This window comes from Passer montanus, unplaced genomic scaffold, assembly GCF_014805655.1.
Source record: "Passer montanus isolate IOZ18808 unplaced genomic scaffold, ASM1480565v1 scaffold55, whole genome shotgun sequence".
In the NCBI taxonomy this organism is placed as follows: domain Eukaryota; kingdom Metazoa; phylum Chordata; class Aves; order Passeriformes; family Passeridae; genus Passer; species Passer montanus.
The window spans coordinates 1718889-1786545 of NW_024370485.1; the positions used below are offsets into that span (position 1 = coordinate 1718889).

Consider the following 67657-nt stretch of genomic DNA (forward strand, 5'->3'; position numbering starts at 1 on the left):
CAGAGAGCCACGCACCCACCCACACACCCATCCACCCGGGATTCCTGCTGTAGCTTCCCAGGAAACGGGCATTTCTCACCGCTCTGATCCTGCCCACATATTTCTCAGTGAGCTCAGGTCTTGCCTCGGGGCACTCAGTGCTACTTAATTTATCCAAAGGGATAAATCCTCCTCTTCTATTTTCCAGGCTGGCATGCCACAAGTGCCTCAAACCTGCACACCACACGTCAGGGCTTGGCTGCACACTGGCCTGAATTACAGCATCCCGTGCTGCATCATCCTGATTCCCTCTCATTCCCCTTCTTCCTAAAGTGACAAGCCTGGATGCAAATATAAACGCAGGAAAGAAGCCCGGCCAGTTCTGCCTCTTGCCCCTTCTCCTCCCATCCCTTCTAGCCCTCTCCTGGCTTTGCCTGGTGCCGCACCGCAACACCGCAGAGGTACCAGGTGCTGCGGGTCAGCCCCCAGGCCTCCCGTGTTTGCTGGGGAAAGGCTCGCAGGGAGCGGGGGAGGCTGGAGGGGACGGCTGGAGGCGGGAGGGAAGAGCCTCGCTTGCCGCCTGCCGTCAGAAGTCTGAACTGAAGAGGAGGATTGCCGTGATGGCCTGGGCTCAGGGCGGTGTGCAGGCAGCAGGAGCCTCCTCTCGTCACTGCACACCTCCCGCTCTGACACGGGGTGCCCATCTGCATCGTCAAGGCACCACGAGAACTGCGACTTCCAGCTGTGCACCACCAGCTGCCTGTACAGGGAAACTTCATTACAAACTCCACCTGCCCTCTACACCTTTCTAGATGGCCTGCATTAAGGGAAAAAACATCATTTTTACCTACAAAAACAATAACCTGTATTTATGGTTTGACTCTAAGCCAGCATTCAGTGCCAAAGCTCAGCAAATATGTAAACAAAGAACTTATGCTTTTAAGTCACCTGCAAGGCTTCAGGCCACTTTTTCAGCAGAAGTTTTCCTCCTGCAAGGTGCAAGCCTCTGTTCAGGAGGAACAGAAGGTTTCACGAGGAGGAGCTGTCACACCCACACACGACATTACAAGGAAGAGAGCAAGCCGCACGGGTGCCAATGACTGTAGCTATAAGTTATTTATTCTGCAAAATAGAGGTATCTTCTATGGAGTTGAACACTGGAATCACAGCATTATGAATTGAGTTGTGGAAACATTATGACAGCACACACACACACACGCAGGCACACACGTGTACGCCTACACACGCGCACACACGCAGCCTTCGGACGGGCCTGATCCTGCAGGATCCACAAGGAGCCCTCTCCACACCTTTATTTGCAAAAACCTGCAGTGAGGGCTGCATTCCAGACCCCTTCCCCTGTTCACAGGGCTTCCCAGGGCTGGGCAGGATTGGGAGCATGGCACAGGCAACACGTGTGTAGTGCACAAGATCCCCTGCTCAGTGTGCAGCACATCCTGGACAGGAGCTAGCTCTGGGCAGAAGGCAGCCCTCAGTGGAACACTCTCACCCTTGCCTCAGTCTCTGCTCACACAGACGAGCACAAGGCATCTGCAGGAAGCAGACACAAGTTAGGACACAGTCAGTGCTCCCTGCTCGCCATGGTCCATGTTCCAAAGCCGGTAAAACTCTGCAAAATCCACGTAGGGCTCCACACGGCCATCCTCATCCGGCTGGAGCGAGTGGGTGGGGCGGGAGCGGAAGAGACCTCCATCTGAACTCGAGCTGCTGCTCTGCGTGTGAGTGTTGGTCGACTGCAGCGTCACAGTTGGGCTTTGGCTGAGGAGGGAAAAAGAGAGAACATAAACATCTTTATTCTACTCCACCTGATGCACCGGACAAGAAAAGCAACAGAACAAGCACCGGTTTCTCCACAGATCAAGCTGTTCTAGCAGACAGGTAAAAAGTTGCAGTCACTTGCTCAATGAGAGCACTCAAAGTGTTGAGAACTGATTGGAATTGACAAACACCAAAAGTATCTGATTCACATTAACTGGAAGGCCTTAAGTACAACCAGGCATCTGAGGAACAGAGAGGAAGCAGAAAAAAACAGGCATGCACTCTGCTGGCCTCCCCATACCCAGAACAGCATGAGCTTTACGGGAAGAGTCTGGCAGCAAGGAAAGCTATTCTTGCATGACCTGTGCTGCAGCCAAAGCAGCTCCAGTGCGTCAGCCTCATTGTTTCTGGAGCTGCAGAGCACAATACCCACAGCGCTTCTTCACTGTGCAGCGAGTACATACCACACTGTGCCAAGGGCTCAACCTAAACCACAGCCACTAACTAGCATGACCCTGCAGAGTGGATCCAAAGAGAACCCAATTCTAACCTTTAGCCACCTTTTTTTTCCCCTGGGCTGTGCCTGTAATCAGCAGCGCAGCCTCTCCAGGAGCCTTACAGGTGACCTGCATAATCCCTCTTCCTTGCTGCAATGAAGGGCACCCACACTCCCTCTGTACCTAACACACTTGGCACACGAGGTCCAAAGAGAAGGGCTGCTCACTGCCAGAATGCCCTCCATGAACAGCAGCAGATGCTGCTCCCAAGGCATGTCGCCAGAGCAGGCTTCAGAGCTGTTGCTTCACTCATTCCCACTCCTCACACAATCGCTTTCCAGCTAACACATTATGCTGGCTGTCAAAGCTGTAGTTGGGGGGAGCACACTCCAGATAAGGGACTGACTGACAGGTAACTGACAGCTGTCTCTGCTTTTCAACCACTTTATACAGTGTGAGGTGCAGGGAAAACTCTGGGTAGCGAGAGAGCAGGACTTTACTTAGTGAGGGTGGGAGTGGCTTCATCCAGAGTTGAGCTGCTGTGGGCACCATTGACCATCTGGCCTTGAGAAGGCATGACAAGAGACAGCGTGACACTTGTCTTGCTTGTGCTTTGGGAGCTGGAATATGGCACAGAGACTGGGTAGACACGGCCTCCTGAGAAGGGAGAAAACAGAAGTTATAAAATGCAGTTCAGACATGAGCAACTGGGGGTGCAGCACAACAGCAAAAAAACCCAAGAATTTGTATCAAAGTGCCCTTGATGCTGTACTGCGTCCTGTCAAATTGTCACAGATTCCACATCTCAAAAGTCAGTAATCTTGTTTAATAAGAAAATTCCTTCTATACCAACTACCTCCTCTCCCAGTGTGAGTGCTGGATCAATCAAGAGATCTTATCTCCCTCACCCCATTTTGTTACATTCTCTCCCCAACACACCTTGCGTTGGTGTCAGTGTGGGCTGGCTCATCTCACCCAGAGGGTACCCAAAATTCCTCACAAGCAGTGTCATGTCTTCGTGACGGGGACAGAACTTGGACCGCTCCCCACCACTGGCAAAAGTGTCACAGTGAATGCGCTTAACCCGGTCCACCACTGCTTGTGCCACAGCATCCAGTGACGTCTGCTTGGCAAACTCTGTGGCTATCATGGCTGCAATTTCCTGAGCAGAGAAGGGGAAAGAAAGAAAAATCACCAGAGGAAAGATTTCTAGGAGATTTTGGAGGAAACCTTTTCCTGCCATCTGATCTAAGGGTTTTTATGGTAACTCATCTGACTGTGATGCTTACCTGCTGATAATGTGCCTTGAGTCATCCCACTCCCTCTAATGGGCTACTCCTAAGGGACAGGCAGCTGCCTAGAAGAACGGGCTTGGCAAAGCAACTCCCATATCATTAGACTGGAATGGGGTGGCACAGGCATTCAGCTTGCCCAGCACTGACAGCAGAGATGAGGAGGACAGCCCGTAAGAGAGCAGCTGACATCACTGGAGTGAGTCAATACCCATGGGAATGTTTCCCTTATGAGCAGGCTCACCTGGTTGGCCTGCCCAGGCCCATGAGCTGCCTCCAGTGCTTTGTAGAGCCCTTCAGACATGAGCACTAAGAAGCCCGTCACCCCATCCAGCGAGTGCCCTCCGTGGATTTCAGGCTCTGCTATGATGGGCTTAGATTTAGCAGCACTGGAAAGAGACAGTAATTTAGCATTTAATGGTGACACAGTAGGTGAGAATGGAGTGATCACGAAGAAAAGGAGGGATTGAAACCCCACAGTTGAGTTTTTCTGACCTGAGCAGTTCAATATCAGTATAGCCGTACTTGACTTTGTAATCTCCAATGCGCCGAGTGCTTTCCTGCCCACGGATAGTTCCCACTTGTTTTATTTTCCCTGCATCCAAGCCTGTCAGATGGAAAATCAAAAATGCTTCATTAACTTTGTGAGACTTGCAGAACTTCCTCTGAGAAAAGAAATATCCACAGTTACATAAAAGTGTAAGACAAAATGAGACACCAAAGAATCATCAGGAGCTAAACAGGGAGAAGAGGAATATCTGTGTTTGAAGGGACACCTTTTCACTAGATCCAGCCTGGGAAGGAGAGAGAAGGAGGGAGACACACACAGCTCAACAGGCATACTCTGAATGCAACAGCTGGCCCTGAGACAAAGTCCACATCCTGGTCCAAAGCCACCAGCAGCAGCTGGCCTGGCTGCACAGGCATTTGCCGAAAGGCAGGGGAACATCTGCGCCTGCCAGCTCTGGACTGTGTGATGGGAGGAGAAGGCAGGAATGAGGAAAATGTATGTGAAGGATTCTGCTTTTTCTTCCACCTGTAACTGACCCCTGCTCCTAGAGCTCCACATGGCAATTTCACTAATACATGAGACTGCAGAGAGAGGCTGTGGAGTTTCCCTCACTGGAGGCATTCAAGAACCTGTACAACGTGCTCAGGGATGACCCTCCTTGAGGAGGAGCTTGGACCACTGTGGTCCCTTCCAACCTTACCCATGCTGTGATTCTGACAAAAGAACTTTCTACAAGAGGCACTGATTTTGCCCAAGTGCTCAAATTGATGTGGTCTACTCCAAAAATAAGAAGAATGATCAAGCAAGTATTTATTTAAATAAACTTAAGGTGATATAGGGCCTAGGAAGTAATCCCATCTTGAAGAAGGTTCTAACAGGGACCATCTGAGTGCTGCTACTGTTTGAGGCAGGACTTGGAGCAGATGAATCCACTTACCTGGTCTGTTCTGGCAACCCCCCTTCCCTCATTATACCTAGAGCTATCAGCCAGAAAAGATTGAGGTTTTATCTCAGGATGACTGTCCTCAGTACAAGGTGAAGGCAGGGGTCCAGCAGAAACTCTCCCTTTGAGTCAAACCAAGCCTTGCTGCACAGATGGCTCCACACCTACCCCAGCAGTAAGACACAAATCCTCCATCTGCTGCAGACCACAGCTGACTCATCAACATGGCCTGGCTCATTTGCCAGCTCCTGGCAGGGAGGTACATGCCACTGACAGACACAAACACAGGGAGGCTCCCAGGACGCCAAGAGAAGTCATGTCTAAATCACAGCAACTCTCCCAGGGTACTGAGCAAGCTGTGATGTGCCAGCTGAAGAACCACAACATCACAAGACCTCTCCCACCCCTCCCCCAAGACAGGGGTGGCACAGGCACCATCCTGACAAATGCTATCTCCACTACCTCATCACTGTGCTTCAACCTAGCCCCAAAACCCCCCTTGGACCCCTAAAACAGCCTGTGCACACTGTCTTGTTCCACAGGGACTGTAGGCAGCAGCACCAGTGCTGTGCCAAGTTAAGGCTGGTACATGTAACAGATCCCTGTTCTCCTATGGACTGCAGGTATACTCTGCATTTTTGGTAGTAAAAACACTCAAAAAGTCTCTTTCCCTGGATTCTTGTATTCAGTGTTCTGTTTCACAGCATACATCAGTAGTGCAGAGTAGAAATAGAATAAAACAAGACCTAGTAGCAGGAATTACCACATCAACAGCCTCACCCAATAAGAATATATCTGCCAGGTGAATCTAATGAAGAATGCCACCTTAGATCTACCTAAATAAAAGTACAGGGCCCAAGTATCTCAATAAGAAGAATCTGGAACTGACAATCACAGAAGTGGTCTGGGTTAGCTCTAGACCAAGAAAGCAAACGTGTCAAACATTGTAAAGGAAAAGAGAAATTGCCTAAAGCAAAATGTCAGCACTAAGAGTTCCGTAGTTACTGATGTGAGAGAAGTAAATGCCAGTGCTTGGCCTGGCTCTGTCTGAAGTGAAGCTGCTTTTTTCCAGCAGCAGCTAGTACAAAGGCAAATTGAAATGTACCATCTTGAGGGTGAGGCATAACACAGAACTTAAAGCAGCATAAACTGTGGTTTGCCTCCACAGGAGCCATCATATATTGTCTGCTTCACTTCTACCCTCTGGCTCTGTGCTTCCACTCCTGCCTTCCTATCGACCGCAGCAACAGCTGGAGGGCAAATCAATGCCACTCTGGCAGCTGGACACAAAACTAGCACTCAAAACTTGAAACAAAAGCATAGTTTTCTGCTGGGTCAGTGAGATGAGCTTACTGTAGCCCCAGAATGACCAGAAAGGCACAAAAAGAAGGCACTGAACTTGTCATCTGAAAACACAGTAAGCTTCTTTTTGTGGTTATTTATTGTTCCTGTGGCTTGAGTCATTCTTGGTGCCCCAGATAAACAGTCATGCGATGTTCTCAGCTAAGAACATGAAACCCAAATACTCACCCAGCTGAGAGAAGCGAAAAAGTTCATCTTCATTCTCTGTCGTGTGGTCCACGTTGAGCTGAGTCACCTGCAGCCCATCCACAGTGGACTTGCACAGCAGTGCCCGATTGGTACCTGCAGTGGGAGCAGCGAGATGAGGCACCAGATAGCTCTGCCATTAACAGGGAGACACAGCCAAAGGGAAAAGGAACAGAGACGGGAATAAAGACAGAAAAGAAGAGAAAGGCTCATGTACTGTCTCATCGTGATCTCCAAAAAGCAGCCTTGCTAGTAGCATAGTAAGGGCCTGCTAGGCAGCTCTCCAGCCAGACCTGAGCTGCTACCTCCCAAGAAAGTTCTGTATTTCACAGTGAACCTGCACTCCTCCTCTCAACCCGTTTTCCCTCTGTTCTTTGGCCACACACACCACACCAGCTGGGATGAAGAGCCAGGCTGACTTCAAGTGCTTGTGTAAGCAGCAAACATTGCTGCTTGGCCACAGACCAAAGGAACTGTCCCTCCATTCAAATGTCTTTTACTTCCTAGAGCCCCTGCCACCCTCAGGAATGCTGGGACTGAGCCACTGCCAAAAACCAACTCACCCACATTGGCGATGTAGAGTTTGTTGTTGAGAACGACAGCCACAATAGCCATGGCTCCTCCAGAGATCTCCTGCTCCACAACCTTCAACCTCTCCACAATCTTCTGGTACTGAGGAGGGAGCTGGTGGTGAGGGACACCCTGGAAGCCAAAATGAGGGGGAAGCTTAAACACACAGTCCACAACACAGAAATCACAGCTGGAATAAAATCCTGCAGGGACAGGACTCATCTTGGTATGTCATAGCCTTGTGTCATGTACAAGACATAAAATTTTCTGTTCAGTCCTATCGAATGACACAGCTATGATATAATTCTGGAGAGGACAGTCCAGTACACTTGAAGAACAGAGCCCATATTTGCCCAGATTCCATGCAAATTTGAGGCCTTTCATCTGCATGGCTTTGTCCTGGAAGAGCCACATGTACAGGCCAAATTCCTCTCTGTGATACACTCAGCTCCTTACTCAGATAACCAGAGTCAGGTCTAAGCAGTGCAGTATGAACAGTGGGAACTCTGGGAAATGGAGCACGGCACTTGCTTCACTTCATGCAAGCTTCCAGAAGAGAACCATGGAGAAGAAACTTTCACTTACAGCCTCCCTTGGATCAAACTGACTAATATGCCCAAACCTCATCCAGCAAGCTGGAAGGTGGGACCTCCAGCAAACTCTGTTCTTAAGGTTACATTACCTCTGGTAGCTGAGACTGCAGGCTGGCCTTCTCTGCTAAGGCATCATCAATGGACTCCAGGAAACTTCTTTCCACCACATCAAAAGCCTAAAAAAGGCCATAAAGAGAAACAAAGAACTTATCTGATGCCTACAGACTTTGGGGCTACTCATCCTCACCTCTCTAAGACCAGCTCATAAGAGTGGATGATCACTGCACATACAGACTTTCAAGGACCACTACAGCACATTGAAACACATTTGTTTCAGCACAACTAGTTAACAGCTTGTAAAAACAATCTGCAACAACTCAAAACAGAAGACAACACCATAAAAATTACATTCACAGCAATGTCAGAGACCTATCTGATCTTGTGTGTTGATCCTGTCACTCAAGAAAGCACACTCACAAATCCATCTCCCCACACATTAACTTCTCCCCTTCACTCACTGTCATCTCCCTCACAGGCTGACTTGTTCCTACACGTCCAGGGAAAGCTGGCTGCAGCTTCCTGGAGAGCTCTCAGCACTGTGCTGACGGAGCCAGGGGACAGATGGGATGAGGCAGGAGTGAAACAAAGCACTACAGATGCTCAGGATGAGTGCAACTGCAACCACCAGATGTTTCCAACCCCCACAGAAACCAGATGCTGCTCCCCCGATGGCAAAGAGGAGGTGGGTAATGCAAGAAGCAGGAGCTGCTCCCACTCAAAGCTTCTTTACCTGCAGCAGCACTCGACGCACGTCAGCATCGCTGTGGTCTGCGTGGAGCTGGCCCAGCAGCAGCTCTGCAGACAGCCTCTGACCCACAAAGTTGGTGACTCGGTTGCCATCATAACCATTGAAGACACCATAGAGGTAGCAGTTGTTCTCACTCCTGCCAAGAGGGCAGAAGCAAAGAGGTCACACAGATCTCTGTAAGGCACAGATACAAGTCGCAAGTTCCTGTAGACACCTCTTGTGTGCTCAGGCCCCACCCTCTTCTTCCACTCCTGTGTGACAAACTAAATACCTCTTCTACCTGCACTTGTGCCAGCAGGAGTCAGTGTCCCAGGTACAACCCACTTACCTGAACTTTAACCAGTTATCTTCCAAGGGGTGACCCTCTGTCCCCTTGCCATCTGCACTGTAGGAACGGTTTGGAGCTGAGCCCACCCCAGAGAGATGGCAGGAAGGTAAGTCATCTGTCCAGCTGGGCTGCTGTTCCTGGCAGGAAGAGGAAAGAGACCATGTAAACCCCAAGCAGGCTGGAGTGAAGATCATGGTCCAGTACAGGTCACCAGTCCACTGCCACCCTCTTCTCAGCCCTCCTCCTTTTGGTACCTAATAGCACAGTCAGTAACTCCAAGTTTCCCCTCTGCAGAACAACATCACTTACCACATCCCTTCCCCCTGAAGCTGAGCTCTGGCTGCACTTCGGCTCTTGTTAAGAAACCAGATGCGAAATTTGCACACAAGTTTTGCACTCCACAAAGCAGCACAGCAGAGCACAGCACTAGCTTAGCTATTCCTATGGTGAACCAGACCCTCATGCACCCCTGGCACGGAGTGCAGGGAAAGCTCTGGACTCTCCCAGGACTACTCAACCAGGACAAGGGACTGGGGCCTGATGCTGCAGCCAGCAATTACAGAAACATGCTTGGGGCCGCCATCTCCAGCCAGGCCTGCAGGCGCCAGCTGCCCCTCACAGCGGGCACCCCGAAGGCCCGCAGCACCGGCACGGCCCCCCGGCCACCTGTGGCCACCGCGCGCTGCAGAGCGGCCGGACAGCGCAGCGCGGGGGTGGCTGACCATGAGGGACCCCCGCAGTCCGGGCCCCCTGCCCTGAGGGGGCACAGGGGGCGGGAGAGCAGCACCCCACCGCCGCACGGCGGGGGGACCTCCCCTTCCTCCCGCTTCCCTCACGGCAGCGCGGGGGGCGGGCGAGGAGGAGGCCCGGGGAGTCCCTCGCACCCACCTGGGGGGTGCGTGTGCGCGGAGGGGGGGAAGATGCCACTCACACTCTGCAGCAGACTCCTCCTCTGCGCCGCCATCTTGCAGCGGGAGCGGCCGCCCTCCGCCCGCCCTCCGCCGCCGCGGCCCGGCCCGGCCGCTCGGGCCCCGCCCCGCGGGAGGCGGCGCCGGCAGCGCCCGGACGGGCTCGGGGCTGGAGCCCGGGAGGTGTGCCCGGAGCCCGGGAGGTGTGCCCGGAGCCCGCGAGGTGTGCCCGGAGCCCGGGAGGTGTGCCCGGAGCCCGGGAGGTGTGCCCGGCCTTGCGCCTTCCTCCTGCTCTGCGCCCCGTGCCGGCGTCTCCAGTGCTTACCCGTGGCCTTCAGGTGCGTGAGAAGGAAGCGCCTGTTGGCCGCCACTGCCAGCGTGTGTGTGTGGAGGAGGAGGAAAGAGGGGCAGGGCTGTGAGGATCATATAATCATGGTGTGAAAAATGTGTATTTTATGATTGGTTCTTCGCAAGTATTAAAATGAATATTGTGTGTGTATGTTAGAAAGTTAGGCTGTATTAATTTTCGTAAATATAGTTTTAGGTTATAACATAATGTTAAAATAGAAACTATGCTATGCAAGATATTTGTTTAAGAAAGGACTCGCACCAGATAGGACACCTAAATCTTTCAGAGAAAGGGAATTTATTGCTCCCTTATCAGCAAACTAACTTCTTCCCACCTCGCTCAGGCAGGAAGATGGCATGAGAATTAAGAGGAAGAAATTGACAGTGACCAGACAGAATCCTGTGTTTGAATGGAATTTATGCATCGTGTATGAGATGTATGAATATGCAACAGGCAGTTGTTTTTAAAGGTTAATCCTCTGTTAACGGGGGTCCTTTTTCAGGCTTGTGTTGCCCTGAAAAAGGTACCCGGACGTCCGTATCTCTTTGTTTTTATTGTCTCATATTGTCCTAACCTCAAATGTTCAAATTTTATTATTTTAATTACATTACTATTTTTATAACAATTTTATTACTATTAAAGTTTTAAAATTTCAAAAACAAGTGATTGGCGTTTTTCACAATGAGATCATCAGGGTTGGAAGAGATGTCTGAGATCGTCCAGTCCAACTGTCCGCCCAGCACTGCCACTGAAAGCCCTAAGCTACATCACCCAGCGCCAGATCCAGATGAGATGGGAACACCCCCATCACCTCCGTGGGCAGCTTATCCCAGTCCCTACCACCATAACAGGGGGGAAAGAAAATATCCCGTCTCAGCTTTTTAGCTCTCACTGCAGGCACAGTAGAAGAAACCAGCCCTGACCTCACTATAACCTCTTTTTATATGTTGTAGAGAGCAATGAGGTCTCTTCTTAGCCTCCTCTTTAGACTAAATAACCCAGGTCCCTTAGCAGTTCCACAGAGGATGTGTTTTCTAGATCTTTCACAAGCCCTGTTGCCCTTCACTGGACCTGCTCCAGCATCTCAATGTCGTTTTTAAAGTGAGGGGCCCAAAACTGAGCACAGTCCTCGAGGTGCAGTTGGTACTGCGAATCCTGGATCCTGTGAAATGGGATCACCCTGAGAGCCCTGAGGTAGCCTGGTGGTGAAATAGTTTTCTCAGTAGTGCATCATGTTCCAAGCAGCCTCTAGGCAAGACTCAGCCCAGGTACCAGCTCTCAGCTGCACCCTGTTCCAGAGGCACCACATGCATGGCATCCATCCGTCTCAGCTTGCAGTCTGTGTCCTGCCCTTTCCCTCTCTCTTCTGCAGGATGTACTAACAAGGATGTAGTTGGACCAGGTCCTCAGGGAAGCAGTAAGAAGGTGTCTAGGACAAATGACAAGTGGTTCTCAATCCTCACCTCAGTTTGGAGCAGTTCTTGCTAGGCTCGAGTCAGGCACAACAGTAAAATCACTTGTGTGCCTGCTTGAGCCATACAGACAAAGTCAGAGATCACTGATTTTTGCTCTTATTTAAGATCATTTCTTGGAAACATAGGCTGTTTCCATTGAATCAGCTCAGCTGGGGGAGGAGGGAAGACACAAGGTTCAATCTCACTGCTTTCTCAATATTATTAGTCAGCAGAGGAGCCCTCCAGGAGCGTGACTGGGGTATCTTAATGTGAGTGATGGCCAGCAGTCAGGCTGTGGCAGCGAGGGCTTCAGGAAGAGCCCTGTGTGTATTGTGGCTGCAGGGGCTCCAGTGTGACAGACGTGCAGTTTCAGGCATGGGCAGCAGCGCAGTTGTGGTGAGGGTGGGAGTGTTAAATAGTCTTGACTTCCAGCAGTGGCTCAATACACTCATAATGACATCTTTGTGGCAGATATATTCGTTTCAGATGCACTTCAGAAATAATTGCCGGTTAATTAACCTCATTCTGTGGAATGATGGCTTTTGCTGCAGGGGTTTTTGCCAGAGGATTCCAGCTTCTTTTCCTATTTGCCTATTGTTTTGTTACATTTCTTTCTTCAAAATATGCAAAGGTTACAGAACCTTCCCCTTCATGCAAGGCTCACAAATATACAGACATTCAACCAGAATTAGGTACACAGGCAGAATTACTTTTTTAAAAAGCTTCTATTATGCAAAGATAGAAGAAAATGCTAGATTTAGAACCTAGGTCTACAAACAAGTTTCCTCATGTTTAGGTTTCTGTATAAGCTTGGTCTCAGTGATATCATTCAGAGTATTCCTGTGGGTAAAGCTGTGAATAGGTACAAATAATTATAGGAATAGGTCTGAAGTATTTATTAGAAGTAGGATGGACAGATTTAGTACTGACAAAGATTTGTTTTCTTGCCAGTATCAAAAGAAGAATTCCCGGTCCTGCAGAAAAATGCACAGCACAGCGTTGTCCGTGTCATTAAAAGCTACAGGCAAGTGTCTTTGCTTTAAAACAGGATGACACTTCTTCAGCATTGCAGCAGCAGCTTATGGTTATTTAATGCCACTGAAGGTTGCAGTCATGTACCTTGATGAGCACAGTCAGACTCCGTCCTTGCTCAGAGCAACACTGAAATCAGCAAGGCTTTGGGTGTGCCTAGAGACTGTCAGCATGTATTGCATTGCAGGACTGGGAAGGAATTTAGGAGTAATTTCTGTCTTCTTCTATCCATAAGTGAGTCCTTTTGAAACTAACAAGAGCAGGGTCTGTGTGAGAGTGTGATAATGCAGAATGTGAAGTCAATGAGAGAGCAAAACAACTTTCCTAAAGATACAAGATAGAAAATCTGCCACTTTTCTTGTTTGTACAATGGCTTCTCACCTCTTGCAGTTAAAAATGTGCCCTGTTCCTAATTTAAATATCTGGCTTCAGTTCGTAGTCACTAATCTTTGTCATTTGGGTTTATATTTTTTCTGCCAGTTTGTGCTGGAATGCAGACCTGGTGCAAAGTATTTTTTTTCTTGGTGAAAATACTCGTGCCAGATTCTGCCTGGATACTCCTGTGGTTCTGTCATTGAGCTTCTGCCCTAACCTTGAGTCAGTCAATTAACTACTTGACCTGGAAAAAAAGTGGATAGGAGGATTTAGCAAACGAGGCCATTTGCAGCATTAAGTGCATGTTTGTCCAGCATTTCACAGTCCTCCAAAGGAATGTGCTGCAGAAGCTGGTGAGCTGCTGCATTAACATCTGCTCATTGAAAGCTTTATGCAGCACTTGGAAGATGAAATAGTGCACCGAGTTTCTGCTGGCTGTATTGATCAAACTGATTTTTAACCTCTGTTTATGCTTCTTACTTCTGCAAATCCTCTCAGAAATTGCTGTGCCGTATTCCCATGCAGCAAAGATCTCCTCAGGAATGCAGGATATTGGTCACTGAACCTCACCATCCATGCACAAGTAAATGAATTACATGATTCAGTGGTTACCAGATATACAGCTCCCCCTCTCTCATGGTGAATTCCCACATTTCTCATTCCTCCCTCTCTCTCTTTTTGTAATTACTCTCCCATTTTCTCAGTCCCCAAGTGCTAGGGATTGTACACACAGTATTCCTGGTTCCAAGCTGTACTGCTGCCTTCCTGGTTTTATGGAAGCTTTCTCTGCAGGAAAGGAAGAAGCGTGGTCACTATTCTGCTGGATGAAAGATGCATGAGTGAGCAACGTTCCATGGGAGCAGGGAGCTGGGGGCAGCCCCTGCACAGTGCTCTTGCAGGCGCTCAGGAACCAGGAAGCATTTACCACATTGCTGGCAGAAGCCATCACATCATTTCGTTTCCCTCTACTGATGATGTGTGAGATATGTTTAGGGAGACCTTTTTATCTGTTTGGATGCTAACAGAGGCTGGGGCTGGGAAGGAAAGCCATGATTTTCGGCAGAGCTTGCAGGAGGTGACGTGGAAAAAAGGAAAGGTCTCTCTGGCAGAGCCAGTTTGCCATACTCACTCTGCTCCCATGGCAGACACAAGGGGATGGTAGGGCCTCACACAGCTCCACCCCTGAGGTCACCTCACCTGCCTTCACCACTTCAGCCTGATGCTTCCCACAGGTACAGGTGCCCTAATGCTCCTCACTTCTTTGCAGGCCACTGTTTCCAGGCATGCTGGAAGGGCAGGGAAATAAGATGGGGCAATAAAAAGAACAAGTGTTAAGGAAGGAAAGCTGAAAACAACAGATTCCTTCCTGCAGCACCCTCTGTGAGAGCTGGAGAGCCAATGTGGAGAGCTACTGCCAGAGGGAGAATGATGAGAGTGTGCTGATCCCCCCAAGAGAGAGTGAAATACCTCTGCAAAACAGAGTTTGTACAGTTTTAGGCCAGATGGATATATGAGAGGGGGAAATGGGTTAATATAATTTTATTGATCTCCTTAATACACCAACCAGAGTTTCATCTTCTTGTGTCCTGGGATTATGTGAACTTTAAAAAAAAAGAAAACAACTTTATAACAGAATTGTTTCTAGATGTCATGGCTGCAGGGAGAAGCTTCAAAACATGACTCATAAGCATGTGAAATACCAGAGAGCAAAACTAAAGAGATTTCAAATGATTAGAAAACACAAACAAACTAGTAATGTTGGAGTCCTACTCATCTGAAATGCTTGCTTTTGGCAACATCTTGTCTCACCAGTTCTTAACACCACCTGTTGCCAACACAGATATTTGCCTTTCTGTGGGCTTGGTATCTCCACAAAACATCCACCCCAAAAGCTGTGACTGTAGGAAGGGTCTTTGTCCAAACAAAGATTAATCATGAGACAGATGGGTCGGTCCACCAACACTTTTGCATATAATCTGATGTGCAGCTGCAGTGTGTGCTCAGTAGTGGCCCCAGGAGGGGAGACAGTTTGGAGGACTGGCTGGAGCCTGTTCATGTTTACTGTCCTCAAACCCTACGAAGGTTGGGAAATGTGATACTCAGGTACTCGGGTGACAGACTCATTAAAGGGGATGAGAGGGAAGCTTTAGCTAAGCATCACCACAGGATGGGATTTTGAATTTCTTTTTTATTGCAAAGCCTGTTGAAACAAGATCCTTTTTAGTGATGGGCTACCAGTCACTGACACGCACTGTGGGCAATGGCCCTGACAGCTCATTTCCCAGGATTTGATTGTGTTTTGAAAACCTGCAGTAGACCAGATACCCCAGCAATGGTCACACACAGATGAATAAAGATAAAGCTCAAAGGACTGAACACTTCTGCTTCCCTGGGTGTGGAAATACAGGTGTTTATTTCCATGGTGATTTGTATCCTATATTCCTGTAAGTCCCCCATCCACACTTCCTATTGCCACATCCTTTTCACAGTGAGAGTCCACTTCTAACATGGCATGTCAGGTTCCTCAAGTTTTCCTACTGATTAGGTGAGAGACGCTTGATGGTGTGTGTGATTTGAAGTAGGGTACAATCAATTGGCTTCCACTGAAACATCTCAAAAGGGCAGTTCTTTAGGTTTCTTTCCTCATCCAAGCCACTGACTGTCATTAAACTTGCCAGCCTGGCCATGCAGGAGCACAGGAGCCAATGCTCTTGTAGCAAACCAAGCTAAAAAAGCCATCCCTCCCCAAAGAAGAGAATCCAGACCATTTTTTTTTTCCATATAGTATGGTTATTTTGAACGTCATAACTTTATTGAGACACCAGTAGTTACCACCTTCACTTTGTTAACCACAAATATATAGGACATTGTAAACACAGGTGCCGAGGTGGCGGGGTTCGCTGGAGTTGAATTTTGGGACGGACGGGGGCAGGGGAAGGGGAGGAGGGTGAAGGGACACTCGGGCTTAGACAAGACCACTCAGAGGATCCTGTATGCGGCAGGCCATCCATGAGTCATCCTATATACGTATATATGTATAGCTTTATATTATACATCTCTTTAAATATATATATATAATATATATACTATACACAGGCAGTAATGTGGCAGGGGAAGGGGCAGGGCAGCCCAGGTGGTGTTACAAATGCCACACAGGCAGCAGGGAGTTGTCTGGATGGATGGTTTGAACTTGCTGCATGAGGTGGCCTCACTGGGTTCCTTACCTTGTACCTGCTCTGGGAATGGGAGCTGAGACTCCTGTGGGAATCACCCTGCAATGCTGCCTTCCTGGGTCCTCCCAAGTGCTTGCAAGGGTACAGGGACAAAGACACCTCCTCCCCTGTGGGAACTGCCAGGAATAACGCAGAGGAAGGGCATGTGATGAGGTGATGAACAGGGTGGTGGGGATATGGGTGATCCAGGGATGGGGACACATCAGGAGGCTGAATGCACAGACAGAACTGGGGCAACATTTCGTCATCTCTTTGCCCTTCACAGCCTCTGCTTCCACAAAACAGTCCCTTACTGAGGGGCTTTGTAAAATAAGAAGACATCAAGGGGCCATTGCTCCCCACTAGGGATGTGTAATCCCCCTGCAATCGGAACAAAGGGCAGAGGGGGAAAAAAGCTGCCTTATCATTTTGCTTATACAGCCTTCCCTCTGATCTCCTAATCTCTAAAGCGGGGCTGATCTCACCCACTTAGAATGTAAAAGGGACATGTTCCAGTCAGCTGCTCAGGACTCGCCTATGATCACCAGAAATAGGCAGCATCTTATCAGAAGCACCTAAGATAAGATAACCAGCCCTTTGGGTAAGCCTGTATGTCTCATCACCTACAGAACCAGCCAAATGCCACTGGAAATTCCATTCTGCATTTTAAAGGGCTACCTGCAAACAAGCAGAGTCCCACTCCCAGGTCTGTCACCACCAACCCTCCACTGCAAAGCACATGAATCCAAGCAGGGTATGTCTTCTCCCATGAGCAAAAGCAAGAAGCTGTCCAAGTATCTACTGCTGTAGTGTCACATCAGTGCTTTTCTTATGACACAAAGCAAGGAGAACAACAGAGAGATGGGAAGTAACCCAAGATGAAGTCACTTGGCTCATGTCCCACTGAAGTGCTGGTTCTGAGGGGGAGGCTCATTCCTGCCTCAAGCCCACCTGAGCCCATCAGCTGGTTACATGAGGGAAGCAAGCCCAAGAGGATAAAGAAAAGCTTGCTCATTAGTCAGCCCCCAATGGTGTTTAGCCACCTACGTAACTCTGATGGGAGAAGGGGCATGCAAGATGCTCCTGCACCACACCCCAAAACAGAGCCCTAAGTAGATCCCCCACATACTGCCTGTACCTCTCCTTATGTGCCTAGTCACTCACAGAGGAGGGACCTCCCAAAAGGTACAACATATTTTTGTGCTGAGGGATGGTTACTTATAGCCTCCTCTGGGTTCCCTCCCCACACCCCAAAAGAAAGCATGAAGGATGACACAGATGAATCTAGGTGAGTACAACTAACTTCTCTCCTCTTCCACCTCATCATTCAATCATTCTTCTTCCCTGGTGGGAGACAGACAGGAGGGGGCTCCCCCCACATCCAGTCACAACAAACCTCTCTCAATAAAGTAAACCCATCCCAAGCCTAAATATTAGGCTGAACCCACAGAAAATGAAGCTCGAGGGGCTTCCTTCCAAAAAGCACCCCTCTTATTTACAGTATTGCATTCACTTACAGGCACAGAGCAAGGGATGTGTGCCTGTGCCCAGTCCTTAGGGCTGCCTGATCCCTTGCTCCTGTCCTCACCAGTGGGTAGCCACCAGTGAGGCAGGCCAAGCCTGGGGAGGACAAGCCATGGGGACAGCCACCAGCAACACAAATGTGCTGGACAGAACAGGGAGAAACGGTGCCTGTATACACAGTGGAGAACAATGCTCCACTTCCCCCTGCTGCTCTGCAGTTTATACCCCTTCCTTATCTTTGTGGGACACTGGGAGGGAAGGACTGGTAACCTTGGTGTCCTCCAGATGAGATATTCACACCACCACAGGCCAGACCTGTGTCCCATTCTCCCCACTCCTAAGGGGGCTATGAGGAATAGGCTGGATGTGCAGTGCAGGCACTGACAGATTTTGGATCTGCTCCTGATCTCTGCTACTGGGACCAGCGTTGCATCAAGCAGGGTGGCTGCCTGGGGCATGGAGCTCCTCACTTCTGCAAGGTAAAGCCTGCTTCTTGTTTTCTGAGAGATGTCTGTGCCTGGGAGAATTGTCTAGGTAGCTATTGCTGAATTATTTCCATTTAGGGGAAATCTGGGAATCTGTCTTCACGCACAGACCTAACTTCTAACTTGGAACAGAGAGTGGGCTTCCACAGTTGTGTCTTTACCTGGAGCAAAATCATGAGGCGTGTGGAAGGATACCCATAAGAGCTCTATCTAACAGTCACTGCTGCCACCTAGGCGAGGCTTTAAAGTCAGCCAGGATCTGAGATGCTGCAGAAGAGCACTAAGGTATGGTCTACAGCAAGTACAGAAAGACCAGTTTTCAGACAACTCAGTCTGGCCCCAACCAATTCTCTGCACACCAAGACCTCTTCCCTATCTGAGTGGGAGGCAAAGCGCAGCCGTACAGGGCAGGACCCCTCCTGCCTGGCTGCACCCCTGTGCAAGAGGCAGACACATGCTGGCTATCCCAGCAGCAGTACTGCTTCCTAAGCGGGGTCCTGCTCCATCCCTGTGTGCTACAAAGTGGTGTCACAAGAGGCTTTGCACTATTTTAAAGGAACAGAGGAAGGTTCAGCAGGACATGAGGAGCAAAACTGTCTTTCTTCTCCTCCTGCTCTGGTTGAAATGACAAAGCTCCCCTCTCCCCCTTGAACCAGCCCAGCTGGGGCTGAAGGCTCTCAGGGCTCTCTAGAAGCCCCCCTCCTCCACCCTTCCTCCCACAGGCACTGTATCTGGGCCCAGAGACTGGCATGGCTCCCCTGCTGCCTCACCAAACACTTGTCTGGGAAGAGCAGTGACGTACAGGCGAGGGGACCTCCACCTCAGTCCAAGGGGGCTGAGGAAGGGGTCTGGGAAGAGCAGTGACTAGCAGGACGTACAGGCGAGGGGACCTCCACCTCAGTCCAAGGGGGCTGAGGAAGGACTGACTCTCAGGGCACCACCCTCTGCTCTGCTCAGTCTCTTGCTGTAACCTACTGATGTGCCTGCGATTTCTGATTGTACCTGCAAATCTTCCTTTTTCCCCTCCCATTTTTTCTTCTTGTACTCCCCTCCTCTCTAATACCACTTCTCCAAAACCCTCTAAAAATAAAGCACCCCTCCCTCACTAGCATGTGGCAGGGAAAAGCCCCCTTGTCTTTGCATGGAGGATGCTGTTCCTTCTGTCCTCCAGGCCCCTCCTCACACTCTTGAATGCTGACTCCAACACCATTCTCCTCTCTGAGCCACCAGGTGCTCCAAACCAATTTGGATGCTCCCACATCTGCTCCAGCCTTTAGCAATACCACCTCTTCTAGGAAGGTTCCCGGTCCCTCTCATTTCTTCTGTTCTGCCTCCAAGACCCTTTCCCCTGCCCTGCCGGTGCCATACCTCCTCTCCTGTCCACAAGACAGACTCTGCCCTCTGCAACAAGGCAGAGGGAGAGGAGGAAAGGAGGGACCTTCCTATCAAAATGCAGGTATTGGAAAAATTTGGTTCTGGCAGGTAGCTTGGTGGGAGAGGAGAAGGAATAGGTGGTGCGGAAACCTTTTTTCTTTTTTTTTTTTTTTGCCTTTTTTAAAAACAATAAATAAAAACAGATGACCCAGAAGGCTGGAGCATAGCTGAGAGCCACCTCTTGTACCACTATGCACGTGTCTTGTTTGTGCCTCGGCTTTCTGCCGGCAGTGGGAACGGGGGCAGAAGGGAAGGGGGAAGGGAAAGGGGCATCGGTGGCTCAGTAGTTCTGCGTTTGGTACCCCTGTGTCTCGGTGTCGAAAGCATCTGCTGGAGGGGGCTGCTGGTACGTCCCCACCGCATCTGTAGCATCCTCCTCGTTCGTGTAGGGAGCATAAGGCATGCCGGAGTCCTGGCTTGGGTCCATGTAGTCCTGGGAGAAGAGGGCCGAATCGGCACCCAGCTGGAACCGCTGATACGCCAGGAATGCCTGGCCCACCTTTAAGGGAGGAGGTGGAGGGAAGAGATGGGAAGCAGAGAGGGAAGAGGAAAAAGAGGAGGAACGTACCGAAAAAGAGAAACAAACAAAAGTGGGGTTAGTAGTGGTTACGGATTAGTGTGCGAGGCCCGCGCGGCAGACTGCCGGTGGAGCGCCCCACGAGCGTGGGCAGTCCACGCTCTCCCACTGAAAGCACGAGCCCACAAGGAGAGAGGGGGGCTGGGCAGGGATGGCTGCAAGAGCAGCTGGCTGTGTGCAGCCTGCCGAGGCTCCCTGCTTTCTCTGGGATGTTCAGGGCACCTCCTGTCTGCCCGTGGGGTTTCACCCACACCGCAGGGGTGGCGGAGGCTCAGTTGGCACCGGTTATCCCAGTCAGCCCCTCCTGGCTGTGGGAAGGCAATCTGCCTCGGCAGCACCAGAGGGCTCGGCTGCTGGGCTGCATCTGTGAGGCCATCTGACTTGTAAAGGCCAGTAAGCGAGCAGGATTTGACACAAAGTACTGAGGTAGAGGTCACCCCCTGAAACACCTTCACCAGTCAACATCTGCACGGTGTAGCACAGACCTTGGGAAGCAGCAGCAGGAAGCAAGGCAGCTGCTTCCCAGACCAGGGGACAGCTAGCAAGCAAACTGCTGTCTCCTGCCTCAGGCACCTTGTGGTGGACTGCAGGAGCCTGGGCACAGGGGTCAGCAGGCATGGCTCATTGTCCAGATCATCCCTGAGAGAGGTGAGCAGTCTAGCAAGTGACAGGGGAGAGGTTTTTGGGGAATGAGGCCTGGGGAGAAATGGAAGAGACAAAATAGTGGGGGCAGAGGTCATCTCCTGGCTGAAGTATTAGGTCTGAGCAGTCATCAAAAAAAGGCACAGTGGTGTTACACAGCATTAGTTAGGGTATGGGTGAGGGAGAGAAGGGAGCAGAAGAGGAGAAGAAATTGCCAGTTCCAACTCTCCAGAGGGAGATCCCCCGTTCAATGGACAACCCCACTCCAATTCAGTGGCCCATATCTTTCCATGCCATGCCCTGCAGTGACCACACACTCATAGTCAGGGCATTGGAACCAGCTCTGCTCAGTGACCTCCTCCAGCTGCATCCCTCCACCCCTTCTCCCATATTCTCCCTTCAGCAAGGGGCACTAAGGCAGCAAGGATGGGGAGTTAGGGAACAGGGTATTGTATTCCTCCTGAAAATTAATGTCTCCGAGTCTCCGGAATGCCAGAAATGCGAGGAAGCCCTGTGAGGAGAGAGAGGGTTGTGGGAAGGAGAATCAGTAAGGCAGAGCAAACCAGAGTGTTTGACTGAAATAACAAAAAAAAAAAACCCAACAAAAAACAAGGAACCAGGGGAAGAGGATGCCTTTTTGGCCACTTGCAAGCCTGTGCATGGGAGAGGATCACTGCAGGTGATGGCACTTCCAAAAGTGTCCTGAGGGACCTCTTGCAAAAACCCTGCTCCTTGTCTCACTTTCTGCTGGAGCTTGCAAGGGGCTTTTGGCAGCACTCGAGTGCAGGACACGCTCATGAAGGGAACACACACTGCTGTCCCTCAATCCTGCCCGGTGTCACCATGGCAAGGGTGCTGACAGCACAACCCTTTGCAGCCCCTCTTCCTCTTTGACAGCTCCATGCTCTTATGGTACCTTTCCTATCTGGCCCCTGCCCAACATCAGGGCCTGTAGGAAGAGGAGAAGATAAAGCCACAAGGGCTTATGCATGGAGACAAGGTTAAAATGCTTTCCTGCTTGGCACTGTTCTGTCACTTCAGAAAACAATCACTTGTGCTTGGTGCTCTCAGAGGAAGGAGGAAGTCATCAGAGATATTTATACTTCAACCAACAGTTTTTCCAGGAAACTGGCCATAAAGAACTGCTGGGGAAAAGGCATTCTTAAGACAGCACTATCATCTTCCTAAAAGGTGACCTAGCGAGGTGGCACTCCAGTGGTGGGTGCAGAATCCAGAAGAACAATGATGACATCTTGCATGATGGGAGCAAAGGTGGGAGGGAGATGGGTGGAACCCCTGGCCTGCAGCTCCCTTCTCAGTTTATTGTCTGTAAGGTGAAAATGCTGTTGAAGTCCTGTGACACACAGAGAAAACAGTAACAGGTTGTCCAGAGAGGCAGTGGATGCTCCATCCCTGCAAACATTCAAAATCAGATTGAACTGGGCTCTGAGCCACCTGATCTAGCTGAACATGTCCCTGCTCTTTGCAGGGGGGTTGGACTAGATGGCCTTTAAAAGTCCCTTGCAATCCAAATTACTCTATGATTCTACGACAATGATGGTTGGGGAGCTGGCCTGTCCAAGGTCACATTAAAGGTCTGTTGAGAACCCTCTTTACAGGGATATGGGACTCTCTTGCCCATTGTGCTGATTAGTGCTCTAAAATCTTCTCCACATAAGTTTTTGAGTCCCCAGTTTACTTCCCAACTACCTCCTCTCTGCTTTTCCTTCTCAGAAGCCATGTGAAATGTGATCTCAAGGGTCCCACTCTTAGCCAGTCTCCTTTCATTCCTCACAAGACAATACAGCACAGAGGACATTTGATCCAACAACATGGCTACTCTACTTACCCAGGTAAAGATGGAGAAGAACGAGAACGTGATGGCTGCTCGGGCTGCATCCCCTCCCTCATTCAGCGGGTTGTCCTCTGGTTTCGAAGCTTGCCACTGGTTGGTCAGAAAGCAGAAGCCAACGAACCAGAGGAATGCCCAAAAGGCTGGGATGAACCACCACCAGCATGCCAAAGGGAAGGACAAAGACAACAAAAACATACGCGTGAGCATAACATGTACATATTACATTTCTCTGGAAATTTCAACTCTCTGAGACCCACCACTGTGCTGCAGACTGGGCCAAACTGACTGCTCAGCCAGTCTGAGCCCAAATGAGCTGGCAGGCTCCCTGACAGCAAATTGTCAAGGTGACCAAGAGGTGTCTGCAGAGAGCACCTCAGGAGAGTTCATTTGCTTGTGTTTGGATTGATCATAGGACTTCCATTTGGCCTTGGGAGGGAGCCTGAAGGGCTTCCAGTACTAGAGCAATCACCTGGGCTCTATGAAACAGCCACTGCTTCACAATCCTGTCCTGCAAGGACAAGCAAAGAGCAATTCCTTCCACGGGAGCTGCAGAAGAGTGGGAAGCAGCTGGTCTGCAGTTACAGAGACCAGCTTGTGCTCAGGACAGAACAGCTCAGGGACTCACATCAAGGAAAGGTGCTGAAAGATCACTAACACGCTGTGCCCCCAGGAAAGGGTGAAGGTAGGAGGTACTCACCCTCTGCCAAGCTCAGGCAGACACCTTGCAGTGAGGGAAATGGGCATTCCAAAGCAACAGAAAAACAGGGCACAATCCCTCCCCTTCTCTTGTCAGCTGTACAGAGGATTGCTAGGCAAGGAGCTAACTGTGAAAGAACCTGCAAGCCCAAAGTCCTTAGCAAATCGAGGTGCTTCACCTGATCCTGCCCTCCCTGCATTCCCTTTGACATACTCCAGGGAGAGCCTGCCATTGAGCAGTTTGCCTGAACGGCTGGAATGAGCCAGCAGGGCCAAAGGGCCGGGAAGCTCACCCGAGACGCCGATGTCCGAGAGCACTGCCTTCTTGCGGTCCTTGACGCTGCTGATCTGCGGGAAGTAGGCATCCAGAGCCAGGTAAAGAAGGCAGCTGAGGAAGGCGAGGACACCCACGGTAATGCCATAGTTGCAGGCATTGTGATTGCGGTTGAAGATGCAGTGCTCCTCCACCTCATCCGCGCGGTTCACGTACCCCTCATTGACAATGGAGCCGAACACCACGATAGAGAACACCTGTGGGGAGGGAGGCCGGGGCACGTCAGGGCAAGCCCCATCTCTCTGGAGCAGCAGAAAGGAGCAGAGCTCTGCAGGGGACAGACACCCTGCACCAGCACCTTTCTGCTCTGCTGAGCTCCTGCCCCGCTGCCTTGCCTGGGTTGTAGCCACAGGGAATTTACTGGGAACATGGTCTCATTTTATTTCTGAGGATTAACTTATAATAGGACATTTTTAGATTGAACCTTTTTATCCATCTGACCTAAAGCGATGCAAAGCAGTTGCAGTCTGGAGTAAGGGTGGCTTCCCACAGACACACAGGGAGGTGACATGGAGTGTAAATTGGGATATGGTTTTGGTGCGGGTGCCTGCATACAGTGGCTTCAAGTAGTGGAAATCCTCTTAGTCTGCACTTACTCTCCCACTCACTCCTTTCTCTTCAAGAGATTAATTGTTTCTACCATGCATCTGTTCACTGATTTTATCTCTCAAGCTACTACGCTCTTTTCCCCATCCACCCTCCCACAATCTACAGCCCTGCTTGCTCTGCAGCTCCATTCTGCTGGGCTTCCACTCTCCCCATTTCCCCACACCACACACCTCTCTCCACCAGTTTCCCATCAGCCCACTCCATGACACCACCTATCCTGTCCACTCACCCATATGCCAACACCCTCCAACCTTCCCCATGGACTTCAGGGGCCAAACATCCCTACTCCAGGTCCACTTGTCAGGGCCACTAAGAGTCCTCCCCACCTGTCACCACCGCTGCCACTGCATGTTATTTTAAATCAGGCAGAATTAAGGATGAGTCCAGGTAGAAGTGCCCTAATCCGCAGTTGCTGGTCTAATCTTTGCTCATGGGCTTAGCCTTTGTCGCCTGCCACAAGGCTGTCCCTCTTTGACACAGCAGGTTCACCAAAGCAGGGAGCTATTTACAGCAGCCCAGTCCTGCACCTTGCATCTCAAATAAACAGCTTCCCCTTCCCCACAGAAGAAAGAGGGGTATATTAAGGCAGTATGTACGGATTTTTCCTTGCAGGGCATCTGGAGACCCTCACTAGGAACAGCTGACTGGATGCTGCTTGCAAGAAGAGCCTCCGGGAAATGGGAATGGGATCTCAAGCATGAGATGAAATTACATATGAAGTGCACTAGGACATCACCAGGGTACTCTGCCAGCCTGGGAGATGTCTGCACAACAAGACTTGGCACCTTTGAAACCACCCTCCCATCCCCAAGGAGAAGCAGCACACAAGAAGATGAGGAGGCCAAGTCTCCTGTAGGAAGTGGAGCTGGTCTGAGTGTCTGCCTGGTCAGGACCCCAGTTCCACTTAACCCAGCCAAGCACCAAAAGACAACGTAGAAAGCAGAGAAGCAGCTTTGTGAGTGCAGGGAAAATGGTTGATTAATGCCAACCCAATATACCACCTGTTATCAGTGAAGTTGGATACCTGAAATCCAAAGCACAAACCTCTGCTGCTTGGCCTGTGGCATCAAGATCCAGAGGAAGAGCCTTACTCAGAGTCCCCCAACAGCCACTGGGCAGATACTCAACATCCACCACATTTCACATGTCAAACTCCAACAAATATCCACTGACACCAATACTATTTTTTCACCTCAAGTCTCATAATTGGGTCACACTTGGGTTGTTGAAATTGGGTGTATCACACTAGAGCAAACTAAAAAAAGCTGGAAGCTGGTGTTTCTAAGCGTAGGAGCTATATGGGTTCTCTGAAAATCATAAGAGCTTTTTAAGTTTAGAAGTAAAATACCCAATTTCTCCTCGTCCTCCTCCTTATCCTCCTCCTCCTTCTTGCAAATTGAGATTGATCATAGTTTGCAGAAATTGCCCGTGAAAATTAAATAAGAATCTCTTCTGTTAGAAGCAAAGATTTAGTCCTCAAAATTTCAGCCTGAACGGTTTGGAAAGCAGCGAAATTACAGCCAGGCTCTTTCAGTGGGATGTCTCACACACTTTCACAACAGGCCGGGCTGGCAGGTCTGCTTAGGGTCATTGGCAAAAACACCCTGCTCCTCTGACCCGAAGGAGAGCTGACAGACTCCTGAAGTGACATCCCAATGTGAGGCTGTGACCAGCACTGATGCTGACACCTGAAATACCAACTTCCATATATTGAGCTTACAAAGTGGGTGCCCTGTTTTCTGCAGCATTAGACAGAAAGCCTATCTTCTCTTTGAAAGATGAGGAACAGCCTCCAAAGTAGCATAGTCTGGTGTTCAGTTTTGGTTTAGGACTCAAAACTAGTAAAATGTTGATTCCCTGAGTCAGATGAACCCTTGCAATGAGCTCTATTGCGAGTCTCTGCTTACTCATTTGGGATGAATGAACTTTTGCAATGGTCTTTCCCCAGAGACACACCTGTGGAGATACATCCTGATACACATCTCCTCTCTGCTCCTACCTTTGGTTTTGCTGCTGGGCTGGACAGAATAATTTCCTTTTGCATTTGTTCTTTCATACCTTTTTATGCTGGCAAATCAAAAAGGCACAGCTCAGAGTCACAAGACTCCCTCTCCCTAATTTTCAAGCAGAGGTGGCATTCCTAACTTCCCTTCTCCACCTGCAGTCAGCCAAGATGCCAGACTTCTCTCCTATGAAGAGAAACCTGTTTCACAGCCTGGAGGTGCCCAAGGTATGATTTACAGGCAAGCATCTGATTTCAGGTGATCTTAGGAGTTTTCTAGGGAGATTCCACTAAGCATGTTCTCACTTGTGAGCAGAATAAGACACTGTGGATGTTTATCCTCTGAAACAGCCATCCCAAAGTACTTTGTCCTTAGGAAAGCTTTCTATGGACCAAAGCACAGTAGCTTAAGAGATGTCTCCTTCTCTCTGTGTTTTTCCTCACCATTGGCATCAGCTCTGATCCATGCTGCACTCCTTGGCACTGCAGAGAGGGCAAAGAGAGGACATGCTCCCTTTACCAGCCTGTCACCATCCTGGTGGCACAGCAAAACGCTGTGAGGACCCACTGTGCACAGAAGCCTTGAGCTGGGTGGGTTACACTGACTGGGCAAGAATGGGCAGGCTCAAAACAGAGATTCCAGGCAGAGCTGGACAGCAAAAGAACCAAGTGCTCCTGCTGCTGCTGACAGGCAACATCACCTCTTTCATTCCCATGATGTCCATACCTGGAAACTGTTATGACAAACAATTTTCTAAAAAAAATCATAGCTATCAGCTTAGATCTTGCAGCCTTTAGGAGAAACAGTTGTACACTTCATCCATGGCAGCTATTCCTTGTTGGTATGGGAGCAGCTGGGTGGAAGTTCACTGACGTGGCAAGTCATCTTAGAAAGAGCAAATATATTTTATTTCCTTGATTTCACAATCCATGCCCTGCAAGATGATCCAAGCAGCAGATGCAGAATGAATGACTGCTTAAATAATAAACAAAGCACCAAGTTTTCAAGGATGAAGTGTTTATGTTCCTGCTCCTGGCACATCTGCAGCACTTGCAAGGAAGTGCCAGTGACCACCAGCACTGGCACAAGCCTCTTACTGCTCTGTGTTACTGCTGCTTGTGCCTTCTCCCCCCATTTGGCACTTGCTGCACAAAGCCTTGCCTATGGCCGCTGATAAAATGGCCCAAAATACAAATCCAGCTGCAAAGAGGAGGCAAGGAGAAGATGGCAGAAGTCTTCTCCTGACTGAGCAGTGAGATGCAGGTGAGTGCTTGTCTGCAGGCTAACAGGAGGCCTCCTGAGGCTCCCAAATGCAGCCCACCCTTCCACTCTGCACAGGGACTGGCCACTTTCTTACGCTTAGTAACAAAAACCAGCCAACCATCCCCAGCTTTATGCACTTAAGCTGCCTCATTTCTTCAGCAAGGCTACTTAAGTCAGTTAACAGACTTGAACTAACTAGATTTTTAGGTTGAGAGGGTTTCTTTAAGCCTCCAAGAGCAACATCAATTGAGCAGGTGTGCAGCCTGTCTGGAGGTATTCATTTAATAAGCAGTAATATATTTGGCTAGACTCAAAAAAGGGACAGAAAAGAGCACTTGGAAAAGATCTGACCAACTCAGCCCTGCTGCTGGGACTGGGCTTTGCTCCACTTCACTGCTCCTTACACACCACGTCCACATAGGTTGTTGCAATCATTTTCCTCGATTCCTGTTTTCATCCAAGAGTTTTGAGGACACCAAGTGCAGCCAGAGCCAGGTGCATTGCAAAGCTGACACAGGCAGAGCAATGTGCCAAGAGACACAGCAAAATGAGCTTAGTGCTTAGCACTGCGGGGAGGAGACGGAGAAGCTGAGAGTTTTCCTCTCCTTGCTTCTCAAGGGGCTCATGCTGGCCATTACAAGCACGTAAAGGCTCATTACTGTGAGAAAAGTGCAAACCAGGCAAAATTCTGCCTCTTGTCATAAAGCACCTTTTTTTTTTTTCCCTTGGCACTAGGGAAACTAGGTGATCTGATTTTGCCAAAGGCAAAGGTGAGAGATGAGAAGGGAGGCTCTCCAGTCCCTCCCCACTGCAGGCTCAACCCTGCAGAAAGCCAGGCAAAACCTCCTGAGCATCATGTGAGGCGCTTTCCACCATGCTGCCCATCCCCAGCTGTGCATCAGATGCTCCTGAGCATCATGTGATGGATGCAAAGCACGGCCAGCCTCTGGCAGTGCACTAGGATTTTCCTGTACCTCATCCCAGGACTTTGTCATGCTGCCTTCCTGACTTCATCCCCAAGATCCCCATGATGGCTGTGGTGGGGATGAGGCTGAAGAGGGTTTCTGTGAGCTGCCTGCTTGGGCTTACTGCAATGCCCTCCAGTCACAGCCTCTGTGCTGACTGCGTGCTGCCTCTCCCTTTCACATACCCCCTTTTTTATTCTGTTATAGAGAGGAAATAGTTTGATGACATAATATTCCTCGTGGGACTTTAAATCAAATCCCCCTCCGGCAGAACGAAGCCATAACCTCTTCTGAGTTTGATCTGGAAATGACCAGGAATAAATCTGTTTAAAAAGAAAGCAAGAGCAGAGACGGTGCAAATGATAAACTGGTAGAGATGATCTGGCTTTCATTTTCATTCAGCCACTTGCAAATGGAGTCTCTGGAAAGCTTTGGAGTGCCCTGCACAGACATGGACTATAATTATTATTATTATCATTAAATCTACTTGTATTTAGTTCATTTTGAAGAAAACACATGCAGCTTTTGAGATGCATGGGACTGGAAACAGCCTCTATTTATTCCCCCCAGCCAGCACCACGCAGGCAGCAAACAACTCCTGCCCACAGCCTCGACAGTCTGAGCCTTGTGCAGGTGCTGGAGGAGACCAGTCTCCCTGGACCCCATCTCCCTGACCATGGGACAGGGGAAAAGCACGGGTATGCCAGCACTGCCCTCCCAGCTCACCCTCCCTGGCCATCAGCCACGTGGCACCAGCTCCCCAGCCAGGGCTGAGCCGGAGCAGGTGACCGAAGGGAGAAAGGCTCTGCATCCCTAATTCCTGCCATGGGATCTGGGACACACTTTCCTGGCCAGCCAGCTTTTTTTTCACACATGGTTTGGCAGCTGACTGCCTGGCCATTAACCCTTCTGCCTCCCACCAGACCTGTGCTCAGGTCTCATGCACTTCCCATGGTTAAACAGCATCTTCTGTCCCACCACTGCTGTGACAGCCCCCCACAATGACATGTCCATGGTGGTATCCAGGTTCTTCTGTGCTTTCTAGGTGGTCCCTACATTGCTGTGCCACACGTCAGCAAAGTGGATGCCCAAAAGTTGCATCTTTTTCCCAGACAAAAAATTCAGTTTTCTTTCTAGCACCACATCTCCCCCTCCTTGGCTTGGCTGTGCCAGCACAGGCAGAGAACTGCACGCCGTGCCACCTGCAGTGCCTGCTCCTCTTGCAGCCACACGGGTCCTCTCTGCTGCCTTGTTTCACACAAATATTTGCATTAGCCATGTCCCACCACCACGCAGCTCCTCTGCTTCTCCCCTGTGTGCCTCTCATGTTTTGAAACAGCTCATTACATATGGTTGCCTTATTTTTTGCTCATATTTCTGACTGTCTTTGGTCCCTATTGCTACTTCTCATATTTTTATGTGAAAATATCATTAATGAGAGATTTGTTTCTGCTCCAAGATCCCTCCTGGAAATGCTGTGCTGGAAACAACACAACCTGCTGTATCCAACCTGAATCACTGAGCAACTGTGCATATCTGTTGTTCATCTTGTGACACAGCCTTTCACCCAATCTTAATGACAGCAAAACCCCAAAAATCCTTTTGAAGCTGACCTAGGCAAGGGCATCCCATGAAGAACTGTCCCTAGGGGGACAGCACTGAGAGCACATGCTTTGAACCACCCTGCTCCTTTCATCTGCACCAATTTAACCTCACAAGCATGCAGCCAGCAAGCATGGGAGCTGCAGCAAAAATGGAGTGCAGGAGCAGAGGCAGAAAGCACGAGCTGTGGGTCAGGAACATGGGCAAGGTCTCAGCTAAATTAACTGTGGACAGAAAGAAGGTGAGAGCCCAGTTGCAGCTGGTTTTAGCCTAATAAGGCCTCCAGGCTCTAAGGCTCAGTTTAACTGCCATTGCAAGCCCATACTATGTGTCCTTAGGAAGAGACAAGTGGTGTTGTAAGCCAAGCATGAGTGTGGCAAGCCAGGGACCTGCTGGCAGAGCAGGAGAGGGGGCTCTCTGCCACGCTGTGGCTAGCTCCCATCCTCCAGCTTTCAGGTGCCAGCCTCTCAAGGGAAGCCAGGAATGTGGTTCCTGTCCTTCACCTGCCTTGTCTGCTCAGCTGGAGCTGCTTGGGATGTGCTGTGCCTGTAGACACAGGGGACAGCCCTTCCTGTACCAGTTCAAATGTTCTGGATGCTCCTATCAGCCAGAGGACACAGTGGCAACAGCAGCAAGTAATGGGAAAGAAGACTGAGTGCCTCTCCTCACTGAACTCCCATTGGAGAGGCAGTGTCCTTGGTGTCAGAGGGGGACTTGGCACCTCAGCCTATGTGACAAGTTTTAACGGGCTGCTTTGTCTGTGCAGCTCTGGTTAGAAATACTCTTACTCAAGCCCACGTCAAAACAAGCTGGGCCTGCTTCCAAAAACTGAGTTACTTTTGCCTTGTTAGGCTTTTACATCAAGCAGCACTTCAGTTTCTCCAGCAAGCAGGTTTCCAAGCAGACAGGAGCACCTGGAACAACCTGTTTCAATTAGCATTTTACTTATTTATGGCGCCAGTGCTATATCCAAGGCCTGTGGGCTGCAGAGGAGCCACCCAGCTCCCCTGCAGCGGCTGTGGAGAGCACTGCTGCACTGCCCTGAGGGTCAGGGCACAGAGGGAATACGTAGGGATGTGCTCACACTCACCTGCTTTATTTCAAGAACAATCCTGGAGCTGTGCAGCCCCAGCTCAGTGTGGGTCACCCAGTGCCACTAGCTCCAGCTGTAGCACCAATAGCTCCAGCTTCTGGGTCACCTGAACATCCAAACCTGACATGGGAACCCTACAGAGCCACCACTGACCAGCAGCACACACACCAGGCAACCAAGCAACCTTTCTGTAGGGAGACACTGTGCTGTGCCTGCTGACCTCCAAAGCACCCACGAAACCTGAGCTGCCTCACAACACTCTCGTGGTGGACAGATGTTCCAGAATTGCTAAACTCTTTCCACAGTTTAGCATTCTCCTTGTCAAATTTATCCTATCTCCTCTTCAGCAAGGAGCAACATAAATAATCTTTGGTCATCCCATCTGTTCCTGATCCTGCAGTTCTCCCTGGAGATTTGCTGCTGCCTCAGTTGGGCTGCAAACTCCCTGGGCAGGAGCCAGTTTTGGTGCCTCTTGGTAAAAAGCCACGTGCACCTCTGTGCCATCATGAAGTCTGCTAAAAGGCAGCGTGACCCACGCACAAGGTCACTGCCTAAGGAAGGGATCATGAGAATTTCTGCTCAGTGAAAGCTCATCACGTGAAACAGGCCAAAAGGAGCCTCCAGCTTGCCCTGGAGAGACAATGGACCATTCATGCCATGAGCAGGATAAAGGCAAATGAGATCTCAGGAGATGACAGGCAAAATACTTTCAGTGTGTGCAAAAGCATGTGAAAGGAAGGCTTCTCAGGGAGACCATGAGGAGGGAGAGCCCTTGGCCACCAGAAGAGTTTGGCTCATAGAGCCTGGCACTAGAAAGTCTAAGTATGGATGCAATCAGTTTATAAATACCCAGGGGAGAACACCAGAGATGGAAAAGCACCATTTAAACTGAAGGGCAAAAGATCACAAAAGTAAACGGATACCAAAGAGATGTACAATGGAAAGCCTCTGACCACTGGAACCATGGAACCCTCTCTCAGAGGAAGTGAGAAGGGAAGAAAACCACAAACTAGTCTTTTTTCAGAAAAGCTCATCCAATGTATGGAAGGGGCCATAAAAGGTCTGATGCTTGCGACAGCCTGAGAGAGGATTTCACTGCCCACAGAGACCTCTCTTGGTCTCAAATTTAAAGAAAAGACCAAAACTACAACTAAATATTTGGGGTGAGCTTTTGGTTTCCCTGCTTTGTTAAAGGAAAAATGCTCAGGACAACACACAAGACCAAGCCAGTGGAAAAGCAGGAGAAGAAAGGCATAGCCTTGCACCATGGTGGCCATGCCACCCTCCCTTGCTGAACTGCTGACCTGAAGCATCTCCAGCTTCTGCAAAAGAACTTTAATTTCCAGGGCCAAGTGAAGTGCCTGGGGTAAATCCCATCCTGTCCTCTGTCAAGGTCAGATGGGCAGGGAAAAATAGCGTGGGGTCCCAAGGAGATGCTGCTCTGTAGAAAGTGCTTCTTTCCAGGGGAGACCTTGCAGGGCACAGAAATGAGCTCAGCAATCAAGCCAAGAGTGTCTGAGATACTCTGAAGCAGATTAGGTGCCTAATTAAAAAACAAATGTATTTCTTGTTCTCTCTCCCTCACCTGGCGCCTCTGGGAAGCCAAAATCCTGCAGTGCTTGGATGAAGGGGAAAAAAACCCACCAGGCTGAGAGGCAGACAGAGAAAGATAAAATTCTGCCACAGAGATTAGCAGCGGGAGAGCCTTTGTAGGTCACATCACGTCCATCATGCCCTGGCACACGGGCTGGCTCCACTCCAGCCACCCAGGGATGGGGGGCACGCGTACCCCCTGGCCTGGCACCCAGCAGCAGCAGCCCTGGCGAGCCAACCCCTCCCAGCGTGATGTGCTGGACTGTAAACAAGCTCAGGCAGGTGGACAGACAGACAGAATGCCCGCATTAATCAAGTCCTCAGCTGTCCTGGCGCTCTCCAGCCACCCTCCGAGTCACCCGGAGGGGATCTCACACACACACCCGGCTGGGAAGGCAAGGGCTGCCTCTCCACCAGCACCAGCAAGCCAGGCCACCTTCCCTTCTCCTCCCTGACTGCACCTGGCACTGCTTTTATTTTATCTTATTTTATTTCCCCCCAGCCAGCCTGCCGCTTTGCCTGCCAGCTCCCATGCGCATGTGTCTCTGCCCGCCCTCCCCTGTCCGCTGCCGGCTCAGAGCTCAATCCCTCCCCGCCAGCTCGCTGCTGCAGCCCTCGCTGCCTTAATCCCAATGACCTTCTTGAACAAACGCGCCAGCCCCACGGGCAGCCATGGATCAGCGTCACGGGAGAGGGAGAAACCTCCCCACGACAGCCCCGTTAGGCTGCTCTTTCCCCATGCCCCCTTCCCCACGAATTACTGAGAGGAAAACAGGGAAAGCAGGCTGGGGGGCTGAGAGGATAAGGGTAAAACGCAGAGCCACATCCAGCCCCCACAGCCCCTTCAACTCACCCCGGCACGGCCTGAGCCCAGCACCCTCTGACCCACAGGGAAGCAATTCCAGAAGCGCAGCATCCCCCCTCCCGGGCTCCCCCCGTCACCCCACATCCCGCTGTCTCCCTGCACCCACCATAAGCACACAGGCATGGAAGGGGGAGAAGACATCCCACCCTGGAAAGCACCAGAGACAGGCTCATGGTCCAGCCTGACTCAGCCTGTCCCTCCCCACGGGGGAAACCCCAAACAAGCAGCCTGCTCTCACCCTATATGGGCCTGTACTCACAGCTGTACATCTGCGTGCGTGCATACGTGTGGATACACCTGGAGATTTATACACACAGAGACAGATATATAAACCCAGAGACAGATCCCCATGGCCAAACATATATAACAGAGACATAGCCGTAAATGCTATGGAAGCATAAACGTCCATATCTCTGTGTACAGATCTAGGCTGTGTGGAGACATATTGACGGACACATGCATATTATATATATATATATATAGGTGGACACATGCGCATAGACATGCATAAATAAAGCATATAATAATAAACATGTAATCCATACAGCACAGAATGATAACATATAGTAACAGATAACGCTACATAACATACAGCGCGATGATTTTGTGAGTGTTAAGCAGCTGTGAGGGAAGGTCAGGCTCGGGGCCGAAGCGGCCGCCCCGGAGGGAGCCCCGCGCCCCCCGCAGCCCGGCGGGGCCTTACCCAGGAGACGAACCGCAGGATGGTCTGCGGCTGCCGGATGAAGGCCTGCGGGTCGAAGGCGCCGCCGGCTTTCCCCGCTCCGAAGGCGCCCCCGTCCATGGCGGCGCGGGGGTGGGCGGGAGGCAGGCGGGGGGCTCGGCGGGCGGTGCCGGGCTGCGCCGAGCCGAGCCGGGCCGCAGCCAGCGCTGCCCCCGCCCCGCCGCCGCCAGCCGCGACACTCGGCGGGGACAGACCCGGGGCCGGGGGCTGCAGGGTGCCAACACCTGCCCGTACTAAGGCAGGCCCCCCCGAGGGGCTGTGTCCGCTCCGGGCTCCCGAGCGGGGGACAGGGAGCCGCCAGAGAGGGTCCGGCTGAGGCCGCGAAGGGATTCGGGGTCTGGAGCAGCCCTTAGGAGCAGAGACTGCGGGAGCTGGGCCTGTTTAGTCTGGAGAGCAGAAGACTGAGAGGGATCTCATTAGTGCATATAAATATCTCAGAGGTGGGTGGATGTGCCAGACGCTTTTCGGTGGTGCCCAGCAGAGCAATAAGCTAAAACACGAGACATTTCACTTCAACATAAGGAAGAACTTTACATTCAAGGTGGCGGAGGCACTGGAACAGGCTGCCCAGGGAGGTCCTGGAGCTTCCCTCTCCGGAGACACCTGGATGCCTTCCCATGTCACCTGCTCTGGGTGTCCCTAAGGACTAGGGAATCTCCAGAGTGTGAAATACAAAGCTGTGTTTCGTGTCAGGTACATACAAGCAACGTGTGTATCTGAGATTGTGATATGTGTGGAAACTGACCGTGGGACAGTTACAAAGACAATTCTAATAAATAACTGAGGGAGTAAAGCATGGAAGAAGGCCTTTGAACCTATCCTTTGTTTGCAATTAACCTTTATAAGTCTTAAGTTGATTTAGGAGCATTCGACTTAAAGCTTTAAGGATGTTGCTGTTTGACAGGAACCTTCTGCTTCTAGCTAAAAAGAGTTTTCCAATAATAACCTTTTGAGGTATAATTTTAGAATATTGCTTGTAGTAAGGATCTTTGAAACTATAGCTTTAGAATATATCAAAAGGAAACATGCTTATCTCGATGCCTTAACGAAACAGTGAAAAGCAGCTTGAGAAAGGAAGATGAACATCAACCCAAGGACTGATAGTTTCGACCAAGGGAAGCTGGACATCACTGGTATGAGATTTATAGTCCTTGCAATTAAAAGGTGGACCCCCATCTGGAATCTGGACCTCACCAGCTGGGAGATTGCTTTCTTCTTTCCGAAGCCGGACCCCACCATCTGGGGATACTCCTTTCTGGGATACATCCTGAGAAAAACTAAATCACAATAGTGCATTGAATTGTGACATAAAAATTGGGAGTAGAAACCGCTGAGAAACCTTATGAGTACCCTTAATAAATATCTGTCAGCCCCAGCTATGGGTGTGCAGCTGGAGGAAAACTTCCCCCACTGTACCCAGCGCTGTAGTGCTCATACTTTACCATATTAATTAATAAAGTGATTGCTGCTTGAATATTGGCCTAGTCAGTTATAACAAGTGGTCACTTCCAGCTCTAGCAATTCTGTCATTCTGGGATGGGGTAAGGCTGGGCCCTTGGGCACAGCCCTTTATCCCTCACCAGATGCCTGCCCTGGACCAAGACGCTTGGTGAGCCTCAGAACCACCTGCAGCAAAGCCTGGGCCTCTCATTCCCAACATCCACCACGCTACCCACACTGGGAACAGAGGGAAAAGGCCCTCTGTGAACATGAGGAGTCCAGGTTTTGGGGAGACCTCCTGACTCTGGGAGGCAGAGACTGCGAGATACACGCCTTGCACTCCGGAGGCTGCAGCCTCGAGAGGAGCTTGGGCTTCTCCACCGCCACGTAACCAGCACGGCCACTGGCACAGCCAGGAAGGGATGCGGGGGGAGAGGCCTTCCAGCCTCAGTGCAATTCCAGCTCCTCGGCCCGTGCCTGTTGGGCAGAGCATACCAGTGCTCTGCTGGCTGCTGTGGAGCCCCTGATCATCTGGAATGGAAAGCAGGCCCCTGGGTTGTGGCATGGTTCCCTAAGCTCGGCAGCGGAAGCCAAAAGTGTACAAGAGCTAAAGGTGAATGTACGAGGGAGATGGAGCAGCATTTACAGCCCAGCCATGGGCTCCCAGTCCAAAAAGTGAGCAGCCATTCCTCACCTTTTGTGAGGCTCCTTTTGAGGGGCGGGTTGGTGGTAGAAGATGGACATTCCTCCATGACATCCAGCCACAGAATCCTGGAATGGCTTGGGCTGGAAGGGAGCTAAAAGGTTATCTAGTCCAAAGCTCCCTGCATCTTCAGCTAGATCAGCCTGCTCAGAGCCCTGTCCAGCCTGACCCTGGGTCTCACCAGGGGTGGCACATCCGTGTTTCAGGAAGATGGGCTGCAGTGCCAGCACGGCTGCATCCTTAGCTCTCCAGTTCATTCAGGGTGCAGGAATTCCCCGCGGTGCTGTGTCAAACACATCCGTATTTGTCAGCCCCAGGAGATCCTGAGGGTGCAGGAGGCTCCAAACCACCCTGCTCTGGCTTCCACTGATGCCACTGCCTTGGCTTTGCATCCCATTCCACACCACAAGCAATAGCGCATTAAAGCCCGTGTCCATTGTAACAATACAGATGAAATGTCATGAAATTAAAATAAATAAATTAAAATAAATTAAATTTTGAAACTCCATTTCGAGACAGGAAATGAAATTAAAATTAATTGAATGAAATTTCAAAATGTCACGAAACTGAGTGGCATTTTAAAATTTCATTCAATGAAATTAACATAATGAAATAAAATTTCACCGAATGAAATAAAATGAAACGATGAAATGAAATGAAACGTGTCAAGTTTTCATGACATGAAATGAAAGGCCGTTGGATGGAATGAGGTGAAATAAACATTATCTGTTGTGACCGAAGTTCCCCTCAATCCCCGCCAGATGGTTTGCGCGGCCTTGTTTTTCCGCGCATCGGTGCCCGCGCAGCGTTTTGGCCGCGTTCTCCGTCCGTAGCGCCGCGCGCCCTCTCGCGAGACCGAGGGCCGGGGCGCTTATAAAGGCGGCGCGCGGCGCAGGCGGCCCTTCCGGCGCGGCGCGTGGACAAGATGGTGGGTGCGGCGGGCCCGGGCCTGGCCGCGCATCCGCGGGCATCGCCGCCATCCCGGCCCCGCCCGCCGCCGGGGCGCGGGCGAGGCGTTGCGCCGAGCGGTGCCGTGCGGGGCGCGGGGCTGGGTGGCGCGGGCAGCTGGGGGGCGTTTGGGCGGGGCGCTGGCGAGGCGTTGCGCCGGGCGGTGCCGTGCGGGGCGCGGCGTTGGGTGGCGCGGGCAGCTGGGGGGCGTTTGGGGCTCTTTTGTAGGAGGGGGGCGGCTTCTCTCCGGAGAGCTCCTGTGGTTATGGGCTTTTTAGGGTAACTCGAGTATTTTTTTCCTGAGGTACAGACGCGTTTATTTTTAGTTCCGTGCACAGCTGCACGGTATTTTTCTTTAATTGTGAGCTTGGATGGGTAAATGTTTCCTTGGGCTGAGTTCTCCGGGTGGAACAGTGTCTTTAATGGATCTCAGGTAGCAGGAGGCTGCTGGGGCGGTATTCGGGGAGAAGATCTTGGGAAAAAATGCAGCGGTTCCACCCAGAGCGGCTGACTCGAAGGCGGGTGTTGAGGTGCTGCTTTACTGCAGTTTTCCAGGCCGAAATTGTTTCTGTAACGCTTATTTTGCTACCGGGTCAGTAAGAAATGTGGGGCTGTCTGTGCTGCATTTTCTGGAGTTGTGGTGTGCACTGAACTTGCGGTGGCACAGATTACAGCTTCTGTAGTTCCCTGGCCGGAGTGGGGCTTGGTGACATCTTGGCATAAGCTTGGAATGGGTAGTAAAGAAATCTGGGAAGTACATAGTTACTGCATGGGTATTGCATTCCTGTCACGTAATGGGATCCAGGAGCCCGGCCGGTGGCAGGGGCAGTTTCTGGAATGCAGAACGTCTTGGATGGGTGTAGCATTGGTGCTCTCAGGCAGGGCAGAGCTGGCCTGGGCCCCGAGGGGGCACGGGCGTGCCTGTGGGAAGTGCTAAGCGCTGTCTTTGTCTCGGCAGTCCCACCGCAAGTTCTCGGCCCCGCGGCACGGCTCCCTGGGCTTCCTGCCCCGCAAGCGCAGCAGCAGGCACAGGGGCAAGGTCAAGAGCTTTCCCAAAGATGACCCCAGCAAGCCCGTGCACCTCACCGCCTTCCTGGGCTACAAGGCTGGCATGACCCACATCGTGCGCGAGGTGGACAGGCCTGGATCCAGTACGTATTGGTGTTCCTCCTGGAGCAGGGGTGGGCTTGGTCAGCAGTGGTGACGGGGGCCCCTTCAGAGCAGCTCGGGGTTTTAGTCCTGGCTGGACTTCACCCTGTCCCAAGCCCAAGTGGGTGGTGTATTTCTGCTGTGAGCACTGGTTTGGTTTGGCTGCACAGTAAAAGGCTCCTCTGGATGGAGGGACATCATTCAGCTGCCTTTGGGGTATTTTGGAGATTGTCCAGTCCTCGTGTATCTCTCGCTGCCATCCATTTTGCCTATCTAGCTTGGCTGACCTTTCTCCCGAGCCAGCCTCAAAGTTTTGCAAGGCATTAAGTCATGACATCAGAGTTTTGTCACTTAACCCTGCATCATCTTTGTGAAAAGAGCTTGAGTCATTTAACCTTTCACACGGAGGACTTGGGAGTGAGAAAATCCAGGTGGTGTTAAAGGAGTTGCTGCTGGAATTAATCTGTTTCTGTTCCCACCCAGAGGTGAACAAGAAGGAGGTGGTGGAGGCCGTCACCATTATAGAGACCCCTCCCATGGTCATCGTGGGCATCGTGGGCTACGTGCAGACTCCTCGTGGCCTCCGTAGCTTCAAGACCATCTTTGCTGAGCACATCAGCGACGAGTGCAAGCGCCGCTTCTACAAGAACTGGTGAGGCAGCAGGGCTTGCCTGGGCTCAGGCCTCGGGTCGTGTTTCACGTTGGGTGCAGTGATCCTAGCACTGCTTGTTAGCAGTTAGTGCTTAGCTTTGACAGACTGCCCTAATAATGGGGTAGGCTGTAGGAGTGGCTCCATGGGGGTGGCAGCCTAACTTGAGGCGGTGCTGGTGTGGGTGTGGTGGCTTTGGGCTTGCCCCAGAGCTCCCAACAGGCTACACGTGATGATACTTCGACGGGCGGACATAAGGAAATCGCCTCTGGCGCTTGTTGTTGAGTGTCGAGTGCTGACTGTAGCCCTGCTTGCTCAGGAAAGGGGAAGACAAGTGTCACTTGTGATTGCCATTCCAGGCGCTGTTGTTGTGATTGAAAGTGTGCCTTTGCCCAAGTGTGGCTCCAGCGTGTCTGGAGCTTCCAGCCTGTTTATGAACTTGGCAGGCTGAAAAGACGTCAGAGTGGAGCAATAAAGTTCTCAAGGGTGTTTTAGGAGCAACCTTGTTGTCAGGCACAAGGGAGGGAAATTAGGGTGTTTTAAAGCCGATCGCAATTGCTTTTAAGATCTGGGTTTTTTCTGTTATTGTTTGACATCTCACAGTCTTTTGTTTTCTGTAGCGTGAATGTTAATGTGCTTTGGAATTCATGGCAGCTCCGCTCAGCTTTGGCAATTTTGCCACTGTCTGATGAGCTCCAGGCTCCGCTTGCCAGTGGAAAAGAGTCATTAGAAGCTGGCAATGAGCCAAAGCCAACTGAGGTGGCAACTCCTTCCGCTCACCCCACTTCCCTGGGGATTGATGAAGGGCTTAGCCAAACCTTGTCTCTGCTCTGCTCCTGAAGGCACAAGTCCAAGAAGAAGGCCTTCACCAAATACTGCAAGAAGTGGCAAGATGAGGAGGGCAAAAAGCAGTTGGAGAAGGATTTCAATAGCATGAAGAAGTACTGCCAGGTTATTAGAGTCATGGCTCACACTCAGGTAAGTGCCTGTAGGCTCAGCTATGCTGGAAATGGCTGAGGGAGCAGGCTTGAAACTTTATCCATCTCTGTAGGAAGATTTCTGCCCTCCCCTGCAGCTTGATGCTGTCTGTTCAGCACATTACACATGCATTCTCTACAGAGTTGTGCTTACAGGAGGTTTGAGGAGCCTTGGCAACCACTGGCTGGTTTTGAATGAGTGTCCAAAAGAGAGTGAGCTGTAGTTGGAACATTCTGGGCTCAGTCCATTGCTGATACTGTGTAGACCTAGACTCTTAGTTTCGGCTACAAATAAAACCACACTGAACATTGAACTCAGGGGTTTGTGTGCTCATCATCATTTCAGCTGCATTCTGTTGGGATTGTGAGCACTCAGTTTTTAGAAGCTTCTCTTGCTCTGCTGAGTGATGTGGTGTCTCCCTAGCTGTCAGTGCTCTAACTTTCTTGGGAGATGGATTAAATCTTTGGACTCGGCTCTCAGTGCAGTAAGATGTCTAATTTTATTGGAATTAATTTCCTATAGCAGACCGTAGAGGTAGCGTTGAAACCTCTATTGCTTCTCTCACCAGTTCCCTCTACTAAATACAGTAGAAGCAACTGTAAGGGTAATCCAGCCCAAAGTGGCCTTAAGTGTGGCAGGCTTTATCAGGCAATCAGAACAGTTTAAATTGGAGGGCACCTCAGGGATCATCCAGTTCCTACCCCGTGTTGTGGGCAGGGGCACCTTGCACTACACCAGGTTGCTCAGGCCCCTGTCAAGCCTGACTGAGCAGTTGTAGAGATTGGGGAGGCATCCAGAGCTTTTCTGGGCAACCTGTGCCAGTGACTCACAACCTTCATAATAAAAATAATCCTACTTAGGTCCCATTTAAATCCACTCTGTTTCAGTTTAAAACTATTGCCCCTTGTTTCCTGTTAACTCCTCAGTGGAATTTTGCTGATGGCTGCTTCTTTAAGTTCAGTATTTTGGAAAAGAATACTAGAGAAATAGATTAGGCCAGGGCAATGCTGGGCTTATTAATACAGGGTCCATTTCACAAGAGCAGGAGCTGAATGTCATGCTTTCTGTGTTCTAGATGCGTTTGCTCCCCCTGAGACAGAAGAAGTCTCACCTGATGGAGATCCAGGTGAATGGTGGCACTGTTGCTGAGAAGGTGGATTGGGCCCGGGAGAAGCTGGAACAGCAGGTGCCTGTGTCCACGGTCTTTGGCCAGGATGAGATGATAGATGTCATTGGAGTCACCAAGGGCAAGGGATATAAAGGTAAACACATCTATCTTTGTGATAGGATGCAGTTTTTAATGAAATCCTGGCCTTGAGTTTTCACAAGTGCATGCATCAAGAGCTGGGTAGGTAAATCCGTACTGCTGGCACAGTTCAATGATGAGACCATGGAATGAGCGCTGGGCACAGCGCCTGACATCCGTGAGGAGTCATTCCATGCTGCCTTCCTTCTGAGAACAGCCCAGGGACAGCCAGGGAGGGAGCTTCACCAGGAACTGTTGTTCCTGGGATGCTTCCCTTGTGTTGTCTGGGGCCTGCAACTTGAAACGTGGCTTAAACTGTGGTTGAAGACCTAAGTGACATCTCAGCTTGACAGGAGGCTGCTTTGGTCGCTTGCAGGTGTCACCAGCCGCTGGCACACCAAGAAGCTGCCGCGCAAGACTCACCGTGGCCTGCGCAAGGTGGCCTGCATCGGCGCCTGGCACCCCGCCCGCGTGGCCTTCTCGGTGGCCCGTGCGGGCCAGAAGGGCTACCACCACCGCACCGAGATCAACAAGAAGGTTGGTGTCTCTCAGCTGCTGGGAGGGAGAGAGGGAGCTGCCTCGTGTCACTCGCTCTGTGACAGTGAACAGAGCGGGGAGCTTTGCCTGGGGTGTTTTGCTGTGTTAGAGTGTTGTCTTGGGGATAGTGGCCATGGTTAGTTGTGTTGGATAACTAAAATTCTTGGATGGCCACGTGTTTCCCAAGTGCAGCAAACTGTTTCCTCTGAGGCTTTGTAGAATTCCTTACATTTTATCTGATAACAGGCTCTTTCTCCTACCTTTTGCTAAGTAGACTTTATGTTTTTAGATTTACAAGATCGGCCAAGGTTACCAAATCAAGGATGGAAAGCTGATCAAAAACAATGCATCAACTGATTATGACTTGTCTGACAAGAGCATTAACCCTCTGGTGAGTTGCTGCAGCTGTGTGCCAAGAGTCTGCTTGTGAGCTGCTCTGCTAAGAGGCAAATAGGCCCTGGTATAAGACACAAAATGATTAAATGAAGGACTCTTTAATAAATCAGCTGCTGTTGGAGATGGTGGTGTTTAGTCAGCCTCAGTATTGACTTGTATAACATGGAAATTGAATTTGTTATGTGGCAATAGGACAGAAATAGGACAGAGGTGTTGCAAACCTTGCAAAAAAAAACAAACCCTGAATGCTAGCTCAAGAAGAGCTTCTGCTGTTTTGTCAGTCTCTTCTGAAAAAAAACCCTGAATGGTAGTTGTACAAGGAATAACTTAGCAAGAAGAGCTTCTGCTGTTTTGTCAGTCTCTTCTTCTGTTCTTAATAAAAGCCCTACAGCAACAAGTAAATGGCTGTATAAGAAACTTTACCAATGAAGGGCAATACTGGAAACAGGATTTCAGTGGATGTGGGAATGACCAAGGACCAGAAATGGTGTCATCTGTAGGCAGATGTGATCACTGGTCCTGCTTGGTACAGAGCCCTGACTGTTCTCTCCTTGCTCAGGGAGGCTTTGTCCACTACGGTGAGGTGACCAATGACTTCATCATGGTGAAGGGCTGTGTTGTGGGGACCAAGAAGAGGGTCCTGACCCTGCGCAAGGTGAGTGGTGGGCTGCAGCAGTTCAAGGGAACTGTGCTGCCCCTGGTACAGATGGTGTATTGCTATTCTGGGGAATCGTGTGGCTTGCTAGAAACAGAAGCCTTCCACACAAACCCACCTCGTAGTAATGGCCTTGGGAGTGGCCGGAGGTCATTTCTGCAGGTGTAGTGATGGACATGGTTTAGGTTTGCAAGGTCTTGTGACCAGAAGGACACTGGTAGAGTGGGGCTTGTGCTGCAGGGAGCTGGCCAGTCCAGTCAGAGGTGCAGGGGAGATTGCTTATGGTCAGATGTTCCTTGCACATGGTAGCAGCTGAAGTCTGAGGTCAGAGGAACCGAGGAGGTATTAGCCATGGAGGGGACAAGTAGCTAGTGTACTGCAGGCTGAAAGGGTGCTGCATACTCACCTGACATCTCTCTTTTTAGTCCCTGCTTGTGCAGACCAAGCGCCGGGCCCTGGAGAAGATTGACTTGAAGTTCATTGACACAACCTCCAAATTCGGTCATGGCCGCTTCCAGACAGCTGAGGAGAAGAAGGCTTTCATGGTAAGGGCACATTCATTGTGTACATTTCCTGGCACATTCATTGTGTACCACTGTGTCTTTGAGCTCATGGCAGCTGATAAGCCTTTGGGCTGTCATGTGGCCAAAATTCCTGTGAAACAGACACTTGACTTGAGAGGCCTCCTCCTGCCAGCTTGGTTATAACTGCAGGGGGCTGGGGTCTCAGTTCCCCAGTGACAGCTCTCGGTGTCTCAGGGGTGATGCCATGTTAGGGCACAGCTGTTCAGTGCTGAAGCATGGAACAAGCACTGCTCAGTTTCCTCTAAGAGCAGCCCGGGAGGAGGGTGCTCACAGTCATTCCCAGTTTGTCCCTTGCTGGGGAAAGCAGTGGCAGCTCTGCAGGCCCTGGCAGGGTCAGAGCAGAGCTTCCCCACCAGGTGGCACCAGCGTTGCTGCTCGGGTCAGCCCCACGCCTGCGCCGCCTTCAGCTCTTCCCAAAACCTCCGCTGTGGGCGTGGGACGTGAGGTTTCCAGTGGGTTGCAGCATGGAGGGCTTTTTTTGCCTTGGTTTCTTTACAGCTTTTGTGATTAGGGTGTTACGTCTTTTGTGCAGACTGCTGTTTACATAGCTTGTTTTTTGTGGGTTTTTTTCAGGGACCACTCAAGAAGGATCGCATTGCAAAAGAGGAGGCAGCCTAATAGGTGGAATGGTCCTATGGCCTGTGTGCTCTCAGACCAAAAAATAAATATTTTAAAGAAATTAATTTTGCCTCTTATTACATACATCGCTGTGTCAGGCTCGGTACTCTGCAGGTTCTACATGTGGATCAAACCAAAGAAGCATGTGTAGTTTCAGCTCGTGAGCATCCACCTTGCAGTAGATTGCTCTAAAAAAAAAATGAAGCTGCTCTTGCTGGTTTTGCAGAGCAAAGATGTGGGTCAGAGCAGGATGTCTCTGGTTGTGTGAAATAGTGAAGCAGCAGGGGCCCTAAATGTGTTTGCAGTTGCTCAGCTATTAGTGCCCCTCTCAAGCCCCAGCTGCGTGGACAAGAGAGCCTTGAGTCAAGTGGGTTTTGAAATAACCCAGATATTCAAACCACGAAATTTTAGGTAGCTGGTGGGTGCTGGTTGTTTCCATGGAAACCTTCCAGTGTCTGTGGCAGGGGCTGTAGCTTGCACGCTGCAAATACAGTTTGTTGCTGCCCCTGAGAGCAGCAGAAGGCAGCAGGTGTCCTGAAAAATCCCAGCCTCACAACAGCTGGATTTTTTGGAATTGCATGGAATTTGTAATTTCCCTGCTGAAAGGTGGAAGGAGGCAGGCCTGCCTGGGAAGGGAGGGGGATCATGTGCATCCCACCCTCTGAGAAGGTGGAGAGCTGTGTGTGCTGCTGGTGTTGTGTTACTGCCTGGCCTAAAATACCCTCTGGCTCCTGGGGAGATGGTTTGGTGTGTCCTTCCCTGACCATAATTGGAGACGTGGCAGCAATTGGGGCAGTAACTGCAGGCCTTCACACCAAAGTGTGGCACTGCCCAGAGCCAGACCTGGGTTGGCCCTATTTGCTCTTACCTGAAGTGGAGAAAGTTGGGATGTAGAGATTTTTTACGTGGTGGTGAAGGGGAGCCTTCTAAGAGTTAAAAGGTGGCAAGAAGGAGGAAAAACATTTACCTTGTTTCCCTAGAAACCAGACTGGGTGACTGAATGAGCTGCCTGGCTCACTGTCAGCCTCATTTAACACATGAACCTGCTGGCTGATTTCAGCCAAGTGAAATAAGAGAGAAATAATACTTTTTTTTCCTTTGTCACAAGTGTCAAATTAGCAGGTAGGTGGAGAAGATCCTTAAATTAGTATCCCTCTGATGCAGAAAAGTGGAATTCCTAACCTCTGTCCAGCCTGAGCCTGCAGTTTTATGGGCAGCTCTGAGGAGTGAGGCTTTTTCTTCCACCTGTTAGCCTTAGGTGGGATTTTCACTTTTTAAAGCTGGTATGTACTAGCTGACTAGGGAGGGCATGGCTCTGAGCCAACCCTGCCTGCTGCTGCTTCTATCTCACCAGTCATATATCCAAGGGAATTGGGATTATCAGGATAAATGGATGTGCTGGAGGTGAGCATCCATGGCAAACTGTGGACTGACTACCTTGAAAATCTCTAAAAACAATTTTACCATATCTTGTGGTGGGAGTTCGGGGATGTTGCTGATTTCAAGTGAAAATGATAGCAGAGGGAATTTTTAGTCAAATTGGCAGCTAAGTAGGTGGAAGCAGTCGTGGAGGAATGTCATTGTTGAAGATGCTCGGCGTGTGTCTGGCAGGAGGAGTTACTTTGTCTTGGAACCCAGTGTCAGACTTGGGTTTGTTTATTTTTGAAGCGATTGTTGCTGACTGATAAAAGAGCGGATGGTGAGGGGAAAAAACCCCACAAAAGCGGTTTCCTGGAATCCTAGGGACATCCAGCGTCAGGAGGTGGCGCTCCTTCCTCTGTAGACACTTGTCGCCGAGGGCTTGCCGGTGGGACTGGCCTGCTTAGCCGGGACACCCGGGCTGTGTGAGTCCTCCCGGTCCCCTTAGGGCTTCTGGAGCCCCAGGATCACACCCGGCTGCCTCGCTGGGCAGCTCCTGGGAACCTGCTGTGGGAGGTCCCTGCCAAGTCGTGTACCTGGGGAGTGAAGCCATGGGATGCCGAGCTGGCTTTGGCAAAGCCTCCCACTCCTAAAACCTGGGTGCACCCTGCAGCTCTCATCTCCCAGCCTTCCTGCTCCTGCAAAGCATGTGTCCTCTGTTTTGGGGACAGTCCCCAGTGCCAGAGGCAGCAATTGTTGCAGATCACACACTGGTCCAGTGGCTCCTGGGAGCCAACATTTTTAGGGTGACTTACATTTATATTTAATTACCTTGAGTTTTTCTTTTTGGCAGTCATCTCACGAATGCTGTGGTGGTGCTGCTTGACTGCATCTCTCCTGCTCCAAAATGTCCCAACAACATCCCAGTCAGGAAAGATCCCACACCCTGGTGATGCTCAGACCAACCCGAGGGCCACAGGAGGACAGGGACAGCCCTGGCCCTGCTGAAATAACACCAAAAGCCGTGGGAACGTGCCCTGTCCCAGCTGGTGGTGGGAGGGCTGCAGCTGGGAAGTGGGACTGGGTTTCAGCCCCGGCACCCGGAGCTCCCCAGCTGCCCGCGGTGCCGGGCTGGGACGCGGCGCTCCCGGCTGGGGGCCGCTCTTCTAGCGGCATCTGGCCCCAGCCAGCGCTGCCGCCTCCTTTCCTTGCCGAAGATGAAACGAGGTGCAGCTGTGATGCTGGAGCGGAGACCTTAGAAGTGCGTAAGGATGCCTGGGGGGGGCGAAAAAAAATTGGGTTCAAGTTGGAGGTCTTGGCTCCCGCAGTCAGCTTCACAAGTGGCCCAGCTGACACCCTGCCTTCCCAGCCCGGCCCCTGCCTTTGATCCCAGTGACAAGCAGGGAGCTTCAAGTATGCTCGGTGGGGGAGAAGGGCTGACGAGGGTGCCCCGGGGGAGCCGTGGCCGGGTTCACGCCCCGCGCAGCTTTTCTGCCGCAGCAGCTCCGGCGCGCTCCTCCGAGGGCGGCGCGCCTTTGATTTGCAGCCCCCCCGGCCTGAGGACTCCTTTTGTACCTGACAACTCGCTGGCTCCTCACCAACCCTTAGAAGTGCCTGTGGGACCTGGGGCCATGGATGTGGTGGGGAGTGGTTCCCCACAGAGGCACTCCCAGCGTGGGCCGAGGGGGTGGCAGGCGGCCCTGCTGCGGGACTGCAGCTCCTGTGCCAAAGCAACGCCAAAGCTTGAAGTTTCCCCATTCCCATGGCCACCAGGCCTTCTTGCCATGGAGGTGTCAGTAGTCCTGGTGCAGCACTGCTCCCTGGCTGGGCACGGGACTTATGGGAGCCCACATGAGTTTTGGGAAGTTTTTTAATTCCTTCCCTCAGCACGGTGCTGGGGAATCACATGTTCCTGTGGCCACCAATGGGTGCATGGGGGAAGACTAAATTTATCTTCTACAGGCTCCCAACTTCCCCAAAACTGTGTGGAGCTGTCCTCCTTCCCTGGTAGGGACAGCCCTGTGCCAGGGTCCCCTGGATGCCCATGTGCCACCCAGCTCCCTACAAGTCCCAAAGCACTCCAATGTCAGGCAGCATTCTTGGTAGCAAGCGTGGCATCGAATTCAAACCCAAGGACTGAATCAGGGAAAGACATACACCTAGATCTGGCTTGGAGATCTAAGGGATACCTCTCTGAGATTGTCCACCAGGCTCAGGCACCACTTCACACCCAAATGCCACACCACAGGGCTTTAAAAAGAAGTATTTTTAAACTTCTTTATTGACACCAGTGGTGGTAGAGACTGAATTAAGCCAACCGGGGCTGGTGCTGCTGGGCACAGCCCTGCAGTCAGTGAGAGAAGCTACCCCCACATGTATCATTCCACAGGATAATTCCCCATCACCTGTGTGGCTGGAGCTGTCTGCTGTGTGCTCTGCTCCTCTCTGCCACTGTCTCAGAGGGGTAGATGGAAACCAAAGCTCCTTATTCCCCTTGGGAATCAGCCAGCAGCCGGGGCTCTGGCAGGCCAGGTCGGCGAGGAGCTGTTGATGGCAGAGGTATTTATAATCTTTGTTTGGTTCCAGCAAGGCTGGACGCCCACTCCCGCTTCCCTTCATACAATGAGATCAAACAGCTCCGGGACATTTCCTTGCTCCTTGCAGATGAAATTCTTGCATCTGCCGACCTGCTCCGCCCTGCCTGGGGCTGCAGCCTCTTCCTTCACTCGAAGACCTGGAGGGCTGCTGCTGCTGTTTATTCTGCCCCTAAACTAGGGATTTGCTCATTTTTCCCACCTCATCCCCCACCATTTTCTTGGTGGGTAAGGGGTAGAGGACTAGAACTGTGGCACCTTCTCCACCTCAGCTTCCTTCCCTCTCCCACTTCTGAAGGACCTCAGCTGTGCTTGAGGGTCACATGTGGACTTTGCCTGTGGATGTCACAGCAACTGGAGCAGGAAAGTAGGAGTTGGCACATTACCCAAGGGCAAGGTGCCTGGCAGGAGCTTGTATCTGTCCCACATATCCATCCTTCTCTTTGGTGCCTGGCCCTGGTGACAAGCAGGGATAAGGAGAGGATGAGGTTCCAGGAAGGCAGTACACCTGTGCTGGGTAGATTTCTGCATCACAGATTATGTGGAGGCAGGATGTACACCCTTGCTGCTGGCCTCATCCTAGCCCAAGGCCCTCGCCATGCAGCCGTGTTGGGGATCTCACCAGGCCCTTCCACCAAAGGCCATTTCGTTCTGGGGATCCCTGCCAGGGGCTCAGCAATGGCCCACCACCACCACTGCAGCCAGAGATGCAGGAGAGACAGCATGCAGCATCCTGAGGGAGGTGACACTGAACACTGACAAAGGCTGACTGTCCCCCAGGCTCTGCTTGAGGCAGAGTGGAATCATCCCCTGGCACCCAGCCACTGGAAAATACCAGCCCAGATTCACCTGCCTCTTCTCCCAGAGGGGTTTTCCTGCCGGGCAGGAGGAGGCCCCAGGGATTCCAGCCAGCTGATGGAAGCTGGGGCTGACCATACCCCCAGCCACACTGTGCTGCCCTGTCCATCTTCCAAGAGGTTTCCATTCCCCTCTCCAAGCAGGAGCCTTCCCAGGTGTCCCGGCATTGAGGGGCTGCTGGCGTGGCAGGGGAGCCTGGCTGTGGGCAGGAGCCACAGCTGCTTTTCATGTCCTCCCTCACAGCACAGCTCATGCTCAATCTTTCAGCAGGTCCCTGTGATCTAGGGGTAAATTATGGGTGTCAGGCTTGGGGCAGCCAAGAGGGGATTTTGGAGGGGGGAGGTAGCAGGGAGCAGCACGTGTGAGCGGCTGGGGAAGGACAGAGCAGGGTGGTCCATAGCTGGATTTTGGTACATTGACAGCGTCTCCTGGAGCATGCCAGGGTTTCAGGCTGAGCTTGGAGGGCCAAAATGCATGTCAGCCCCACTTCGAGCCTTTGGCATCCCTCAGTACTGTCCCCCGTGCCTCCCTGCTGCTCCTCCTTGCCCCGGGGTGCTGAGCTGGGTCTGTGCGGTGGGAGCGTGGATGTGTGCCAGAGGAAGCGGTGGAGACGGCGGCGGGCAGGGACGCAGGTGTGAGCCCCGCAGGTAGCGGGGCCGTGACTCAGCCGAGCCAGAGCCAGCACTGCCCCGGGCCTGGCCCCGGGGCTGCTGGGGGGCACCAGCACCGAGCTCTCAAACGCAATGCTGTTCATTTCCGTGGGGAAAAGCCCCTCTTTCCCCCGGAGACCCAAGAGACACACGCACCCCAAAGATTTCCCACCCCTGGGTCCAGCCTAGTGTCCAAATCTGACGGGGTCCAACCACGGAGACCCTTTCTCCTTGCAGGCAACCTTCCCTCCTCCTTCTCTTTCTCTGCAAAGAGTTAAATTTCTCTCCAATTCAGCACCTTTTCCCCTCCCTCCTGCCCCCGGGATAATGTTTAACCGAGCTCATTGCTAATTAAATATCGATGACCTCAGGCAGGTTTTGTTATCGTCTGGAAACACCTGATGCATGTGTCACCAGAAAGAGTTTTTCTTGTCTCAAGTACACCGGCAATCCTTGAACTCGTGTTGGCTTTTCCCTTCCCACCCTGCAGGCTGCCCCTGCCCATGGGCACCACCACTCCGACTCGTGTGGGCTTGTTGTAGCCACTCCTAACTGCAGGGGACAGACACGGTGGGAAGGAAAGTTTTATTCCTCCTTTCCTTTCCCAAAGCGTGGCCATTGCTGGCCACCATCCACAGCTGAACAAGCTCAGCTTGGGCTTGGTGGACTTTCCTCTTCTGGGCTGAGTCTGTTCTTTCCTACCTCCTGTGAGCGTGGGGATGACCCATCTTGGAGTTTGCCTCTTTGAAATACCTCCTGGGATTTCCCAGGGGAGCAGCAAAATTCCACAAGAAAAACTCCCCATTCCTTCTTCTCCGGGGCATACTTGGACCAACATTGCCAGGATGAGCAGGCAGGAGCCAAAACCCTTAAAGGCTGCAATGGAGAATGGGATAGGAAAAAAAAGGGAGCAAAAGAGAGGCAGTGAGAAAAGGGAGACTGTGAAGGGGTTCTGGGAAGGGGTTGTGAGTACATTTTAGGCGAGATGGACTTTTATGGGGCAGAGCCATATTCTAGATGGGTTTGGGACCACTGTCCCCCTGAGCTGGATGTGTGGAAGTAGAGGGGACTCCTCAGGAGCTGCATGGCAGCTGGTGTTTCCTGCCAGATCCACCAGCCTTGTGAACAGCCTCTGAATCTTTCTGCTCAAGGAGGTCTCTCAGCCCTGCAAAAATTCTCAAGTCTGGTTTTTCTTTGTGGTGAGGAGCAGAGGCTTTGCTGACATCATTTTCACACTCTGCGGTATAAATAGCCAACCTGAAAAACAAAGGAAAACTCCCCATGAAGACCATGTAAGGCAGAGCTACAGTTGCACCATTTATTTATTCGCTCACCGTAGCTATTTCCTGCCTCTGTTGGTCAGAGACCTCCTGTGCTGGCCCAAAATCAGATTTCCTCCCTTGCCAGGAATTTATGGATCAGCAGCACTGATGGTAACAAGGGAATCACAACCCCCTGGCCCTGACAGGACAAACTCCTGTCCACACTTGGCCCCAGTCCCACCAGTTGCTCCAAGGCCCAGCACACCTGCTGGGCATCTACAGGGAAGGGCAGTGGAGGAGCAGCAAGGCCAGGGCTGAGGCTGGAACATCCAGTAGGGCTGGAGGATGCAGTAAGGCTGGAGGCACCATCTTGCTCCCTCCATCAGCTCTGCAAGTCTTGGCAGAGTGTTGGCTGGATGTTGCAGCAGGCAGGACTTCCTCAATTTCCCTTGGGTTTTACCACCTCCAAGCCACCCAGAGCCCCAGTGGGAAGCAGATGCCGTGTTGGGGTGGGCACAGTGGAAAGGTTTCCAGGCCATAGAGGCAGGGGCGTGTCCCTTGGCACGCACTGAGACAGTTTTTGCTGTCCCCCTGCCGTGCCAGGCAAAGGCAGCCCTCGGTCAAGGACAAGCGCGGCACCTGCGAGGGGAGGGCGATGCAGCTGCAGACCTGGCTTGTCCAACAAGCTGCAGCATGGCTGCAGATGCACCTTCCTCGGGCTCCAGCTGCACTGGGGCTCTGCAGCTCCTTCCCAGCATTGTGGCTGCCTCCAGACCTGCCAGCAGATCAGTCTGTGCATGTGCTCCCTCCAGGCACCATCAGCCAGGCTCGCTCGCCCCTTCCTCCCTTGCTCCAGCTGCGCCGGGAGGGCGGCAGCTCCTCCTCAGGAAGTGCTGGCCAGCAGCTGGGGATGGCACCTTCTTCAGAAGGTCCAGGCAAACATTTTGGGCCATGAGGGAGGCTTCCCTGAATTTCAGATCTGCATGTGGGATGCTAAGCAATCCCAGCTCTCCTTTGGGCATGCCTGGGCTGCAGAGGAGGACACACAGGTCCAGGACTGCTGCTGCATGGGAGCACGTCTGCATGCATTTGCTCCCTTGGTCCTTGCCAGAGCCACCTTCAGCTCTGTTCATGGGTGAACACAGATTGCAATTACCCTTGCCTGCTCCCCAGAAATGCTGTGTTCCCTGGGAAATGGAGCTGGGATGGCGAGGGAGAGCATGGCACAGTATCCTGTTGCTCTACTGACAGCAGCTGGGGACAGTGGGGACAGTGTCAGAGCTGCTTTGCCTGGCCACCATGGCCAAGGTGTGGGGATGGTTGTTGCTCTGCTGACAGCAGCTGGGGACAGTGTCAGAGCTGCTTTGCCTGGCCACCATGGCCAAGGTGTGGGGATGGAAGGACCTCCCAGCATGGAGCAGTTCCCCTTTCTGGCCGCTCACTCCCCTGCCTGAAATCCCCCCTGTGCACGAGTAGCCACGGGGGCAGGGAAGAAGGGGGTGCCAAAGGTTGGTGTGAGCTGTTTGGAGGGCTGACTCCAGGGACGGTCCCGTCCAGAGGACTGTCTCCTTGGTCATTGTTATCAGGATAATTCTCCAGCCACTCGAATCCTGTTTTTGTGCTGGTGTTGCCTGGCTCTACGGGAGTGAGGGGGGAGAAACACAGGAAACGCTAGCGACGGAAGCAGAATCATCTCCTGGAGGGAGCGAAGAGCTGCTGACGCCACTGAGGGGAACAAAGACATTCAGAAGGAGTTAGACATGGGCTTGTGCTGGAGACAGCCCAGACATGTAGTCTCAGTCCCAGTTTACAGCACACCTCCCATCCCTCCAGCACGCTGCACCTCCATCTGCCCCAGCCCAACCTCCTGCCCTGAGTTCTGGGTGCAAAGAGACCTCAGTGAGGAGAGGAGGCAGCTGTGAACTAACACTGATGTTCTTGCCAGGGAGAAGCTCTGGAGGGGATGGCCTGGGGGGATGTCTTCTGCTCTGTCCCCAGCTGCTTCAAAGCTTGGCTGGCATGGTGGAGCGAGGGTGGCCATGGGAACAGCACAACACTCGGTGGCAGCGTGGGCGCCAGCCTCATCCCTGCCTCAGAGCTCTCCCCTCAGCACCCCCAACGTCAGGGGCTGTCCCCACGCCTTGCACGCACAACAGGCCCTCTGTCCCACAGGCACAAAAGGAAACTCTGAGCGAAAAGGTCAGAGGGCCTGGCATCCATCTCACCCGGGGCCAGGGGGAGCATGCAAACCCCTGCTCAGCAGGGTCACAAGCTGCCCCTGTCCTCATCCCCACCCTTGGCACCTTCCAGATCCTAAGGAAGCTCCCATGTGCTTCCTCTCTCGAAGGTGCAAGTCAGGAGTGCTGCATCCCAACAGCCAAGGGATCTTTCATGTGGCTCTGGGGCAGGAAATCCACTCTCCTGGAACAGAGCAAAGCTCTGGGGTCTCCTATCTGCTGGCCCTGTGGGTTGCAAGTGCCTCAGGCTGGGTCAGGGCACTCTCCAAGTCCTGGCCTTGCATGTGGCACTGGAGTGTGATGGCAGTGGAGAAGAGCAAAGCCCTTGGGTGTCCTAGCTGCTGGCCCTGTGGGGTGCAAGTGCCTCAGCCAGACTGGGCTGGGGCACTCTCCAAGTCCTGGCCTTGCATGTGGCACTGGAGTGTGATGGCAGTGGGCACAGCCTTCTCCTCAACACACTTTTACCAAGGTAATTCACCCCGTCCAGCTCCCACATCCCTAATTCCAAGAAGAGGATGTGTACCAAAGCTGTAAGGAATGTAGACACATTTTCTGTTGCAAGGGGCAGCGTTCACATCTCAGATCCTCCCATGGCTCAGGAGTGGGAGCCCATTCCAGCTCCATCAGATGTAGAACCCCCTATCTTCCATAACCCCATCCCCATGGCACATGCACTGCCTACTCCAGAGCCAGGGAGGAGGATTTTCCCTACCAGTGATGCTGGGTGGTGCTGTGGGACACTGGGGACCACAGAACTGTTTGGGACCACCTCAGGAGTGGGAGCCCATTCCAGCTCCATCAGATGTAGAACCCCCTATCTTCCATAACCCCATCCCCATGGCACATGCACTGCCTGCTCCAGAGCCAGGGAGGAGGATTTTCCCCACCAGTGATGCCATGAAGCTGGGTGGTGCTGTGGGACACTGGGGACCACAGAACTGTTTGGGACCACAGAACTGTTTGTTTGGGGCAGCACTGCTGGGGGGAAGCTGACAGCACCCTACCCTTCTGCCTGCAGAAAGGGCAGCACAGCCAGGATGCTGCTGCTGCCAGGAGTGCCTCCAGTCCCCAGGGTCTGCCTTTGTGAGCAGTGTTTGTGGCTGGAACATAAGCGTCAAAATGTCATCAGTCCCTTATCTGCAATGTATCTGGGTCCTTTTGGTACCTACTCAGCCTCCAGAAATAGCCTAGCAGGGGAAAAGAATACATTCCTAAAATAGCAGCACCACTTGGGCTCACCAGTGCTGGAGCTGACACCTGGTTGAGTGCCCACCACAGCTTTGCAGGGAGATTTCAGATCCCTTCTGCTGTGCTTTCCCAGCCTAAAATAGCAGCCACACCTCACTGCACAGGGAGGCTGGCAGGTGCTTCCCAGCTTTTGCCCAAAGCAGTGCCAGCTGCTGCCTGGGGCCACCCCATGCCATGGTGGGACACCACCCTTTGCTGTCCTGTCCCCGGGCATGTCCCTGTGCCCACGCTGCTCACACAGAGAGCACAGCAAGGCCCAGGTGAGTCACCCCTAGGGATGCAGGCAGCCGTGTGGGAGGAGAGGGCTGGCTGCTGCCTCTCCTGAAAAGGAGAGCTGCCGAGGAGGAGGAAGCTGGGAGGAAGGAAGGCCTTGTTTGTCCGTTCCCAGAGCGGTGCAGGAACTGCTATAAGAGGAATTACCTGACCTCAAATCTCCAGATGCTTTTCACTAACTTCCTCGTTTGAGCCTCCCCCAGCTCCTGCAGTCTTGCCCTGTGCTGTGCTGCTGCTGCTGCCTCCCCTGAGCCACCCCAGCACTGGCAGCTGGTTTCCTCTGGGCTCCAAGGACTCTTCCGCCTCCTTATCCTCCAAATTTATCCACACCTGCTCTTCCTCCTGCATGGGCCACATTCACTCTGCATATGTGAATCCAGAGGCCCAGCTATGCCAGGCAGGCAGGGCTTGGCCATCTGGGAAGGCAGGGAAAGCCATGCTGAGTGGGTGGTTCCCAAACTTCCAGTTACAGGGAGGATGCTGCAGGTGTGGGGTGTCCTGTGGGATGCTCTGTGGGAAACTGGGGGCTCAGGATGCAGGAAATCGATGCTGTGCATCTATCACTGGCACTTCTTGGCCTTTCACACACATTCCAGCCCTACACACCTCGTGTTGCCCCCCGTGCAGCCCCGTGCAGTGCTGCACAGCCGGACTTCTCGGCATCCGCGAAGGATGAGGGGACGCGACCGTGACGCAAAGGTTTCACGCTTTGGAGGCCTTGCTTCCTCTCTTGCCTGGCCCTTTAGAAGGTCTGGGCAAAGATGTTTATGCAGAATACAAAAGGTTTAAGGATGTGAGTTGGATTGTGAGGGATGGAGCCCAGCATGAGATAAATGCTGATCTGGAAGCAGGATCCAGCACTGCTGCTCTTGGTGTTGAACAGAGTTTCCTGGGGCAGCTGGTGGAGGAGGGCTGAGCTGCCAAGCTCAGGGAGGGCTGGGAATCATGGAGATAAGGTGCTCCCAGGGATGCAGCCAGGGGCTGGGGTGTCCTGGAGAGCAGGGATGGAGGCCCATTTTACTGCAGAACAAACCTGCTCCTGTCACGTGTGTCCAGGAGCCGGGCTGGGAAAGGACGCACGGAAGGGCTGCAGAGGAAGGGGAGATCAGCCGCAGCGTGTGCTGGATGGAGGTTAGAGCAGGGGTCTTCCTGGGGAGACTTCTCTTCCATGCTGGGACCATGTTTCTCTTCCAGCGACCGTGCTGGGAATTGAGAAGGTGCTCAGAGTACCTCCTGACTCAGAGTACCTCCTGGGACAGAGAGCTTGAGGGAGAGGGGGCAACGGAAATGGGTTGCTGAGGTATGTGAGGGAAAGCTGGGAAGGTAGGGAATGGCAAACCTTTGTTTTTATCCAGTGGGGGTCTCTTCAACAAGAGACTCTGCAGTGCTTTGCAACCTCACAGCACCCCACCAACCCATGGTTAAATTAGGGTCTGAGACCTTCCAGGCTGGGGCAGGAAGGGGGGATGTGAGTCAAAACAACAAAAACAGCACTCTTGAGGAGGCTAATTTCAAGGCTGGGATGGATCTTTTGAAATAACAGGTTATTTCTAGACTTAGGAAATGAACCAAGTAGCCTACAGGCCCCGAAGGAGCCATGGGGAGGTTTCATGGTCTCATACCTCTGAATCCAACAACCCGTTGTGCAAGCTGAGGTCACTGGCCATTGCAGATGACAGGAACTCAGGGAGAGGAAGAGGGGACAGGATGCTTGGCCAAAATACCTTAAGAAATGATGTTGAGGATATCCCCTCTTCTCCAGAGCCAAGCTGTGACAGTACCTCCCCAGGGCTCCATGGGGAGCAGGGCTGAGAGGGTCGCTTGCAGCAGGAGAGGTTGCCCCAAACCTCTCCCCAGCTCCATCACTTTTCCTGGCCTTCCTCTGACTGCAGCACTGGTTTCCCCTTGCCTCCCTTTTTTTTTTTTTGTTTTTTTTGTTTTTTTTTAATTGAACATGAGAAGCAGCAAATGAAACTTTCAAAGCCCAAACAAACAGAATAAACATGGGTCAAGACTGAGCAGGGGGTGGTGTAATGGCAGAGTCATGAGATTGCTGACCTGCAAGAAGGCAAAGAGACAATGTGATGGGCTTTAGGGGTTTGGAAGAGCAAAAGGCTTGTGCTGCAGCAGCAGAGGAAGCAGGAGCCAGCCTGAACATCATGCTGAACCCTTCAAGCACAACAGTCCAATTCCACTGCCCATGTGAGCAAGAGTTTGCCATTGCTCAGGTAACTGTGAACCCCAGCAGGGCTTTCCCAGGGAGGTGGGGGAAGCCCTGCCAGCACAGGGATCAGAAGTCCTCAGGGGCTGTGTCTGTGCTTCTTGGCCTGTCTAGCAGAAAAGTTGTGGCTGAAGGACTCAGGTCACCTCAGGCAGGGAAGGTGGTGCTGCCCCTTAGGGTCCCTTTGGTCACCCAATGGACAAATGGGACTGTGTGAACCTTAAAATCCACAGTAGAGCCCTGTGAAATGCTGGTGGCTATCCAAAGAGAGGGGGCTGTGGTCATGAGCAAGAATGTGACAGAACTGGAGAGATGCACAGCTTTGCTGGTTCCTGGGAAAGGAAGCCACCATCTGTTATCAGAAAGAGGAATACTGATGGAAGAGCAGTTCCATTAGATAATCTCTCTAATTAAGACAGGTGACAGGATGCAGATTTCCCTCCTGGAGAGACCTTTGTGGAGACCTCAGGCAAGGATGCTTCTGACCTTGTCCTTCCAGTCAAGGCCAAGTGCCAGAGGGAGAAGAGAAGCTGAGGGTCCCCAGGACCCTCCTTGCTGCTCCCCAGCCCCTGAATCCCCCTGGGGCTGTCTGGGGATGCTGGGAACCAGTAGCCAGCTCAAAACAAGGTATTCCACACCCAGGACAGAGAGAACCCACAGCACCAGGCTATGTGCAAACCTGCCTTCCTTTGCCAGTCAACATCTGCTGAAGGCCCTTACTCAGGCTGTGCTTAATCCTGGCAGCTGCGTCATTCTTCCCCTCTACCCAACCCCCTTTTTCCCCTGAAGAAATTTCTACGAGATTTTTTTTTTAATTGGCTTTGTCTGTTTGATCCCTAGTTCCTATCCAGGCCAAACAAGGAATGCATCTTACTGGAGACAGGATAGAGGACTCTTGGAGTTAATAGTTTTCTCCATTGTCTTTCAAATGTGTGCTGAGATGTCCGTAGCTGGGGGACCCATTGTGCTGCCTTCCTGCTTGTTTTTCCAAAAGTCTCCAGTGAATAAAAGCAATGCAGAGCCTGTAATACACTTTCCATGACCTCTAATCTTGTGTACGATCTGTCTCAATTGCCAGGTCGAATACAGTATTCATTAGCAGTGGTTCCACCTCCACCTCATCTACTTCTCCAAAACCCTGCCCCAAGCTATCCCCGGCTGGCAGCACCATCTGCACTGCCCTCATCCATACCTTCTTGTCCCTCCTCCCTTTTTTCTGCTCTCCCAAATCATGTGTCCTCCCCTCTTCCCCTGAGCATTTGGCCTCTGGAGGTGCTGGCGCGGGGGTGGCTGTGGCAGGGAGGTGACAGATCCTGGTGAAGGAATGCCAGCACCTTCAGGAACGTACTCCTGGGGCCCATCCTCCCTCCCCATCCCACCACGAGTGGGTCGGGGATGCCACTCAGTGGTTACCAGCCCTGGCAGCACAACAGGGAGCCAGAGCAGTGGCTGGACGGGACTCGAGGGCAGACAAAGGCTCTGGGTTTGCCTTCCCACCCTGGCTATGAGTTCACTCTGCCACGTGGGCTTGATGAGATTCCCAGATGCACAGGCACACAATGCAGCAGGGAAACCCTGTTCTCCCGCCGTTATTTTGCATGGCTTCTCTGGGAATGTTTGCCCTTGCTACCGCTTTCCTGTGATGCCGGAAGCCTTCAGGTGTCCCTCGGCTAGGACAGCCACCTGGGCTTTAGGGATGAGTCACCCTCTCTTCCCATGTTCTCCTCAGCCTTCCCTTTGGCAAGGACTGGCAACAAACAGCAGGAATGAATCAGAGCCCGGGGTAGCTGAGGGACCCCAAGGCCATCCCTGGGCATCCCAGCATATGTGCCCCAGCTGCAGCACCACAGGGGACTGGGCATTGCCCATCCCTGAGTGACAAGGACTGGTGATCCCAGGGGACAGAGAAACCTCCAAGCCACCTCACTGGAAGCTGTGCTTAAGAAGTCCCTTCCTAAAAGGACTGAATTCAAATTGTGATCTCTTCCAGCACCAAAGGGACATTCCCAGAGCTTCCTCTGGACAGAGCAAGGATCCCTCTCCTGCTCCAAAGGTTTGAGCCCAGGCTAAAGACAAAACACCAGCTTCATGCTTTGGTCTTTCTCCACCACCCATGCTTTTTTCATTGTTTTTTCCCCTCTCATTTTCTTCCTCACACCAATGGGTGGACCCTGCCCTGGGTGTCTGTGTCCACCTTGGTATCCCTCTCCAGCTGCCAGACTCAATGATTGATGTCCCAGCTCCTGTCAAGGAAGGTGTGGAGCTGGGGCACCGCCACAGCCCAAATCTCCAGACAAACTTTGTCAGTCACATCTGCTGAGGAGGCACGTCCAGTCTTGCTCAAGTACTGTGTACCTGAGCCTCTCTGCAGAAAAGAGGACACTGGGTCTGGCTGCTTGCAAGTTTCCCATCTTCTTCCCACCTCCCAGGGATCCTGTAACACACTTGTACCTCGCTGTGCCACATTGCAAGCATTGGTCACTGGAGGCACCACAGCCACAAAAACATGGGCTGGGGAAAAGGCCTGGCAAGCAAGATTTTCTGGGCTGTGTCATGCAGAGGACAAGGGGCTTGGACTAAGCAGTCAGAATGGCTGGGTTTAGAAAAGATAGCTGGAAATCAGCCTCTCCTTCTGGAGGTTGTTCACACAGTCACAGAAGGGACTTACAGTCTGGTAGTGCTGCTTCTCTGTGCCTCTCTTCCCAGAGCTCTGCTAGCTCAAACCCATCCCATCTGTGGGGGCAGGAGACAGACCTAGGGCCTCTGAAAATTAAGGTCATGGCCTGGCTGTGCAAAGCCTGCACAGCCCAGGCTGGGGACGGCATGGGCAGGCATTCTGGGCTTCCTGCTCCCTCTCAGGAAGTTAGTGCCTGTGCTGTGAAATGCTACCCAAATATTCTGCCACCTTTATCAGCCTCGGCTTTACTGCCCGCTATCTTGCTCCCTTTTTCCGAATTGCTCCTCAGGTTACAGCTTCTGATGTGAATCAATGGGGTGTCGTGCAAGCAGGCTGGAGGACACAGGTCAGACGGTGGGGAAGGAGAGGGGCCACGGCTGGGCTGCTCCTGAGGGAACCCACCAGAGACAGTGGCAGCCGTGGGCACAGGGGTACCCGGGGAACACGTCCAGGGTGGCTGTGGCTGCCCCTTCTGCTGCAGCCCAGCATCCAGGTAAGCTGCCCAAGACCCACATTATCTCTGATGAAAGGCAAACAAAAAGGGGAAAGTGAGAAGGAATTCCTCATCCGAGAGGGCTCTTATCACCTTTCCGCTTCCCTCCCTCTGGAGAGATAGGGCAGCAGCTCAATGCTCCCTTGTTCCTCAGGGGGCCTCTCCTTCCCTACTCCCATCCCCTTGGAGATGTGATGGGGCTCCCGGCCCCGCAGCTCTCCAGACAACCTTAGGGACACATTCCCTGTCCCTCTGTGCTTACCGAGTGTCCACCACAGCACCTCTGGGCTTTGCAAGCCTCATCCAGCACACCAAGGCCCCCCCAGGTAACCGAGAGCCTTTTGCTTTGCCTTGGGAGCACCGTGGTCTCGTGCTGCTCCCAGCACACGCTCAGGTGGCAGAACAGACAATTCCTGCTGGCCCAGCCACACACGGTGACACAGGTGACACCGCTCAGGGCAGCCTCCATCAGCAGCAGGTAACAGGGGCCAAGGAACAAAGCTCAGGCCCTGAGCAGCCCTGCAGGGAGTCGAAGGGTGCTCACACAGTGGCCTGAAGCAATGAACCCTCGGACAGAAGCAGAGCGGGTCAGGCTGGCAGGCTGAGGGCTGGTTGGATGCCCCTGTAGCAGTGAGGTCCTCAGGGCAGGCAGAAGAGCTGAAATAGCCCCTGACACCACATGAGGGAGAGGCAGACATGAAGGAGACCCATGCTCCATCCTGGCAGAGGCAGGAAAAAACGCTGGTCAGCATCATCATGAAATCTCAAGGCCCCTTCCACCCATCCCTGCAAGAAGAGCGCTTGGGGAAGATTTTCCGCAGCACGCCAGCTGCCAGAAATGGCGAAGCTATTGATCATCAGGTTACAGAGTGGTGGCATAAAATCATGTGAATCCGAAGAGCGAACAGATGGCCAGCCTGAGCGGGGATGGAATTATTTTGTAGCAGATCTGACAAGCAGCTCAATTCAGTGTTAGTGCAAGAACCGGATTTGATTTGGCAGAGAAGACAGGGTGCTTGCAAGGCTTGGTAGTGCCATGTTTATTCAGTTCTCAGATTTGTCTTCATCCTGAGGTTGTTTCTCCCGGGTTGAGGATACACTCACAACCAAGGCCCCCCCAGGTAACCGAGAGCCTTTTGCTTTGCCTTGGGAGCACCGTGGTCTCGTGCTGCTCCCAGCACATGCTCAGGTGGCAGAACAGACAATTCCTGCTGGCCCAGCCACACACGGTGACACAGGTGACACCGCTCAGGGCAGCCTCCATCAGCAGCAGGTAACAGGGGCCAAGGAACAAAGCTCAGGCCCTGAGCAGCCCTGCAGGGAGTCGAAGGGTGCTCACACAGTGGCCTGAAGCAATGAACCCTCGGACAGGAGCAGAGCGGGTCAGGCTGGCGGGCTGAGGGCAGGAGGAGGCAGCCGCAGGTGGTTGGATGCCCCTGTAGCAGTGAGGTCCTCAGGGCAGGCAGAAGAGCTGAAATAGCCCCTGACACCACATGAGGGAGAGGCAGACATGAAGGAGACCCATGCTCCATCCTGGCAGAGGCAGGAAAAAACGCTGGTCAGCATCATCATGAAATCTCAAGGCCCCTTCCACCCATCCCTGCAAGAAGAGCGCTTGGGGAAGATTTTCCGCAGCACGCCAGCTGCCAGAAATGGCGAAGCTATTGATCATCAGGTTACAGAGTGGTGGCATAAAATCATGTGAATCCGAAGAGCGAACAGATGGCCAGCCTGAGCGGGGATGGAATTATTTTGTAGCAGATCTGACAAGCAGCTCAATTCAGTGTTAGTGCAAGAACCGGATTTGATTTGGCAGAGAAGACAGGGTGCTTGCAAGGCTTGGTAGTGCCACGTTTATTCAGTTCTCAGATTTGTCTTCATCCTGAGGTTGTTTCTCCCGGGTTGAGGATACACTCACAACTTGCTCAGCTGTGGTTTGATGCAGTTGCCCAAATATTGGTTTCCAGTTTCATTTTAGATGCAGTAGTGTATCCTGCCTGGCCTCCAGCTGCTACTCCAGACGGTCTTGGGCTCCAGTAACTTCCATGGTAGATCTGTCAGCCCCCTTCATGTGTCTCAGATACCCTAAGACATCTCATATGACTCTAAGCCACTTCATTTTGGCAACAGGATCCCAGGATTATGAATACACTGAAGAAAATATTTAATTTTGCATAACTTTTGCCCTTTTCTGACAGCACCTTTTGGATTTTAGGTAGGCAAACCTCCAGTGAAGTGGTCATAAATCAATCAAAATAAAAGGGTCTGTTCAGCACAGGGTTGGGGGAGAAAATCTTTGTAGAGCCAAAGTCAAAGAAAGTGCAAGTGTTTCCACTCTGCTTTCCCATGTTGGGTGCTGCAGTTGACCCTTTTCTTGGTAACTGAGATGTCTCAGAAGGAATACGTGTCTGAAGGACTTGAGGGTTGAGAAATGCCCGTGGCTGATAGGCTGATTTGGAATCAAAAGGATCAGACATCATAACTGGAGCCTGAAGAAGATACCAGCCAAAGAGAGCAGCCCTGGCCTGATCCCTGCAGCCACCAGGGCTCCTTGCAGAGGGAAACTGAGAACAGTCTGCTCCCAGAGCTGCCTCCTTTTGGTACCGTTACAGGAGAATGCCTGGGAAATTCCCCTTCTTTTTTCGTTGAGCAGGAGACGGTGCCAACGTAGAGAAGCCTGGCAGAGCGCAGGGGCAGGTTGGAGCAGATTCAGCCAGGGGCAGTCGGGCTCTGGAGGCGTCACCAGCTCCGTGCAAGCAGAGAGCTCTGCTCTCCCAGGGTCTCCTGCCAGCAGCACGCTTTGGTGGACCTCCTTCTGCAGGCAGAGTTTGGAAGAGCAGCTCAGCTTCCCCCCTTTTTCTTTATTCCCCTGGCTTGCAGAAGAAGGATGTGGACAGCGCTGCAGGCCTACAGTTTGTGAAGAAGGATCCCAAAGCCTTGTGGAGATTTGCAGGCGTATCCAGGGGCACTGCGAGGTTCCACAGGGTCTGGGGCAAAACCCAGGTCTGTGATCTTTCCTAAATGAGGATGTCTCATAATGTAATGAGCCAGGCTCTCTCAAGAGGTACCCAGGGGCAAACTGCTCTCACTCTTTCTCCCTGCCTGCTGCCCTGCCCACCCTCCAGCTCATCCTGGGCATGTTAAATGAATTAAAATTAAACGCATCTCTAATTTATCTCCATTCTATTCTCCCTGGAGAATGGTTGTCCCAGGGTGATCCCTCTGATAATGAGAACTGCTTTCGAAAATTAAAAAATACTTGTTACAGAAACCCCAAAACCAAATGCCTTGAGATTAAGGAGGAGGCTAAAAAAACCCGGGTGAATGCAAATTTGCTGAGATTAGCAGCTGTTCAAATGCAAGATGATCACCCAATGGCATATGCTTCCAGAGCATTGACTAAAACCCTACAGAACTATGAATAGATTAGGAAAAAATGCTGGGAATTGCTTTGACTTTGTGAGTGGTTTCATGGATATCCTCGAAGGAATTGTTGAGGCAGACACCCATGCTGGACTGGTAAAGCCTGTGTTTCAGAAACCAGGGTGGGACTCACGACCCAGACATCTGAACGTGAAATTGGAGGAATATTTGTTACTGAAATTCCAGTGCGTTTTCCAGAGAGCTGGGATGAGGGGAAAGGAAATGACTGCCAGAATGTCTCCAGCCCCGCTTTCTTTGTGAAGCTTCAGAAAAAAGCACAAATGACCCAATGCTAACAGGCCAGGGAGCGAAGGTCTTGCTCAAGAGGCATAAAAATCCTTGGCGCTATGAGCATAGCACTTCATTGGGATGACAAAGGTGACAGAGGCGATGGCATCCTGTGCAGAGGACATTCCTTCACTGTGTGGCACAGCGGGAGGTCAGATGGAATAAATCATGGACTTGTCTGGGGACTGAGCCGGGTAAGAGGAGAGTAGGTGATGGAGCTGCGGTGCTAAAGCCATTAAAGCCCTGCAAGCGGGATGGGAAGAGGAGAAAAGCAGATTGCCAAGGGAAGCCCTGAGCTTTACGGTGTTAGCTATTTCCCAGCGAGGGTCCAGGTGCTGCCACACCAATGCGAGCTGAGCCCTGTGGAAATCGTCCAGTTCCACCAAACCTCCCCCAAGCAGGAGGCAACCCAGACCTTCTCCGACGTGCTCACCCCTTCCATCCCCTCACCCCGCTCTGCCCTCTGCCCCCGCTCCCCTCCGCCGTGCCCGGTTGTTCCAGCAGCAGCTCCCCGCTCCCGCTGCAGTCTGCGTGCCTGGCTCGGTGACCTTTCCCCACAATGGCCGCTATTGAGGGGACAGGCGGTGACACAGAGCCACAGCACAGCGGGCCCGTCCCGGCACAGCTGGGAGCGGGGGAGGCTGCCTGGGAAAGGCCTTCCATGGCACTCGGTGGCCTGTGCGTCACACGCGCGGCTCCGGGCTCGGATGCGCTTCTTAGCGCCTTTAGTCCCACTGCAAGGTGCCAGGGAAATTAAAGCCCATAACAGGACTTAGGAGCTTACAGTGGTGGTAAAATCCTTCCCATGTGCCCACGCACCAAAACAGCTTTGCTAGGAAAAAAAAAATCTCACATAGTTTGGGAGAGATGCAGGCTTTGATTCATCAAATCCTTTGTGGCTGGGCTACCGTGACAGCGTAGCTGTGTTTTAGTAGGCACTTTTCACACAGTCTTTTGGATGTGGAGCGACCATTTTATCAACTGAGCCCCACGACTGACCCTCTCTGTGGGGCTAGGGATGTCTGTGTCCCCACATCTTAGCCATGGGATAACAATTCCTCCCTGTCTCACCAGGGCAAATAAATGACTCAGGGCACACACAGCAGTTGCAAGCTGGAAATTGCTATCTGAATGCTGTGATGATGATGAATATTACCATTGTTGCTAAAAGTGCTAATGCCAGGCAGGACCAAAGGATCTGTTCTGTATAACTCATGGTCCCTCCCCCAGGCCCCTTCCAGCTTCCCTGCATTTTTACAGAAACATCACTCCAAGTCTGACATTTCTACCCAGCACCACCTCTCGGCAAAAATCACAGGTCTTCATGATTCAGAACCCATTGCTGATTCCCTGCCTGGAGCTGAAACAGCACCAGAGAACACCTCGCTCCTGACAAGCCCAGTCCCTCAGTGATGGAGGTCAGCATCCCTCCAGATCTGGGATGCAGTGAAGGTGCAAAGGAGAGGGCAGCCTGCTCCCTCGGTGTCCTGGCATGAGCATCACAGGCAGAGGCACTTTGCTAGCCCCACCACAAGCCAAACTGCAACCTCTCAGTCCAGAAGAAAAGGGAGGAAAACCCATATACTTTATATTAATGTGCTGAAGTCTCTAGATTGGTAATTTCCATCAGTGCTAAAGGTAAAAAATAGCCCTGGAAACTTGTAGAGTCAGGCAGGAACCTCAGTGCAAACTTTAAATGAGGAAAGACAGGTTTTAAATGTGCTCACCACCCCTGGCTAAGCCAGCAGCTGGAGTCCCCCTGCACCTGATAGAAGAGCTCAAGAAGGAAGGGACTATCCTCTCTCCAAATCCAGTGTTTCATTCCAAGCCAGTCAGCCAGGCTGCCCTTCAGACCACCAGTGAACCAGCGTGTCTGGGGCCAGCAAACACCTTGCTGGCAATGTCTGAGAGACCTCACTGCCCCTTATCTGCTGCTGCCCTGGGGGTTACTGTCTGTTGGATGAAGGAATCCCAAAAACACAAGCCTGTCTCTCCCTCCCTCTCCTCCTACCATCCTCTGTGAGAAAGGTAAATGCCCCTGTGCTCTTATGTGCAGTGGGGTTTAAAGGTTTAAAGGTCCTTATCAACTGGTCCTCGACCTGCAGGCCACTCCAGCCTGAGTTCCCACACACGTCCTTGGGAATGTACCTCCCTCAGAGCAGGGAACAGATACCCAGGATTTGTTTTGCTTGCTGGGCAGTTTCTCTGAAGAGGTGGGAGAAAATGGGGGTTAATTCAGGGTTTCATTAACCTAAGAGTTGATTGCAACAGCAACTTGTCCTATATAGGAAGTGTGTCAGGAAGCAGGCAGAGGAGGAGGGGGAGAAGAGAGTGGGTTATAGCAACCCTGCTGCTTCTTCCAGCCTCGCTTCCCTCAGCAGAGCCCCAGAAGAACAAAGCAGCTTGTGTGGGTTTGATTCCCAGCTCCAGCCCCACCAAACTCCGTGAGGGCAAGGAAAAGGCAAAGTTCTGTATGGCTGTCTCACACAAGATAATCCCACAGTCCATGTGTCTCATGGAAGGACACATGTGAGTCCAGAGAGAACCTTCAGGCCACTGGCATGGCATCCATTCCCATGTAAGAAATTATACGTCAAAAATCTCCCTGCACACACTTTTGTGGCCTTCTGGAGATGTGTAGAGCATCTTTTGCTCAGAGGCACAGACACAGGTACATATATCCCACATAACTGTGGGGATACTTCCCAGTATGAAGAGAGAAGGACTGGGAGCAAGTGTTTTTAGGATTGGCTTCTGCTGGCAGCAAAGGGGCTGGTTCCTCCAGCCTAGCCATGCCTTCTCCAGCTTCCCATGTCAATGTGAGTGAGCAGGTGGCAGGGTGGCAAATTGGAGCTGATCAGGCTGAAAACAAAATGGATGAACCAGGGGAAAAAAATTATTAAAAAAAAAAAAAAAGAGAATGCACAGCTGGAAGGAGAGGGGAGAAGGCAGGAGGGCTGCTTTCTCCAGAAGCTTTTTTCCAAGTGACTGGTGCCAGTTTTTGAAACCACACCCTCAGTCACAGACAGAGATGTAAATATGTCTGTTCCCAAGCAGAGCTGCGTGGTGGGGACAGTCCTCCTCCCCAAAATCACCCCCCTGGCTGCCCTGCATGGCTGCGGCCTGCCCTGCTCGGGGAGGAGGGCAGGAAGGGCGTTTTGCTCAGGAGCTTCTGGAAACCCCTGGGAGCAACTTTGGGAATGTGTGAGAGCTGCAGAGGTGCAAGAAGGAATAGAGGAAGGAAGGAGGAATGGGGGAAGGAAGGAAGGAGCTATTGTCACTGGAGAGGGCTTTGTGTGACCAACATTGCTGAGATTCCTGCGGCCCTGGCAGCCCTGCAGAGAGTCCTGGAGGGAGGGAGTGAGGGAGAAGGAGAGGCCAGACAGGTGGACAAGAGGGTCTGTGCCATTCCTCGAGCTGTGTTTTCTTGAGATAAGTCTGACCTATTCGCAGTCACTCCGGAGCAGCAGCAGGAGCCGGCCTTTACGTCTGTCTTGACCTTCTATTGTGGCTCAAACACTGAAGGAGATTATGGCAGTGATCAAACAACTCCCAAACTTTGAGGCATTCCCAGTATGGGTCCACAGCGATGCAGAAAAGCCCAGATTGCTGCCAGGTCCAAACCAGCCCATCTGTCATGCCAGGAAGATTGACTGGGGAGCCTGGGGAGCCTGGGGGTGTCTAACCCACAGCACATGCATCCAGGGACTG

The 67657-nt window shown here is 51.9% G+C and overlaps 3 protein-coding genes and 1 non-coding gene across 7 annotated transcripts; 2 read left to right on the forward strand and 2 right to left on the reverse strand.

Annotated features, from left to right (window-relative positions):
• Positions 1-1070: 1070 nt before the first annotated feature.
• Positions 1071-9896, reverse strand: TAB1 (TGF-beta activated kinase 1 (MAP3K7) binding protein 1). Its single transcript, XM_039725560.1, has 11 exons — positions 9780-9896; positions 8849-8985; positions 8503-8656; positions 7802-7888; positions 7113-7251; positions 6532-6645; positions 4043-4154; positions 3792-3936; positions 3195-3417; positions 2756-2912; positions 1071-1758 (listed from the first exon to the last, which is right to left on the reverse strand). The coding sequence occupies exons 1-11, from the start codon at positions 9810-9812 to the stop codon at positions 1551-1553; spliced, it is 1509 nt and encodes a 502-aa protein (XP_039581494.1). The 5' UTR covers positions 9813-9896; the 3' UTR covers positions 1071-1550.
• Positions 9897-15733: 5837 nt separating this feature from the next.
• On the reverse strand, positions 15734-34621 carry SYNGR1 (synaptogyrin 1). 2 transcript variants are annotated; one of them, XM_039725562.1, is made up of 5 exons: positions 34422-34621; positions 23685-23922; positions 22690-22835; positions 19084-20120; positions 15734-19007 (listed from the first exon to the last, which is right to left on the reverse strand). In XM_039725562.1, the coding sequence occupies exons 1-4, from the start codon at positions 34518-34520 to the stop codon at positions 19902-19904; spliced, it is 702 nt and encodes a 233-aa protein (XP_039581496.1). In that variant the 5' UTR covers positions 34521-34621; the 3' UTR covers positions 15734-19007; positions 19084-19901. The 2 variants fall into 2 exon arrangements, with proteins under 2 accessions (XP_039581496.1, XP_039581495.1); XM_039725561.1 differs by lacking the exon at positions 15734-19007 and having other exon boundaries at positions 19979-21351; positions 34422-34604.
• Positions 34622-37453: 2832 nt separating this feature from the next.
• RPL3 (ribosomal protein L3) lies at positions 37454-44428 on the forward strand. Of its 3 annotated transcripts, none has more exons than XM_039725334.1 (10): positions 37454-37531; positions 38510-38702; positions 39184-39352; positions 40192-40327; positions 41403-41589; positions 41950-42110; positions 42400-42501; positions 43066-43161; positions 43587-43706; positions 44319-44428. In XM_039725334.1, the coding sequence occupies exons 1-10, from the start codon at positions 37529-37531 to the stop codon at positions 44361-44363; spliced, it is 1212 nt and encodes a 403-aa protein (XP_039581268.1). In that variant the 5' UTR covers positions 37454-37528; the 3' UTR covers positions 44364-44428. The 3 variants fall into 3 exon arrangements, with proteins under 3 accessions (XP_039581268.1, XP_039581271.1, XP_039581270.1); XM_039725337.1 differs by lacking the exon at positions 37454-37531 and adding an exon at positions 37812-37830; XM_039725336.1 differs by lacking the exon at positions 37454-37531 and adding an exon at positions 37837-37855.
• On the forward strand, positions 41699-41791 carry LOC120510131. Its single transcript, XR_005629424.1, has one exon. It is a non-coding gene; the product is annotated as a small nucleolar RNA U83B (small nucleolar RNA).
• Positions 44429-67657: the final 23229 nt, after the last annotated feature.

Excerpts from the sequence above, each read along its gene's own strand:
- TAB1 (XM_039725560.1), bottom strand. The coding sequence starts at position 9,812 with ATGGCGGCGCAGAGGAGGAGTCTGCTGCAGAGT. Across the intron at positions 7,252-7,801 it reads TGCAGTCTCAGCTACCAGAG|GGTGTCCCTCACCACCAGCT; the intron begins GTAATGTAACCT and ends TTTGGCTTCCAG. Across the intron at positions 2,913-3,194 it reads CACACTGACACCAACGCAAG|GAGGCCGTGTCTACCCAGTC; the intron begins GTGTGTTGGGGA and ends CTCCCTTCTCAG.
- SYNGR1 (XM_039725562.1), bottom strand. The coding sequence starts at position 34,520 with ATGGACGGGGGCGCCTTCGGAGCGGGGAAAGCCGGCGGCGCCTTCGAC. Across the intron at positions 23,923-34,421 it reads TCCTGCGGTTCGTCTCCTGG|GTGTTCTCTATCGTGGTGTT; the intron begins GTAAGGCCCCGC and ends CCCTCCCCACAG. Across the intron at positions 22,836-23,684 it reads CTCGGACATCGGCGTCTCGG|CCTTTTGGGCATTCCTCTGG; the intron begins GTGAGCTTCCCG and ends GGTTCATCCCAG.
- RPL3 (XM_039725334.1), top strand. Across the intron at positions 39,353-40,191 it reads CGCCGCTTCTACAAGAACTG|GCACAAGTCCAAGAAGAAGG; the intron begins GTGAGGCAGCAG and ends CTGCTCCTGAAG. Across the intron at positions 43,707-44,318 it reads AGGAGAAGAAGGCTTTCATG|GGACCACTCAAGAAGGATCG; the intron begins GTAAGGGCACAT and ends GGTTTTTTTCAG.